Consider the following 72,089-nt stretch of genomic DNA (forward strand, 5'->3'; position numbering starts at 1 on the left):
CCCAATCATGATCCCGAAGGGCGACATCTCTCTGGAGATATGTCGGGTTGGTAGTTGAACCGACAATGTGATATCACAGCCAATAGGACAGGCATTCATAATGTGCATCTTCTATATGTTTGTTTTCTTTACCGACTTGTAATTGCTTGCCTAATTGTATAACATGCCTAATTGCCTACTTGAATTACTTGCCTTATATGCCTATACTTGTGTTTTACTTGCATTGATATTATCTGTGTTTTCTATTGGGATTGAGAAGGTTCGGAAGGCGGTGGCGATGGGATCGCATGGAGGATAGGTTGGTGAAGGCTGTAGGATAGCGGAGAATTGTTAGACTAGAAAATCCCCTAAGTTAGATTACCCTTTTATTATGTTATCGTTTTAAGTTATGATTTACTATTTTAGTTATGTTCTAAGATGAATCTTGTGATGGATATAAAGTTCTAGGATTGCCTCTAGCGTCCCGGGGTCTTATATCTTACATCACTGGGCACTGTTAGCATACTGAGAACCTCCAATTCTCATACCATATTCTGTTGTTGTTTTTCAGATGTAGGTCGTAACCCACCTCGGTGAGCTGTTCTGATGGTGACAGAGTGGAGGATCCTGGATACATTTTGGATGTCTTTTGTTTATTTTGCTTAGATCTCTCATCTTTTGTATTTACTTTTTCCTAGAGGCCTACTTTGAGAGAAAAGTTGTAAAAGCTGTTTTAACTTCCAAACTTCTGTATTGTCTATATTTATAGCTAGCCAGCTTATACTTTGCGAGCCATGGCTAGATCTTTATGCTATTATCCTCTTATATTTTGTTATATTATCTATATCTTGTGTGTGAAGTTAGTAGCTTCATGTGTACGTTTTGCACTTTTCAAATTTTGTTTTTGAGTTGTATCCTTCATCGGGCTTCTAGAATATATTAATTCTTCTATATATATTATATGTATGAGCTTAGAACTTTCGTAACCTTTGATTTACTTTTTCTTTACGACGTGAGGTAAGACTTAGGGTAATTTGGGTATTACACTCACTTTCCAGGATGACGCCTGCTCCACTACCAGCTTTATTAGATGATCCACCTACATATAAGCTCTAAGTTGTCATGATTTCATGACTTTCAGTGACTTCAGCAACGAAGTTGGTGAGGTATTGGAATTTGATTGATGTCCGAGCTTCATATTTTAAATCGATCTTGGATAGTTCTATAGCTTATTACACTATCCTTCCTAAAGCCCGTCTTTTGTAGAATGTGCTTCATTGGTTGATTAGTACAGACCTTTATAGTGTAGCCTAGAAATAAGGTCAGAGCCTTCGGGAAGTGTGGATAAGAGCATACGCGAACTTTTCAATCTTTTGATAGTTCAGCTCTACTCCTTATAAGGCTTTGCTAACAAAGTAAATAGGTTGTTGCCCATTCTCATCTTTTCGGATCAAGGCTAAAGCTATAACTCGGCTTGCCACTTCCGGGAAGAAGACTAGCTCTTCTCCTCAATAGGTCGGGTGAGTATAGGGGGTTGGCCTAGAAATTCTTTGAAGTCTTGAAAAGCTTGTTCGCATTTTGAGGTGCGCTTACACTGATTCCCCTTTGTGAGGATCAAATACAATGGTAGGGACTTCAACGCTGATCCTGCCAAGAATCTAGATAATGCCGCCAACCTTCCATTTAGTTGTTGGACTTCTTTGAGACAAGTCGGGCTCTTCATCTCTAGTATGGCTCTACACTTATTTGAGTTTGCCTCACTATGCCTCTTTGAATTAGCATGAAACCTAAGAATTTTCTGGCCTCTACCGTGAAGGTGCATTTGGAGGGGTTTAGCCTCATTCCATGCTTTCTTATTGTTGAAAAATGCCTCTGAGAGGTCGAACAAGAGAGCCAAGTCATCCTTAGTTTTTACGAGCATGTCGTCCACATATACTTCCATGAGTTTTCCTAAGTGGGGGAGAAACACTTTATTCCTCAGTCATTGATATGTGGCTCCGGCATTCTTTATTCCAAAAGGCATTACTACATAACAATAGTTAGCCCTGGGGGTGATGAAAGAGGTCTTCTCTTGGTCCGGTTTATACATCGGGATTTGGTTATATCTTGAGTATGCGTCCACAAAAGACAAGTACCAATAACTTGAGGCCGAGTCAACCAAAGCATCAATACTTGGGACATGGTATGGGTCCTTGGGACAAGCCTTGTTGAGGTCATTGTAGTCGACACACATCCTCGACTTTCTATTCTACTTCTTTACCAGAAATACATTAGCCAGCCATAATGGATACTTGACCTCCCTTATGAATCCAGCTTCCAATAATGCTTGCACTTGTTCTTCTACAAGACCTGTGTCCTTTCAGGTCCAAGAATTTGATGCTTTTGCTTAATAGGTATGGATCCCGGATAGAGAGCGAGCTTACGAGACACCAAGTCGAGATCTATACCGGGCATATCAAAGGCTTTCCAAATGAAGAGATCGGAGTTTCTTCTTAGGAGATCGACGAGCTACGCTTTCAGTCCTTCTTCTAGCTTAGCCCCTATATTCGTTGTCTTTTCAGGATGATCTCCGATTTTCAATTTTTTTTATCTTTCCTCCAAGTTAAGGGCGTAGCTCTTCCCGATTTCAGACACCGTCGAGCTCGATAGTGTTGACTTCTTTTTTTCCTGGGCTGCCTTTTAGATTAAGGCTTTCGTTTTACCACTTTTGTGCCAACTTTTGATCTCCCTTTATGGTGACAATTCCTTCTGCAGTGGAAAACTTCATACACAAGTGTGGTGTAGAGACAATGGCTGCAATTCGGTTTAAAGTGGTCCAGCCTATTAGGGCGTTGTACGCCGACATGACATTGACCAAGATATAGTTGACGCTTAACATCTTTGACGTCGTGCCCTTTCTGAAAGTGGTATATAGGGAGATAAATCTAAAAGGTAAGATCAGCATGTACCCCAACCTGAAAAGGTTATCTGAGTATGCCTTTAGATCCTTTTCTTCCAGCCTGAGTTTGCGAAGATGGGCTTAAGCAATATATCTGCTAAGCTACCATGATCCACTAGGGTTCTATGGAGGTTCGTATTGGCAAGGATCATTATTATTATCACAGGGTTGTCGTGGTCAAGCGTTACCCCTTGAGCATCATCTTTGGTGAACAAGAAGGTTGGTAAGTCGGGTGTTTTGTTATCTTCTCCGACTTAGTACACCTCTTTAAATACCTTTTCCGCGATAATTTTGAAATTCCTCCTCCAGTAAACCCCACCCCCCCCCCCCCGCCACCCATTAATAATGTGTATATTTCGCTGATAAATCTCAATTTTGTGGTTTATCTTATGTAGAATTTGGGGGGTTTTATCAATATTTTTCACACTTCTTCATTTAAATTGCATGGTTTTGTGTTTCCTTCCTAATTTTGCTTCATGATTTAAAACATGCTTCTTTAACCCAAAAAATGTCAAATTTTAATCCTCTTTTATTACCATTCGATGCCGTGATGTGTTTGTTAAGTGGATTCAGGATCTATAGGGCAAAAATGGCCTAGGAGATGGAAAGAAGCATGCACAAGTGGAAGGGACATGAAGAATGAAGCTTTGGAGAATTGGTGGCGATGCACACGCGTAGCTGACGCGCACGCATGGCCGCATATAGCTAGGACTGGAACGCAAAAGCTGATGCACTCGTGTGGTGTCTGAAATCCCACCAACGCGTACGCGTGGCTTGCAGAATTCAGATGACGCGCACGCGTGGCCGACGCACACGCGTGACGCAGAGCACGTGACCTTATTAATGAAATCGTGGCTGGTGACTTCTGAGAGGCTCCAGGCCCAAAATCAACTTGATTGTGCATGGAAAAGACCCCAGGGACTTTGAGGGAAAGTGGAATCGAATCATTCACACCATACACATAATTTTAGCTAGTTTTAGGTTCATGATTTCTAGGGAGAGAAACTCTTACTTCTCTCTAGATTTAGTTTGTTTTGATCTTCCTTTGTTGAATTTCTAAATTGGGTCTTGTTAATTTTAGTTTCAATTACGTATTTGGAATCCTCTAGTTATAATTTTGTTTAGATCTTGTGTTGGAATTGTGTTTTTTTATCATTTCTCCTTTTCTTCTCATTTTATGAACTTTGTGGATTTTGAATTTCTATTAGTTTATTGATGTTTTCTATGATTGATAGTGTTATTTGAGTTGTTTTTTATTGATAATTGTTAGTGGGTACTTGTGATTTCCAATTAATTTTGCAATTTAAACATGTCTTTAGTTAGTGCATACCATGTGTTTGATGAAATGTTTTCTTTGATTATGGAGTAGTTTCTTTACTCTTGGCCTAGGCTAGAGGAATTGGGTGATCTTGAGTCATTGGGTCTAATTGAATTGGTGATTTGAGAACCCTTACTAGTCAAATTGATACCCATTGACACTAATCCACTACTAAGCCAATTAGTAGGTATATTAGGACTTATGAGTTGAAATTGACCAAGCCATTTGACATACTTCACTTGTAGAAGTAGACTTAATGAGATTGATTCCTCATAATTGTCAAGATATGGTTATTAGACGAAGATGGTGATCCCAATTCCTATGCCTAGCCAAAAGCTTCTTTTTGTAATTCATATTTGAACCCAAAAATCCAAATTGCTTTATTGTTGTTATAATTAGTTTAGTTGTTTACTTAGTTTTAGAATAGAAATAGATTTTATATGTTGCCTTGGTAGATTACATTTACTCATACCTCTCTTTAATTGCATTGATTTAGTTTCTTACACTTTAAATTTCTTGCATGTTAAGCTTCAGTAGTTTAAATTCTTGTTTATGACTCCCAACCCCGGAATTCTAACCAATATTGATGCACATGTTTGCCCATTCTCTTGAGGACGACCCGAGACTAATACTCTTGGTTACTTTTTATTGGGGTTGAATTTGTGACAACCAAATCAAAATTTTACCAAGAGGATTATATGTTGGTTTAGGACTATACTATGACATGATTTGATTTTCTATTGATAAAATTCTAGGCCGACAATAATTCTCCCATCAGTCACTCGGGAGTTTGCGTGGGTGGGAAGGTTTCTTACTGTCCCCCATCTTCATCCCTCTTTCTCTTCCTATGGTCATCCAACCTCTCAACCAAGTACTTGTCTAGTCAACCTTCTCTGGCCAATTTTTCGATGACATTCTTTAAATCATAGAAATTGTTGGTAGAAAGTTCGTAAAGCTTGTGGTACTCATAGTATTATGTCCGACTTCCTGCCTTTTTGTGTTTGACTAGGAAAGGAGGTGGAAGCTTCTCCGGGTGACATATTTCCCTGTAAACATCTTGGTGGACGAAATTGTGATCACTATTCTTTAAGTTGTATGAAATTATTATTGTGACACCAGTTGAATTCACAACTCCGTTCAACTAACCAGCAAGTGTACTGGGTCGTCCAAGTAATAAACCTTACGTGAGTAAGGGTCGATCCCACAGAGATTGTTGGTATGAAGCAAGCTATGGTCACCTTGTAGATCTCAGTTAGTGAGTGGAATCATAGGGTCAAATGGAATTAAATTGGATAAATAAAATAAGTAAAAGGGATAGAAATACTCATGCAGATTCATTGGTAGGAATTTCAGATAAGCGAATGGAGATACTATATGGCTCAAGGACGCCTGCTCTCCCACTGCTTCAACTCAATCCTTCTTACTCCTTTCCATGGCAAGCTGTATGTAGGGCATCACCGTTGTCAATGGCTACATCCCATCCTCTCAGTGAAAACGTTCCTATGCTCTGTCACAGCACGGCTAATCATCTGTCGGTTCTCAATCAGGTTGGAATAGAATCCCTTGATTCTTTTGCGCTTGTCATCACGCCCAGCCTTCAGGAGTTTGAAGCTCGTCACAGTCATTCAATCACAGAATCCTACTCGGAATACCATAGACAAGGTTTAGACTTTCCGGATCCTCATGAATGCCGCCATCTATCTAACTTATACCACGAAGATTCTGTTGGGGAATCTAAGAGATACGCATTCAAGCTCTTGTTGCATGTAGAACGGAAGTGGTTGTCAATCACGTGCGTTCATAAGTGAGAATGATAATGAGGTTAACTTATCATCACATTCATCATGTTCTTGGGTACGAATGAATATCTTGGAATAAGAATAAGAGAGAATTGAATAAAAGACAATGGAATTGCATTAATACTTGAGGTACAGCAGAGCTCCACACCCTTAATCTATGGTGTGCAGAAACTCCACCGTTGAAAATACATAAGTAAAAGAGGTTCAGGCATGGCCGAATGGCCAGCCCTCTCCATGATCAAGTGACCGAATATTCAAGAGATTAAACTGTCAAAAGATGTCTAATACAATAGATAAATGTTCTATTTATAATAAACTAGCTCCTAGGGTTTACATGAGTAAGTAATTGATGCATAAATTCACTTCCGGGGCCCACTTGGTGTATGCTTGGGCTGAGCTTGATCAATCCACGAGCTAAGGCTTCTCTTGGAGTTGAACTTCGAGTTATGACGTGTTTTGGGCGTTCAACTCCGGATCATGACGTTTTTCTGGCGTTTAACTCCAGACAGCAGCATGAACTTGGCGTTCAACGCCAAGTTACGTCGTCAATCTTCGAATAAAGCATGGACTATTATATATTGCTGGAAAGCTCTGGATGTCTACTTTCCAACGCCGTTAAGAGCGCGCCAATTGGAGTTCTGTAGCACCAGAAAATCCATTTCGAGTGCAGGGAGGTCAGATTCCAACAACATCAGCAGTCCTTTTGTCAGCCTCTTTCAGAGTTTTGCTCAAGTCCCTCAATTTCAGCTAGAATTTACCTGAAATCACAGAAAAACACACAAACTCATAGTAAAGTCCAGAAATGTAAATTTAACATAAAAACTAATGAAAACATCCCTAAAAGTAGCTCAAACTTACTAAAAACTATATAAAAACAATGCCAAAAAGCGTATAAATTATCCGCTCATCACAACACCAAACTTAAATTGTTGCTTGTCCCCAAGCAACTAAAAATCAAATAGGATAAAAGAAGAGAATATACTATAAATTCCAGAATATCAATGAATATTAATTTAATTAGATGAGCGGGACTTGTAGCTTTTTGCTTCTGAACAGTTTTGGCATCTCACTTTCTCCTTTGTAGTTTAGAGTGATTGGCGTCTCTAGGAACTTAGAATTTCGGATAGTGTTATTGACTCTCCTAGTTAAGCATGTTGATTCTTGAACACAGCTACTTATGAGTCTTGGCCGTGGCCCTAAGCACTTTGTTTTCCAGTATTACCACCGGATACACAAATGCCACAGACACATAACTGGGTGAACCTTTTCAGATTGTGACTTAGCTTTGCTAGAGTCCCCAGTTAGTGGTGTCCAGAGCTCTTAAGCACACTCTTTTGCTTTGGATCACGACTTTAACCACTCAGTCTCAAGCTTTTCACTTGGACCTTCATGACACAAGCACATGGTTAGGGACAGCTTGATTTAGCCGCTTAGGCCTGGATTTTATTTCCTTGGGCCCTCCTATCCATTGATGCTCAAAGCCTTGGATCCTTTTTACCCTTGCCTTTTGGTTTGAAGGGCTATTGGCTTTTTCTACTGCTCCTTCTTTTTCTTTCTATATTTTTTTTTCGCCATTTTTTTTCGCAAGCTTCCTTTTTCACTGCTTTTCTTGCTTCAAGAATCAATTTCATGATTTTTTTTCAAATCATCAATAACATTTCTCTTTGTTCATCATTCTTTCAAGAGCCAACAATTTTAACACTCATAAACAACAAGATCAAAAATATGCACTGTTCAAGCATTCATTCAAAAAACAAAAAGTATTGCCACCACATCAATATAATTAAATTAAATTCAAGGGCTATTTTCGAAATTCATGTACTTCTTGTTCTTTTGAATTAAAACATTTTTCATTTAAGAGAGGTGAAGGAATTAATGGATTTTATTCATAGCTTTAAGGCATGGTTACATACTAATGATCATGAAGTAGAGACACAAAACATAGATAAACACAATACTAAAAACCGAAAACAGAAAGAAATAAAGAACAAGGAATGAATCCACCTTTAGTGGCGTCTTCTTCTTGAAGGTCCAACAATGTCCTTAAGCTCTTCTATGTCCCTTCCTTGCCTTTGTTGCTCCTCCCTCATTGCTCTTTGATCTTCTCTTATTTCTTGGAGAATGATGGAGTGCTCATGATGTTCCACCCTTAATTGTTCCACATTATGGCTCAAATCTTCTAAGGAGGTATTGAGTTGCTCCCAATAGTTGTTGGGAGAAAAGTGCATTCCTTGAGGCATCTCAGGAATTTGTTGATGATGAACTTCCTCATGCACTTCTTGAGGGCCGTGAGGAGCTTCTCTTGCTTGCTCCATCCTTTTCTTGGTGATGGGCTTGTCTTCTTCAATGGGGGTATCTCCTTCTATGATGACTCCAGCTGAGTAGCACAGATGGCAAATAAGGTGAGGGAAGGCTAGCCGTGCCATGGGTGAGGACTTGTCGGCTATTTTGTAGAGTTCATTGGAGATGACCTCATGAACTTCTACTTCCTCTCCAATCATGATGCTATGGATCATGATGGCCCGATCCACAGTAACTTCAGATCGGTTGCTAGTAGGAATGATGGATCTTTGGATGAACTTCAACCATCCTCTAGCCACAGGCTTGAGATCCAGTCTTCTTAGTTGAACTGGCTTGCCTTTGGAGTCTATTCTCCACTGAGCTCCTTCCACACATATGTCCATAAGGACTTAGTCCAACCTTTGATTAAAGTTGACCCTTCTAGTGTAGGGGCGTTCATCTCCTTGCATCATAGGCAAGTGAAACGCCAACCTCACATTTTCCGGACTAAAATCTAAGTATTTCCCCCGAACCATTGTGATATAGTTCTTTGGATTAGGGTTCATACTTTGATCATGGTTCCTAGTGATCCATGCATTGGCATAGAACTCTTGAACCATCAATATTCCGACTTGTTGCATGGGGTTGGCTAGGACTTCCCAACCTCTTCTTTGGATTTCATGTCGGATTTCCGGATACTCATTCTTTTTGAGCTTGAAAGGGACCTCAGGGATCACCTTCTTCTTTGCCACAACATCATAGAAGTGGTCTTGATGGCTCTTGGAGATGAATCTCTCCTTCTCCCATGACTCGGAGGTGGAAGCTTTTGTCTTCCCTTTCCCTTTTCTAGAGGATACTCAGGCCTTAGGTGCCATTGATGGTAATGGAAAAACAAAAAGCTTATGCTTTTACCACACCAAACTTAAAAATTTTTGCTCGCCCTCGAGCAAGAAAGAAAAGAAGAGTAGAAGAAGAAGAAGAGAATATGGGAGAAAGGGGAAGAAGTAGGTTCGGCTATGTGGGAGAAGAAGGGGTTGTGTTGTGTGAAAAATGAAGTAGAAGGGAAGGGTATTTATAGGGAGAGGGAGGGTGGGTATTCGGCCATTTTGGGTGGGAATGGGTGGGAAAGTGAATTCGAATTTTATGAAGGTAGGTGGGGTTTATGGGGAAGAGTGGGGTGATGTGAATGGTGAATGGGGTAATTGGGAAGAGGAATTGAAGTGATTGGTGAAGGTTTTTGGGAAGTGTGATATGGGAAAGAGTGAAATGAGATTAGGATTAAGAGAGTGTGATTAGGATTAAAAGAGAAGGTGGGAATACGGTAGGTGGGGATCCTGTGGGGTCCACAGATCCTGAGGTGATTCTGTAGGGTCCACAGATCCTGAGGTGAAAAGAAATACCATTCCTTCACCATATAGGCATGTAAAATGCCTTCATGCATCATTCTGGCGTTCAAACGCCCATTGGTGCACGTTCTGGGCGTTCAACGCCCATGTAATGCATGTTTCTGGCGTTAAACGCCAGTTTCATGCTTGTTGCTGGCGTTTAACACCAGCTTGTCTCCTCCAGGCACATTCTTGGTGTTCAGCGCCAGGATGTTGCTTGTTTCTGGCGTTCAGCGCCAGAATGGTGCTCTGTTCTGGCGTTGAACGCCAGCCAGATGCATCTTACTGGCGTTGAACGCCAGTCTGCGCTACCTCCAGGGTGAACAATTCTTTTCTTCTGTTTTTGACTCTGTTTTTAATTTTTTTGATTTTTTTGTGACTCCTCATGATCATGTACCTAATTAAACACAAAAATAACAAGGAAACAAAATAAAATAAAATTAGATAAATAAAATTGGGTTGCCTCCCAACAAGCGCTTCTTTAATGTCAATAGCTTGACAGTGGCTCTCATGGAGCCACAAGGTGATCAGGTCAATGTCAGTGTGGTCCCAACCAAACTTAGAGTTTGGATATGGAGTTTGAACACCAAACTTAGAGTTTGGTTGTGGCCTCACAACACCAAACTTATAGTTTGACTGTGTGGGCTCTTCTTGACTCTGAACTGAGAGAAGCTCTTCATGCTTACTCTCTTTTGTCACAGAGGGGTGGCCATGTGCCTTAAACACAAGGTAGTCTCCATTCAATTGAAGGACTAATTCACCTCTGTTGACATCTATCACAGCTCCTGCTGTGGCTAGGAAAGGTCTTCCCAGGATGATGCAATCATCCTCTTCCTTCCTAGTGTCTAGGATTATGAAATCAGCAGGGATGTAAAGGCCTTCAACCTTTACTAGCACGTCCTCTACTATTCCATAAGCTTGTCTCACTGACTTATCTGCCAATTGCAATGAGAACAAGGCAGGTTGTACCTCAATGATCCCTAGCTTCTCCATTACAGAGAGTGGCATAAGATTTATCCCTGACCCCAGATCACATAGAGCTTTTTCAAAACTCATGGTGCCTATGGTACAAGGTATTAAGAATTTGCCATGATCTTGTCTCTTCTGAGGTAGAGTTTTCTGAATCCAAGTATCTAGTTTACTAATGAGCAAGGGAAGTTCACTTTCCCAAGTCTCATTACCAAACAACTTGTCATTCAGCTTCATGATAGCTCCTAAGTATTGAGCAACTTGCTCTCCAGTCACATCTTCATTCTCTTCAGAGGAAGAATAGTCTTCAGAGCTCATGAATGGCAGAAGGAGATTTAATGGAATCTCTATGGTCTCTAGATGAGCCTCAGATTCCTCTGGATCCTTAATAGGAAACTCCTTTTTGCTTGAAGGACGTCCCAGGAGATCTTCCTCACTAGGATTTTCGTCCTCCTCCTCCCTAGTGCATTCGGCCACTTTGATTAAATCAATGGCCTTGCACTCTCCTTTTGGATTCTCTTCTGTATTGCTTGGGAGAATACTGGGAGGAGTTTCAATGACTTTCTTACTCAGCTGGCCCACTTGTGCCTCCAAATTTCTAATGGAGGATCTTGTTTCATTCATGAAACTGAAAGTGGCCTTTGACAGATCAGAGACTATATTGGCTAAATTAGAAGTGTTTTGTTCAGAATTCTCTATCTGTTGCTGAGAAGATGATGGATATGGCTTACTATTACTCAGCCTATTGCGTCCCCCATTGTTAAAGCCTTGTTGAGGCTTTTGTTGATCCTTCCAGGAGAAATTTGGATGATTTCTCCATGATGGATTATAGGTGTTTCCATAAGGTTCACCCATGTAATTAACCTCTGCCATGGCAGGGTTTTCAGGATCATAAGCTTCTTCAGAAGCTGCCTCTCTAGTGCTGTTGGATGCATGTTGCAATCCGTTCAGATTTTGAGAGATTCTGTTGACCTGTTGAGTCAACATTTTGTTCTGAGCCAATATGGCATTCAGAGCATCAATTTCAAGAACTCCTTTCTTCTGAGGTATCCCATTATTTACGGAATTCCTCTCAGAGGTATACATGAACTGGTTGTTTGCAACCATGTCAATGAGTTCATGAGCCTCTTCAGGCGTTTTCTTTAGGTGAATAGATCCACCTGCGGAATGGTCTAATGACATTTTCGAAAATTCAGAGAGACCATAATAGAATATATCTAATAGGGTCCATTCTGAAAACATGTCAGATGGACATCTTTTGGTCAGCTGTTTGTATCTTTCCCAAGCTTCATAGAGGGATTCACCATCTTTTTGTTTGAAGGTTTGAACATCCACTCTTAGCTTGCTCAGCTTTTGAGGAGGAAAGAATTTATCCAAGAAGGTAGTGACCAGCTTATCCCAGGAGTCCAGGCTATCCTTAGGTTGTGAATCCAACCATATTCTAGCTCTGTCTCTTACAGCAAAAGGGAAAAGCATGAGTCTGTAGACTTCAGGATCAACTCCATTCGTCTTTACAGTCTCACAGATCTACAAGAACTCAGTTAAGAACTGATAAGGATCTTCAGATGGAAGTCCATAAAACTTGCAGTTTTGTTGCATTAAAGCAACTAGTTGAGGCTTAAGCTCAAAGTTATTGGCTCCAATGGCAGGAATGGAGATGCTTCTTCCATCAAACTTGGACGTTGGCTTTGTGAAGTCACCAAGCATTCTCCTTGCATTATTATTATTATTATTTTCGGCTGCCATCTCCTTCTCCTGTTCGAAAATTTCTGAAAGGTTATTTCTGGATTGTTGTAATTTAGCTTCTCTTAATTTTCTCTTCAAAGTCCTTTCAGGTTCTGGATCAATTTCAACAAGAGTGCCTTTTTCCTTGTTCCTGCTCATATGAAAGAGAAGAAAACAAGAAAAGAAAGAGGAATCCTCTATGTCACAGTATAGAGATTCCTTTATGTTAGTAGAAGAAGAAAGGGGTAGAAGAATCCAAACACAAGGGATATATGATGTTCGGATTTTAGATGAAGAGAGGTGAAGAGAAGTGTTAGTAAATAAATAATTAAATAGAAGAAGAAAAGAGAAGAGAAATTTCGAAAAATAATTTTTGAAAAAGAGGTTAGTAATTTTCGAAAATCAAAGACAAAATATAATTAGAATTAAAATTTAAAACAAAAAGAATTTTTGAAAAAGAGAGGGAGAATTAGTTAAGTGGTTTTGAGAAAGATAAGAAACAAACAAAGAGTTAGTTAGTTGATTGAAAAAGATTTGAAATCAAAATTTAAAAAGATAAGAAGATAAGAAGTTAGATAAGATATTTTGAAATCAAATTTTGAAAAAGATAAAATCTTTGAAAAAGATAAGATAAAAGATAAAAAGATATATTTGAAAAAGATATTTTGAAAAAGATTTAATTTTTAAAATTGCTTAACTAACAAGAAACTACAAGATAAGATTCTAGAATTTAAAGATTGAACCTTTCTTAACAAGAAAGTAACAAACTTCAAATTTTTGAACCAATCACATTAATTGTTAGCTAATTTTCGAAAATTAGATATAAAAGATAAGAAAAAGATTTTTGAAAATTAATTTTTAAAATTTTTGAAAATAAAAAAAAATGAAAAAGATATGATTTTTGAAAAAGATTTTGAAAAGATAAGATTTTTAAAATTGAAATTTTGACTTGACTTGTAAGAAACAACTAATTTTTAAAAATTTTTGACCAAGTCAACCCAAAATTTTGAAAATTTGGAGGGAAATAAGGAAAAGATATTTTTTGATTTTTAAATTTTTAATTATGAGAGAGAAAAACAACAAAAATACTCAATGCATGAAATTTTTAGATCAAAACAATGAATGCATGCAAGAATGCTATGAATGTCAAGATGAACACCAAGAACACTTTGAAGATCATGATGAACATTAAGAACATATTTTTGAAAAATTTTTAATGCAAAGAAAACATGCAAGACACCAAACTTAGAAATCTTTAATGCATGAAAAAATATGAATGCAAAGATGCACATGAAAAACAAGAAATTATCAAGATCAAACAAGAAGACTTGTCAAGAACAACTTGAAGATCATGAAGAACACTATGAATGCATGAGATTTTCGAAAAAAATGCAAGAAAAATTTTTAAAGCATGCAATTGACACCAAACTTTAAAATTAACACAATACTCAAACAAGAAACACAAAATATTTTTGATTTTTATGATTTTCTAATTTTTTTGTATTTTTATTAATTTTTTTCGAAAAACATTTTTAGAAAAACGAAAAAGAAAAGAGAAATTTTGAAAAAGATTTTTGAAAAGAAAATTACCTAATCTGAGCAACAAGATGAACCGTCAGTTGTCCATACTCGAACAATCCCCGGCAACGGCGCCAAAAACTTGGTGGACGAAATTGTGATCACTATTCTTTAAGTTGTATGAAATTATTATTGTGACACCAGTTGAATTCACAACTCCGTTCAACTAACCAGCAAGTGTACTGGGTCGTCCAAGTAATAAACCTTACGTGAGTAAGGGTCGATCCCACAGAGATTGTTGGTATGAAGCAAGCTATGGTCACCTTGTAGATCTCAGTTAGTGAGTGGAATCATAGGGTCAAATGGAATTAAATTGGATAAATAAAATAAGTAAAAGGGATAGAAATACTCATGCAGATTCATTGGTGGGAATTTCAGATAAGCGAATGGAGATACTGTATGGCTCAAGGACGCCTGCTCTCCCACTGCTTCAACTCAATCCTTCTTACTCCTTTCCATGGCAAGCTGTATGTAGGGCATCACCGTTGTCAATGGCTACATCCCATCCTCTCAGTGAAAACGTTCCTATGCTCTGTCACAGCACGGCTAATCATCTGTCGGTTCTCAATCAGGTTGGAATAGAATCCCTTGATTCTTTTGCGCTTGTCATCACGCCCAGCCTTCAGGAGTTTGAAGCTCGTCACAGTCATTCAATCACAGAATCCTACTCGGAATACCATAGACAAGGTTTAGACTTTCCGGATCCTCATGAATGCCGCCATCTATCTAACTTATACCACGAAGATTCTGTTGGGGAATCTAAGAGATACGCATTCAAGCTCTTGTTGCATGTAGAACGGAAGTGGTTGTCAATCACGTGCGTTCATAAGTGAGAATGATAATGAGGTTAACTTATCATCACATTCATCATGTTCTTGGGTACGAATGAATATCTTGGAATAAGAATAAGAGAGAATTGAATAAAAGACAATGGAATTGCATTAATACTTGAGGTACAGCAGAGCTCCACACCCTTAATCTATGGTGTGCAGAAACTCCACCATTGAAAATACATAAGTAAAAGAGGTTCAGGCATGGCCGAATGGCCAGCCCTCTCCATGATCAAGTGACCGAATATTCAAGAGATTAAACTGTTAAAAGATGTCTAATACAATAGATAAATGTTCTATTTATAATAAACTAGCTCCTAGGGTTTACATGAGTAAGTAATTAATGCATAAATTCACTTCCGGGGCCCACTTGGTGTATGCTTGGGCTGAGCTTGATCAATCCACGAGCTAAGGCTTCTCTTGGAGTTGAACTTCGAGTTATGATGTGTTTTGGGCGTTCAACTCCGGATCATGACGTTTTTCTGGCGTTTAACTCCAGACAGCAGCATGAACTTGGCGTTCAACGCCAAGTTACGTCGTCAATCTTCGAATAAAGCATGGACTATTATATATTTCTGGAAAGCTCTGGATGTCTACTTTCCAACGCCGTTGAGGGCGCGCCAATTGGAGTTCTGTAGCTCCAGAAAATCCATTTCGAGTGCAGGGAGGTCAGATTCCAACAGCATCAGCAGACCTTTTGTCAGCCTCTTTCAGAGTTTTGCTCAAGTCCCTCAATTTCAGCTAGAATTTACCTGAAATCACAGAAAAACACACAAACTCATAGTAAAGTCCAGAAATATGAATTTAACATAAAAACTAATGAAAATATCCCTAAAAGTAGCTCAAACTTACTAAAAACTATATAAAAACAATGCCAAAAAGCGTATAAATTATCCGCTCATCACATCTACAATAGAAACTCAGAGTCAAGTATAATTATGATACCTTTGAAGTTTCTCCGAGTTGTACTTCTCTTTTTTCTTGGCTTCTTTCTCTTTTTTTTGAGGTGGATAGGGCACATTAGGCCACGGGGGAAGCTCTCTTAGTCAGAAACTTTCCTCCATATTGATGTACTTTTTTGCCCGTTCTCATACTTTGTAAAGGGTGGTCGTGTGTCGCTTGAACATGAAGTCCAAGCTCCTTTAGGGGCAGCATCCGACTTGTTCTGATGCCGATGTGCCGTCGTCCGAGTTTTTTGTGAGGAGGTGGGGGTGGTACCTTGATGAACGAAAATTGTCTATCGGTAAAGAATTTCACGAATGAAATCTCGTTGCAAGTATAGTTCTAAACCAACAAACAATTCCTCAATCAAAAATTTGTTTGTCACAAGTACAAACCCCAATAAAAATAAACTGAAGTATTTAAACCTTGGGTCGTCTCTCAAGGAATTGCAGGGAAGTGTTCTTGTTATTGGCTATGAAGATATATTTTGGGGTTTTGAAATAATGAACAAGAAATGTAAATAGCAAAAGGAAAAAAAAAACTAACAGCTAAGAAAGCTCTTGGCAAGGTATGAGAACTAGAAGTCTCATCCCTGTTAACCTTATCAATTGTGAGAAGAATTGTTTATTGCTCCACTTAGTTAACCTCTAACTATGAAAGAAAGTCAAGTGAAAATAATCAACTTGAGTCCACAAGTCCTAGTCAAATTATAGTGAAAGACTAGCTTTAGTGGCATTCAAGTCAACTAGCAACCTCCAATTATCAATCAACAAAAGAGTTTGATAACTCAAGAGTCTCCAATTACTCAACCCAAGCCAAGAGGAGAAAAATCTACTTTAACATCCTCCCAAGCATTTTATCAAACCTTTGGAAGGCATAAAAGATAAGCAAGATAAAATTGCAAGAAATATAAATCTACAACTACCAATTGCAAGGAAATTAACAACAACAAAGTAAATCAATAATAAAAGAAATCAAATATAAATTGCATTAAAGGATAATAGAAGAAACAAGAGTGTATCAACAACAAAGTTGATGGTTTATTAATGGTTAAGAGAAGGGGGTTGAATCTTAGCCCCTTTTTCACTTAAAAACACTTGCTGTCCTTTTAGAGCACTTGAGGATATATTTCTTGTTTTTGTCTCGTGCCTAGTCAAGAGACATTTTCTTTTTGTCTTGTAACCAGCCAAGAGATATTTTTCAGTTTTGTCTCCTGAGCAGCAGAATCAGAAATGGAGTAGAAGAGAGAGAGAAATCACACCAAGATGTATCCTGGTTCAGCTGCTGAGTGCAATGCAGCCTACATCCAGTCTCCATCACAACAATGATGGAATTTCACTATAATCATCATGATTACATACACCAATTCTCCCTAGGAACTATCCTTCCTATCCGGGACAAGTCCAGAATCTAGCCCCAATCCTGAACTTGACTTGGTAACCCACCAAGCTTTCAACTGCTAAGTGCTAACCTAACTTGCAAGGGGATTCTCACAGAATCATGAAACATAACACAGATGTACAAAGGACGTCTAAGGACATCTATGGCTTTTTCTTTTAATTTTGTGCACTCTGCCTTTTTTCGCTCTATGGCTTTTTCTTACAAACCTCACTGTTTGTCTTTTTCCATGAGACTCAAGACAGACAAAATTAAACAGAAAAATACAAAATGAAGAATATTGAAGGAAAAGAACTTCTGTTAGCAGGGGTAGCTATAGGAACACTGTGCTTTCACTCTTTTCCTTGCTTCAACCCCGGGCTGTTCTCCCTTATTTATAGAAGCGGAAGCCTCCATGGTTGAAACTTTTGAACCAAGCTAAATTTCTTCTTCTTCATGCAAAATTGGTTCAGCCAGAGAGAGAGTAGAGGAAATCGAATGTAAAACCCAACATGCAATTACCTCTGAGTCTTCCTTTGTCACCAATCTTCATCAATCCGGGCCTTCCATCTTGACTTGCACTCCAAGAAGGATTCCTAGCCCTTGATGAGTTCTTGATGATGACAGCTCCATCTGCTCAAACTTCTGCCTCTTCCTCCACGTAGCTACGGTAGCTACCTCCTGTGGTAGTTGATTAAAAGCTGAGACGAGCCATCCCTCCAAGAATCTTCTTCCTCTGACCGAATCGATCTTCTTCCATTTTTGGTTATGGAAGGCTTAAGCTTACTTCACCACATCTTACCTTTTGTGGTAAATATTTTAGCCACTCCATACCTCAGATTTTCTTTTTCTTGAGATGCCATCAGCATAATGGCCATGCTACTAGCTTCTTCTACTTTCTGATGGTAGCTTGCATTAGCTTCCATATTTTCTGTGAAGTAACCGAAAGAGAAGAGAGAGTAGAGAGAGAAGAGAGAGAAAAGCAAAGCTATGGAAGTAATGAGTGTTATCAAATGAAATCAATTAAGATCAACTCCCCATGCTTTCTTTCTAGTAGCGTGTAAGCTACACTTAATGCCATCAAATCACTTTGCATTTTCTCTTTCATGTTTCCAATGTCTGCATTAACTTCTCTAAATAAAAATTTGAATTCCATTAAAAGATGAAAGTGGAATCCGTTGAAAGCATGCAACATTGACTTTCTCTCTTTTTTTTTTTAATTCGGACCAACCCTTTTGGTCTTGTAGAAAATAATAATTTTGGGCTTGTTTAAATAAATCTGGCCCAATAATCATAGCAATAATTCAGCCATAATAATCAAGACATTTTTTAAAACCAAGGCTGAATTTTAATTTCACATGGGGCTTGCTATTTTGGCCCAAAACAAAATCTGCAAGTAACAAAATTATTAATAGCAAATATGAATTAAGGATCAAATTAATAATTTTACAATTAATTGTTTTAATAATATTTGATCATCATCAATCTTGAATTCGAGTTTTCCAAACTCATCAAAAATAAATAAATACAAAGGGTAAAATACTAAACTAGGAAAGCAAAGGTAAAGGAACAAGAAATTAGATAGGAAAAGTAAATCAAAGCATGAATTAAACCTAGATCTAAAAAAGAAAATAAAATTAAGAACCTAATCTAGAGAGAGGAGAGAGCCTCTCTCTCTAGAATTCTACATCTCTCTCTAAAACTAAGTGTCTCAATGATCCCCCTTGCTCCCACTTGAATTCTGCATATAATAGGCTTAGAAATGAGTTGGATTTGGGCCTGGGAAGATCAGAAATTGCCCCCAACATTTTCACTTTAATAAGGTCACGTGCGAGCATCGACGCGTATGCGTGGGTCACGCATACGCGTCGCTTGACATTTTTCCATCCACGCGTACGCGTCTGTTACGCGTACACGTCGCCATTTGACTTCATATCCACGCGCGCGCGTATGTCACGCATGCGCGTCGGTGAGTGCACCCCAAATCCTTGATTTTCCATGAGTTCTCCACTTTGCATGCTTTTCTCTTCACTCCCTTGATCCATTCCTAGCCTTTTCAACCTGAATTCACTAACAAACACATCAAGGCATCTAGTGGAATCGAAGGTGAATTAAAATTAGCAAATTAAGGCCTAAAAAGCATGTTTTCACTCTTAAACACAAATTAGGAGAAAGTCATGAAACCATGTTATTTCATTGAATAAATGAGGGAAAAGGTGATAAAATCTCTAAATTAAGCACAAGATAAACCCTAAAAATGGGGTTTATCATACCTACAAGATACTCCGATGCTTAAGTTAGCAAGGTTTTTAATTAGGTTTTAGTAGATTGGGAGGTGAATATACTTGAGGAGTGTCGGTGTATTTATAGTAGAGTAGACAACTAGTTTTTGGAGTAGTTCCACCTTTATTGGTTGATAACCATTCCCTTTATCTTGTGAGTTTGTTGAGATCTATCTTTTAGATGAAATAGAAATTGTATGAGATATTCGAGAAGACAATTATTTATTTGGAGTAGAACTGGACCTTCTTATCTTGCCCGACCTCTTAAAAAGTCAGGTAACAGAAGGTTTTTAGTGGGTCTTTATTTTTAATTGACTTAATTTTATGTTTTAGGTCAAAATATGAACACTATTTATAATATATTGATTATTTAATATGCAGGATTGAGGATATTATCATAAAAAAAATACAAATAATGTATAAAATTATATTAAACTTGTGGACCAAACACTTCTACGTACATAGTAGGCGCTTTTTTAGGCGGAGACATCAATAATTAAGCATGGGAACCATTATATTTTGTATTTATTTATTTATCGTATTAGATAGATTCTCAAATATATATATATATATATATATATATATATATATATATATATATATATATGAAACAAGAATCCAAACTTACATTAGCTTTGCTCTATTATAACATGTGTTGGATCAAAGTTATTTGTGCGTTGAGAAGAGGACATATTTAGGGACATCAAGAAATAAAAGGTTGGGGTCTACAATTATAGTATTCTTTTTCCTTTTTCTTTTAGAAATTTTCATATCTAAAGGGTTACATACTCCAGCATCTCATATCATCAGCGATAATAAGAAACCCTTTGTTTTTTATTTTTTGTTTTTTGGTTTTAATGTCTCCCTTCTAAAAGGTATCATCATTTGTATATTCACATCAAATCTAGAGAATATATACCTATTCTTTACTAAATCCACATTAAGCTGGTTAAATCAAACTAAACTATGTTTTGCACTCTAATTGGCTTAATTCTCTTATTATTGTTAGTTGGTTCAATACAAGTAATCCAAATATGATTAATTCCAACTTTGAAAAGTGAATTCGTAAAGAAGTTAAAGAACAATGGTTGAGTGACCAATGAATAGCTAGCTTATTGATATCTTAAACCTTAAGCTTCAATGGCGAAGGTTTGGTAGCTTTCTCTTAAATATTAAATAGACATTAGTAACGCGTAGCCCTCTTTGAAATATTTACAAATTTTGTCCATGCACCTTTTGAAATTGCAGTTCAATCCCATTATTTTTATTTCAATTTTAATCCATTATTTATTTATTAAACGTTAATTAAAGTCTTCACCAAATGGACAAAAAAAAAGTCAAGTAATAAGTTTGGAATAAAATGTTATATGCACAACAAAAATCATAATAAATTAGTTATTATGTATCAGCATATGGTTATGAGTAATGTTATATGATTAATAAATATTATTATTTTTTATTAGTATTTTGTTAATAATAATTTGTATTCATATTTAAAGATATTTTACATATAAAAAATATATAATTTGTATCTATATTTATCAAAATTTTACACATAAAAATTAATACAATTTACACTTATATTTTTTAAAATTTACATGTATAAATTAGTAAAATTTATTTATTATAATTTAATATTTATATTGATCAAATAATAACCAAAACTACTAAAAGTAGCTTCAAAAATTTTTTTGTATAAAATATCATCGTTGCTATCATCACCTTCAATTTTTAGTTTATACGTGTGTACAAAAATAGTGTGTATAAATGTGCGAATAATTATATGGTGGCATAAAAAAAGTTCATCATATATGTATATATAAAAAAATTAAGCTTAATGCATTTTCAGTATAAAATGTTTTATACATATATTCAATTATATAATAATATATCAACAAAACTAATTATTTTTTATATTTATTGTATAAAGAGTCATCTAAAAAATAATGTGATTATATAATTATATAAAATATTTTATACTGTCAGTATATCAAAATTAAATTCTATAAAAAATCATTGTATATAAGGTTACATATTTGAGGATTTACAAAAATTTTTATTATAAAATTATAAATAAATTAAATTATTCATTTATTATAGATTTAATTATTTTATTATAATAAATTTAATTATTCTAATGAACCAATTATTAAATTAAGATATATAAATTAATATTACATAATACATAATAATTTAGTGACTGATTTTGACCGTATATAAAACATAAAAAAACTTATTGTCGAACTTATGTTTTTTTATGTGCAATACACATAGAAACTATATTTGCATAAGTCTTAAACTGGAAAAACAATATATGAATTGACGAGAGGTATGATGATAGGTAATTTAATTAAATATATTAAAATATGTAATAATTTTTAATTATTATTTTTATATAAAAATATTTTTATATGAGTAGTCACCTATTTACTAAAATGTGATAGTTTTAGTTTAAATTATATTAGATTGGGGAATTGAAAAATCTCAAAATAGAGAAATTCAGTGAAGTTCAAATGGAACTCATACTACAAGAGAGGCTTGTGACGGTTTTTTTTATGATTAACGACAGTTTTAAATTATCGTAAAATCAAATGTCAGTAGCTAAAGGAGTCACCTTGGTTATTGGCGCGGGAATAAAATTTTGCGGCAGTTTTTAGTAACCGTTGGTATAACCGCGGTTATATCAATATTTTGCGGCATCCAAATAAAAAACCGCCGCTAAATGTGAGTGCTCCGATTTCGCGCATGCTTACTGGCAGTTACCGACCGCCGCTATTTAACACAGTTTTTTAAAGTTTGCAGCTATTTTGCAGTGGTTTTAAAACCGCTGCAATATAGAACTGTGAGTTTCGACTATGTTTATCGGCAGTTTCAAACCGCCGCAATCTATGACGGATTTTCAAAATTTTAGATCTTTTTCGGCAATTTAAAACTGCATGCTAATTTTAAAAAATGTTTAAAAAATTTGGTGTTTTTTAAAAAAAATTGCGGGTTTTTTTGAAAATTTTATAGATATATTTTTTATGCTCTTTGGATTTTTTAATACTTTAAGTCTTAATATTTTCATGCCTAGAATTTAAACTTGTGGCAAAAACAAAAAAAATATATGTAAAATAAAATAATATATTTATAAAAATATCAATAAAACAAATCTCTTGCAAAGATTTGCATAATCAAATTCAACTAAATGTTTACTTCAAACCAAAATAATTCATATCCTAATATATTATTTGTTACTCTATCGTTACACGGAATTCATGCCTGCAACGATGTCTAGTGGTAGCTCCTCACCGTGTCGTTGAAATAGATATCTCAGAGCACTCTCCATTGCTTGCTTCTTTTTCTTCGCTGCTGCTGCTTCATCCTCGACCGCTTTCCTTTTCAACTCCTCGGCTTCCATCTCTGACTGTACTTCAAGCAGCTTTCTTTGGGTCTTCTCTACTTAGACTCCATTATCCGGCGGATGCGAATTCGGACCAAAGAGTTGGCTAGGAGTCGATCCGAAATTCACATCACACACTCTACCCGGTTTCTCTTTTTCGAGGACTTGAGAAATGGAATCATTTTGAGACAACACTCTAGAAGAGTCATCCTATTGCTCAATCTCCTTAAGTCTTTCCTACAGACATAAATCAGCAAATACAAGTATTTTGTTGATTGGTCTATCTCATGTCAAGAAAATGCCAAACAGGATTATTAACTGCATCACTTTCATCACAATAAAATAACATTCAACCATTACAAGTCTATAAGTATATTAATGTGTCAACAACTTATACTCTCATATTAATAAAGGGATCTATTTCAAAAAATAATGGAGTAAAATACAATAAATTAAACAATTACCCTATTTGAGATCATAATTCTATCGATAAATTATAATAAGTAGTATTTACACCAATTGCACTTGCTTCATCATTGATATAGGAATCATATTTTTTTTGTGCACTGTGATCCATAACTCTCTTCTATTGACTCTCCTCCTTGTTGTTTCGACTATAACAACAAAGTTTATGTCATTACTGTATTCCACACAATTAAGGAGAATGTAGACATAGAGATAGTCTACAGAGTGAATATAAAAGTAAAGTACCACTTCTTACCTCTATATTGCCAAAATTTTTGAACCACTAATGTGGGTATATAGTTATTTTGATCGATTCATCGCATTTTTCCAACACTTCTCCTATTGGTCCATCAGAGATAAGCGGCGATTAGAAACTGATTTAAAAAGAATCAATGCAACATAAATTGTATTGTTGTGTACCAAATGATATACTAGATTACTTGTGTCTCAGATTTACTGCGATAGTCAAGGTACCATCTCCAATCCTCTCGATTAATTCTCGATGGGCGGTTCTCAATATTTTGTTTAGTCGTTGATGTTGGGTCATAATAAGCATCATACGACCTCAACTTTGTATCTTTACAGGACTTCCCGATACTTTTCAAAATATTTTTCTTGATAGTTCCTTCACTATCTTCATCAAAGTGAAAATTTTGCTACATAGATAATACAATTTATTAATAATTATCAAATAAAGCAGATTTAATTCAACATGGATATAAACTTTTACCTTGATACATTCGTTATAAACCTTGTCTTTAGTGGTAATCTTATGCCAACTTTCCTAACAGATAAGAAATTTTTCATATTCAGATCCTAGCAGACCAAGAACGCCATTCAACAGTCCAACTTCGTCTCCAATTGGTTGCTTTTTGTTGTTGAACTTGAGCATGATCCTTCTACTGTTAGGCCGTTCCATAGCCTTCTTCACACTTAATTTTGCCAGCTTGATTGTGCCATCGAAATCTATAAAGAATATAATACCTTATATGTGTATCCGTTGTGGACAGCATGCAAAAAAATTAATATATAACAAAGAGTTTAAATCATGTTGAACAAGAAAAATTATTTATATGTTATCGATGATCTTAACCGTCCAAAATTCTATAGTCTTCTGTCCTTTGCGACTCTGAGCTCCAGAAGTAACAAAGATGCCGTCAACTTCTTAATCAAGAGAATCTACCTCATTTGCATTAGCGTCCAAGTTTACATGGAAAGAATTCAAGTTCTTTGACATTATTTGTGCTTGTCTGTGATGCAGGCCTTGGTTCACTGCGCGGTCGATGGAACGGGCGTGAAGTTGCAGGGACACTATCACCACTGGGAGGGGAAATTTGAGAGTCATCATGGTGGGAAGCCGAAGCCATAGGCGATGTCGTTTGAGGTTGCTGACATCTTGGTCCTAATTTTGATTTTTTTGTGTAACGACCTTTCCTAACCATTTTAAATTCCTAATACTAAAATGTAGAAAAAAAATATCACATTATCTCCAACAACACATAGTGCTAGTAAGTTATGTTTGTACAAATTAACCAGAAAAATATATATACAATGCAAGGAGTTAACCAACACAATACAAAGTTATAAGCATGTATGCTCTTTTGATTATTTTTAAAGGAAACTAAACACAAAGAAAGAGGTAAAAAAAACATATCAACCAAAATAAGCATATAACCGGATTGCTAGTTAGTTTGCAGCTGCCATGCATTTTTTTCACGGTGAAAAAGAGGACACGGGAAATTTTTTCTCGCGATATCCTTAATCTTCCCCACAATTGATTTGGGGTTGAGTCCTAATTAAGATGACATAAACAATGCATAAAATTTCCCACTATCCTTAATCTTTCTCACATTTTTTTAGATCTCTCTAAATATTACTAATTTTGTAAGGCAATAGAGGAGTAATACAAAAGTTCGAAACAAAAATCTAAGGTAATCAAAACATATTGCAATCTAATACAATAATACTCAAAATTCAAAATCGAAACTTAGCGCACCGTTTTGGATTATCCTTCATATAACCTTAGTTAGCTAACTGCTTAATTACCTAGTATTTACATATATAAATTTCATATTAAAACCATGAGTCAGAATCAAACATGTTGTGATCTTCATTCGAAACCAATTTTATATTGCAAATTAACGTCATTGATTATACAAATTAATACTAATTAACATCATTGACTATAAAACACCTACCATTAATACTAATTAATATCGCAAATAAGAAGAAATAGTTAAACGTGAGATGAAAATGACAACAACTATACTATTCCCATCAAATGATTGTACAATATATACAATCCAGGGCTGTAAGTTAGAGCTAGGATGGAAGACAATGTATAAGGATTGGAAAAAAAGAATTAGGGCAGATTGAGGCTACTTTCAAAATAAGAATAACAATATATATAAAGCTGGTGTTATTAATTATGTTAGTGTTTTAATAATAATAATAATAATAATAATAATAATAATAATAATAATAATAATAATAATAATAATAATAATAATAGAAACAACATAAGACACCGTACTAAATTGTTATAGCACCAGTAAATTTCATTGTTTATTAATATATTATTTTAAAATGAATAAATTCCATTAATCTTTTTTAAAATTAAATGATAGTATACACAATATTTATTAGGTAAATCTCAAAAATAAAAAAAAGTTATAAGATAAATAAAAAAATTCATATAAAAATCAAATAAACTTAAAAAAAAACCTCTTATTTAAAGAGAAAAATTAAAAATATAATCATTCAGATTCTCCTCTCTTATTAACATGAAGTATTAAGATGAATGAAATCATAATAGCATATTATACAAGTATATTTTATTCTCCCCTTACTTTAATACTATTTTTGGATAATTCAAGAATGGTTCCATTTCACTAGAACAAGATGAGCTAAAGGGTCAAGGAAACAAATTAAAACATACATTATCGTCAAATTACAAGCAACAATTAAGGGGTACTTCCTAGAGATAAAATATAACATATTTTCGTTTTAAAGTGAAATAAGATATATCATTTAATTTTGTTAGAAAATATTACATTCTGAGTATTAAAATTTTATGAGAAACATGACTCTTTTGAGTTCTAAATATACCTATGTTATATTTAACATAACATTTTTTCCGTCACTTATTAACGTTCTTATAGGCATATGATCAATAATCACTTTGTCAACTTATTTCATACATATATAACAGCTGGACCTCATTATTGTTTGTACGATCAATAATTTGAAAGTCCCATTGTTATCAAGACAAAAAGGTTTCACGAGTCTTGACATTTTCTCCGCATAAGTACAGGAATGACAGTTGGACACTAATTATCCCATGCATCCCCCGAGTGGTGAAGGTTGCAACTTGCTGGTCCCAACATGAAAGAGAAAAAATTGATGACTAGATAGTTTATGGTCGATGCATATGGATCCCTCTTAATATCCTCAATTTGTGTTATGTGGATATAGCATGAATTTAATTTGATACATTCTCAGCATAAAACAGTTTCAATTTATACTATATTCAGTTATATAATATCATAATAATAAAAATAATTATATTTTATATTAATTGTGTAAATAATGATTTAAAAATAAATATAATTAAATAACTATAAATAAATATTTTACATCACCAATTCATTAAAACTAAACTCATATAATTTATAATTTATAATAACAATTTGTGATTATTTTCCTATGAATCCCCCCCCCCCCTTTCTTATTTTGAACCTTATTCATTTTATGTGGTTAAGCAGTTATAACGTGACACATATAAGCCTTCTAACCTTACTATACTTCAAATACGATTTTTTTTTTCAAATTTTCTTTTAACAAATATTGTTAAGTGTGATATTTTTATCACATCATATATTTTTTATATTTTTTTTATCTTACTTAAAAAATTATATAATAAGAGGTTATAGTTAATATATCAACTCACTACAAAAAAAAAAAAAAAAAAAACCTATGGTCATCATAACTAGTAAAAAAGGTGACCATAGATTTATGGTCACGGTTTTAAACTTATGGTCACGATTTTTTACCGTGACTTATTCTTTTGTGGCTATAAGTCTATGATCACGGTTTTTTTTATCTATTGTCACAGTTTCAATTTTCAAATTCTGACCTTTTAGGCCACGTTTTTTCATCGTGACCATAGGTTAATCTATGGTCACGTGTAAAAACCGTGACCATAGCCTTATCTATGGTCACGGTTTCACGGTGACCATAGCCTCTATGGTTACCCCTCCTTAAAACCGTGACCATAGCCTTATCTATGGTCACGGTTTCACGGTGACCATAGCCTCTATGGTTACCCCTCCTTAAAACCGTGACCATAGCCTTATCTATAGTCACGGTTTTGACAGTGCCATAGCCTCTATGGTAACCCCTCCCTAAAACCATGACCATAGCCTTATCTATGGTCTAGCCTCTGTGGTCACCCCACCTAAAACTGTGACCATAGTCTTAACTATTTCACCGTGACCATAGCGTTTATGGTCACCCCTCCCTAAAACCGTGACCATAGCCTTAATTATGGTCACGGTGAAATGTTTATGGTCACCCCTTCCTTAATTATGGTCACGGTGAAATGTTTATGGTCACCCCTTCCTAAAACCGTGACCATAGTCTTATCTATGGTCACGGTTTTTTGTCGTGACCATAGCCTCTATGGTCACCCCACCTTAAAACGTGACCATAGCCTTATCATGGTCACGGTTTTCACCGTGGCGATAGCTTATCTATGGTCACCCCTCCTTAAAACCGTGACCATAGCCTTATCTATGGTCACGGTGTTTTGCCGTAGCCATAGCTTATCTATGCTCACCCCATCTTAAAACCATGACCATAGAGTGACCATAGCCTTATCTATGGTCACGGTTTTTTGCCGTAGCCATACCTTATCTATGCTTACCCCATCTTAAAACCGTGACCATAGATAATTACAAATTTTTTTTTATATTTTTGATATTTTTGATATTTTTTTATAGCATAATCATACACAACTAGAAAATGGTTTAATACAGACAGATTTACAGACAGATTTGGTATATATTACAGATGGATTTTTGGTTACCGACGAAATTACCGACGGATTTTGTCCCTCTGTAAAAGCCTCGTCGGAAATTATTTACCGACGGATTTTTTTCCGTCGGAAAATTACCGACGGATTTTTACCAGTTACCGACGGATTTTCCCTCTGTAAATTCTCCCTCCATTTCCTGAAGGCGACAAACTTACAGACGGATTTTTCGTCTGTAATTATAGACGGATTTTCAGACGGATTTTCTGCCTATAATTACAGACGGATTTTCAGACGGATTTTCCGTCTGTAATTATAGGCAGATTTTCAGACGGATTTTCCGTCTGTAATTACAGACGAATTTTCAGACGGGTTTTCCGTCTGTAATTACAGACAGATTTTTCGACAGATTTTCCGTCTGTAATTTAAACTTTGAAAAATCATGATTACAGACAGAAAATCCGTCTGTAAATCCGTCTGTAAGGTAAAATAGAATTTTTTACTTTTTCTAATTACAAAATAAACTTGTTTTCATACAAAATAAATATAAATTTAATACAAATTTTTATCTAATTTATATTCGAATATTTATAATATTTCAAAAAATAAACAAATTCATCGTATTATCAAACTAAAAGAAAGGTACTATATTAAACAAGCAAGTCAATATAATTCAAAGCATAAAGAAAATATATTGATACATCAACTATAATCCTCAATATATTTTTCAACCATACTAAAACTATCAACCATACTAAAAGCTGTGTTATTCTCCATATTAAAACAGAAATTGAAAAATGCCAAAAATCTCTATATCAGTTTAGACCTCAGTTACAACAATCTCTCAGGTGAAATCTCATCTTCTCTTGGGAATCTATTGAAATTAGAAGCACTTGATCTTTTCCACAATCAACTCACTGGAGAAGTCCCTCCACAAGTTGGTGACATGAGCAGCTTGGGAGTGCTTTAATATTTAACTGTGTGTTAATTATGACAAAAAGCAACACACATCTGCAAGCTGTCAAAAAATTAATCCAAATGAAATAGCAAGAAGAAATTAATATGTGATCAAGAATGTTCCTGACACACAAAGCCAAGCATGGACAAGAATGGTTAGATAATTGCAAGTAATTAACCTCCAAGTTCTTAAAATCTCCTATATAGTTAAGTTTTAAATGACAGGATTGAACTTCATATATGTAATTGAAAATGTGATCATAGTAGTTTAAAGCAATGCAAGACAACAATACAAGAAAAAACAATACCTGAATACTCTGAGTTGTGATGTTCTGATGGATCAGGAAGAATTATGAAAGTGATAGGTGGTGGTTATTGTGCTGATCAATTATGAAAATTGGTATTATACTATTATAGAAGTGGGGTTTAATTTTAACAACAAGAGAAGAAATAAAGAGGAAGATATTCTCAATTCTCAATAAAAATAACTCAAAAAAAATACACTATTATAGAAGTGGGGTTTAATTTTAACTCATTTTGTGCATTAATAAGCATGCACATTGAACAATTAGCTCGCCAATGCTTGCTTTATTTGCGCAAGTAGTTCTACACATTTTGAAGAGTTCACATTCTTTGTTACAAAATTTGAATCCAACCAACAGCTAATAATTGTTTTAATCCTTCATGTCATTGCTTACACAGCTAAAAAGAAGCAAATGGGACACTTGAAAAGTATAAAATGTTAGATAATTCTATGATGAAGAGGTTTTTGTGTGAAAAGAATAAAATAATATATAATTTATGTTAAAAATTAATAAAAATAAAATAATACATTCTCTTAAATAAGTATTTAATTATCTATTAAAGAAAATCTTTATTTTTTTTAGCATTTTTTCTCTTAGTTTTTATTGTAATTATTGCAGCTGATTAAAAACTTATTAGTTACTTACATAACATTTTCAATAAGGGAGTCCACATAGGACGAGTTAATTAATAGGCTAACCAAACATTAAAAATCATTTGTAACATTACCAAAACCAGAAACACCATAGCCAGTTCCAAGTTCAATTACACGTTTTCCTTTAAGTTTAGCTGGAGAAAACCTTCCCTTTCTGCAATTCCGTTCCTGAAAAAAATAAATAAAGATACACCTTAAGATATTAGAAGGTGAGAGAAATTAGATGCAATATCTAAATAAGTTCATTAAAACCATGTTTAGATTCTAAAACTAAATTATATTTATGACAGGACAGTTCAGAAAATGTTAGGAGGATCAACAACTTACAAGAAATTTGGCAAAAACAAGTGATGAATCCCACACTTTTGTTCCTAAGTGCTTTGAATTGGGATCCTGACAAAAAAAAATTGGCATTGTCAAATATTTTATAGATAAAGAGGAAAAAGAAAAAGGAAAACTTCGGGGGGTAAATAATCGAATAATGAATTCAAATCCTAGAAGCTAAAGAAGAAACAAGAGAACATCCCGAAGTAAAAAAATATAAAAATTCTAAGCTCATGAAAAATTATCAATCATGACTTGCAAATTTTCTAAGGGGACTCTTCCCTATAGCATTGTATATATCTAATCATTTCCGAGGATATCGACAGTACCTACTTATCGAGCAGAATCATAGAGTCACTAGGGCAACAATATGAGCCTCTTCTACACCAATCATACTACTCAAGAAGGTTTTTACTTGTACAAAATTTCAGCTTGCCTGACATAAATCATATCAACTAAGGCAAACCTCGCTCGGCTTAAAGGAAAATGTAACTTCAATATACTAAACGAACAAAGGTGTTAGCTGTTATTAATCTACCTGCATTAAGACTATATATATATATATATATATATATAATGCAAGTTCTGTTCACCAGTTCCATAAAGAACACCTTCTTCAAAGTACCTTCCTCTCAACAAAATGGGATAGTTATAGAAGGTATACTTGAAAAAGATAAATATACCTGAGTAAACTGCAATTCATGGCCCAAAACCTCCAGTGGCATTTCAAATGTGGTTGGAGAATTTAACCTGTTCGAACAAACACAAGTGGTATGACACACATCTATTCTAAAGCACATAACCAATAATGACATAAAACAGTAAAACTAAAGTGATATTACAACATATGTATTGACAGGCATCACCATATGATTTTCCTTAGAAGGGGAAAAAATCAGAAAAGAACACTGCTGGCTGGCAGGCACAGAATGATTCAAAAGAATACAAATTTCAACAAATACCACTACTTAATAGCAATTTGTGCTATCATCCATCATAAGAAGAGGAAGTCAAAGCTCAATATGACATGCTAATCAAAGAAAAACAACCAAATAACATAAATAACTTCAAATCTTTATCCAGACAATAAAACAAACAGGTAGTGTTCAACCAAAGTGAAATCACAGAAACATCATATAGAACAGAAGAATTGACAGGTCCTATCAATAAAATGGGCAACACATCCCTTTAGATTATATAAGGTTAAGACTTGAGTTTAAGAAAGATACCTGTCAAGTGCCATAAGATCAAAGTCTGCTAAATGAAAAAATCCCAGATACGAAAGACAAATCCAGAGGCTCTATCTCCCACCTGAGTTCATATATTGCTCTTAACCGCTGAAAAATAATAACAATAATTAAGAAAAAGAGCATAAATTTATGAAAAACATAGTAAAAAAGGAACAATGTTAGAAGGGGAAGCAACAACATTGAAGAAATGAGAGTGAGAATGAAAGAGTGGTTCGAAATAAAGAAACATTTCTAGTTAAATTGTAAAGAAACATCTAGTTAGACACAAAGAACCTCACCTCCCATGTCGCTAGACCCTTCATGTAGCCAGGAAGACATTCAAATTCATATCTAACATATGTTCTGTCAATTAACCAAAAAAAGACAGTTAAAATATGTGAATATGATAGAGACGGTTATAATATTTAGCTTTCCACACAGAGATGTTCAAGGAAACAAAGTAAGAATGAAAATGAACTCTACTGTACACCAAAGGCATTCTCGCACTGACAGTTTTCCATAATATGAATAAGTGATCATTCAGTCATCCTCCTCAATAATTTTAACTTCATATCTTGGTATCTCTTTCAAACCAATAGAATCAGCAGCATGTGAAATGCTCATATTTATATCCTCACCTTCAAAAAAAATGGAACTAACATAAATCTGTAGAGTTTTAGAAGTGTTTGAAACACTTCACATAAAATGAGTGCCTTGATCATATTAGAACTGCAGAGTACCTCTGATATTGTCGGATTCCTGAAGAACCAAGAGAGAAAAAAAGAAGCAAAGATTATATTGAAAGATCATTTTAGTCCTTTGACTAAGTAGGAATAACTCCATTTAGGCAGACACTTAATCAAAGCTACCACACACATTGAAATATCTATTATTGTCAAAACAGATTTGCATGTAATGCTGCATCTCAATGAACTAAGCAATAGGCAAAGTGCGACACTAGTTTTGAAGATAAAGAGCCTAAAATCAATGAAACAACAACATATGCATTAAAAGATAAGAAGCATACTTGTTGAGCTAGCTCCCTGGTAGGAGAGAGCACGAGGCAAAGAGAACATTGTAAATTAGAGACTTGGGCAAGGAAAACCATTTGATGAGAAAAACTGCAGCCAAAAACAGAATTCAATAAGCCATTGATTTGCAGCAACAAATACATATATGGACAAACGATACTGATTTTCAAAGAATGAAGAAAGTGGTAAACTAAGCAAGCAAACCCACCATTTGTCACCCTGCTTTTCAAAAAGTGGTAAATTGATCTGAAATCTGCACCACATATTGATGCCTTTTTTTGTTTATAATCCAAATGAGTAAGGAACAGAAAGAGAGGAACTAAAGTTGTACCTTCTAACTGCTTGAAGTCATTCTTCAAAGTCAAGATCGAAAGTATCGTTGCAAGACTTGCCGTCGAGCTGTGGTGCGGGTGCCTCTGCAGAGAAAAAAATGAACAAGTATATTTTGAACAAGTATATGTGCAATCTTCCTAAGCATGGCATATATGTGTGGAACTATGTCCTTCTATTTTGAACAAGTATATTTTCACAAACTATATAATGCTATATATAATTTAAACTTGTATTAATGAAAAATGAAAAGTATATTTAGGTATCAGTTTTCTACTTACATACCAGAGATTGCACAGAATTAGTTTATCAAAATCATTGACTGTGATTTGAGAAATAAAAGAACAAAAACATAGACTCACATTTACATCAAATCAGAACCACATGGTCGGCTGCATTGCAAATTACAAAAATCAAAAGCTGAAAAATATATATAGGACTACTAAATTTCAATATCATCAACAACCACCTTAGATTATTTTTTCTGTTACATAACTCCTCAATCCAATTGAGAAACAAAAAGAATCAGTAAAGGAAAGAAATATAAATCAATTGAAGAAAAAAGTGGATTGTTGAATGTATTACCCCAGAAGAATTCAGACGCTCCTCCCAAGCTTTAAAAACTGACTTAACACTTCCTGGTCTTGCCTCATTCAAAGCAGATACCTGAAAAATGATTTTATATTTTTAACAGAATCATTGGAAGAATCAGAGGAATTTTTTACGACTCCCAATTAATAATTGCTTTGAAAGACACATAAACCATGAAACCATACAAGCACTCATAAACACACCTAAGCATGATCAAAATGAACAGCAAAACCCAGCTAGGCATTTTGTCAAGCACTAACTGTGCATTACACTTTCAATGTGATTCACTCAGTAATAAGCATACATATACTCCAAATCCAACACTGGAGAAAAAGGAGCTGTTCACAACATTGGAGAAAAAGAGCATTTACTCACCGGCTGCGAGGAAGAAGGGCAGTGGCAGAAACACAACGGCGACACAGAGAGAGAAGGAGAGCGCTCGAACAGAGGAGACGGCCAACGAGCTTTCAAACGACGGCGAGGGAGCTTCCAATCATGGCAACACAACTTCCTATGACGGCGACAGATCTTCTACGGTGGCGGTGGAGGCTTTGTCTGTGTAGGGGTTGCGGTGGCTGCGCCGCTGTGGGGCTGCGAGGCTGTGGGGGTTGCGGGGAGCTGCGAGGGCTGATGCGGGGGCTGCGTGGCTGCAGTGGCGGCAGAGACTGCGGTGGCTGTGGGCGGCGGGCTGCAGGGCAAAGAGTTCGAAGGATGTGGGCAAAGAGTTCGAATAGAGTGTGAATGGAGTGTGAATGGGGGAGGTGATAAAATTAGGGTTTTCAATATTTTCGACGGATTTAATTTAAATTACAGACGGATTTTCCGTCTGTAATAATTTAATAAAACGCGCATTTTGTCTACTTAATTACAGACGAAAAATCTGTCTGTAATCATTCCACAAAAAAAATTAATTTTTTTGACGGAATTATAGACGGATTCTCTTTTCCGTCTGTAATTTATGCTAATTTATTTTTTTTGTTTTCCGACAAAAAAATCCCTCTGAAATTTTGTCTGTATTTCAGTGGGATAAAATCCGTCGGAAATATCCGTTTTTAATAACTAGTTTTCTAGTAGTGATATCCCAAAATTTTGATAATTACAAAATCAATTTACAAAAAAAATTAAAAAAATCTAAATCATAAAATTTACATTATAAACTAGATATATTTTTAATTCAAACAACACAAATCAAAATTAAATATAATTTATCTATTATATATAATATCGGATAAAGTCCCTTAAAAAAAAGTAAAAAGACATCAAAAAATACTTAAAATTTAATTTTATGAACTTATTATAATATTTTAATAATTAATTGATTAATCTACCTTATCAGCAGTAGCTTCATCATTCTTAATAATCTCACTGACTTCTTTTCCATCATCAAGTTTGGGATTTCATTTCCAACAAAATTAGGACATTTTTTATATAATTAAAGGATTCTCTTTCCTTGCATTTGATCTATTCATATTCCCTTCATTATTAAACTTTGTTTTCTGAGATATATCATAGCAATAAATAAATATAAATAAAAAATATGATAGTAGATTATTTAATCAACACAAAATAATGAATAATTATATAAATCATATGATTTCAAGATCCAACTTTCAATACCTCTTAAAATGAAATTTCAAAACAATCACCAATCAATTCCACCACCATTATAATATATTTAATAACCAGCTCAACAAGAATCAACCAATATAATTCATGAAATTCAGTATTCACAACAATTATTTGTCAAACAATTCACAATTTACATAATCAATCAATAACACTCAATCAACAATTCTAAATCACAATTTCAGCCACAATTCAACATTCACATAATCAATCAATTACTCACAACTATTATACTTATTTGCAGTTATCCAATAAACTTTGTGGCCATTTATAAATTAAAACCGTTTAAAATAATTCTCCTATCTCGATTAGCTGAACTCGTACTAATTAACCACGATAAGCCCGCTTATTTTGAATTAACAACAGCAGCGACAATTTCAACGTGACCGGAATGGTAGCAGTGTTAACAAAAATAATAGCGGCATTAGTTGTTCCAGGCAAGGATGGCGATACCGAATAGATACGGTAATGATTTGTAGCTAGGGAAAATCAAGAAAATGAAGCAGATTATCATCAAGGCAGCAGCAAACAAGATAGTGACATAGAACAGAATTCAATCCTACCAGGCGAAGGCAAAATAGAACAACATTGGCAGCCTAGACAGTAAGGGTTTTTGGCGATTCCAGCAGCAATACTCAGTGGCAAAGGCTTTGGCATCTGCGAAAATCAAAAGCAGCGGCAGAACAAACGACAACGGTGAGCAGGGACAAGGACGAAGTGCATCAGAATTAGAGTAGCAACCTCAGTGATAGTAGAAAACCTCAGCAGCAGCCAAATAGCAACAGTAACAATACAAAATTGAGCTAGAGTAGTGACAACAATACCTCCAGCAGCAAGAGAACAACTGGGTTCATCTCCAATGGCAGCGGCAGCAACTAACTCCGGCAGGAGCGACGCTGGGTAGAAATGGCGGAGGAGCGACGCTCACTCTCTTCGGGCCTCGTTCATCTCTCCCTTTGGGCTTCTTCCACTATGACGGTGGCACCTTCAATCGACGATGGCGGCTCCGACCACACCAGTAGTGATGGCGACGGTCCCTCCTATCTCTGTCGCGAGCTTTCCTCTCAGTCGTGCTTCTCTCTCTCTCTCACACTCCACTGCAAATCTCTTTCTTCCCCACGTGCTCGATGGCTACGACGACGGCGGCGAGGCCCCCAGCTGGCGCTGTTCCTTCCTCCCCCTTCCCTTTTCCTTCATCTTCTCTTCCATTTTCTCCCTTTTTGTTCCCCTTTCTCTTCTGCTCTATGTGCGTGCGTTTTCCATTTTGTTAGGATTAGGGATTTATAAAATTAGGGTTTTATTTGTGAATTTTGAGTTAGGATAAAATAGATATGAGCAATATAACAATTTTACAAAATTTTTGAAATAGAATAACAATTTAGAATTCAGATATAATACAGTAAAGATTATTTTTAAAATACATAAAATTTCATTTATCGACATATCATTGAGTTCAAATAATTAGTTTTAATTTAAATCATAAAATAAATCTAGTAATCACATTTTATAAAATACGATTTTAAATAAAAAATATCGATTACCTAAATTAAATTATATTACATTTCATTATTTTTCTATCACAACTTTAATTTCAATTTATATAAAGTAACTAATTATAATAAAAATTATACACAAATATTAATTATCTTAAACTTAAAGTATTTACAAAAATAAATTTGATCATTTCCAAAAGCTCAAATTAATAACATAGACCATAATTTAATCATATTAAAATTTCTTTAAGTTAAATTATATAATACTTCTAGTACTGAATTATAATTTCAATTATATGAAATAACCAATTATAGAAATTAAACAAGAATTGTAATTAATTTAACTCTAAATATTAATAAAACTAATTTAATTATTCTTAATTAATTAATTTCTAAAAAATAAGAAGTTCATAATAATAAAATAAGCCATAACTTTTTTTCATAATAAAAGTTACTTAAATTAGATTGTACAATTTTTTCTTATTTTTTGATTACTAAAATTATACAAAATATTCAATTATAATAAAATTACTTAAAAAAAATCGTGACCATAGACTCGTTTTAGGTCACCTTTCCGAAAAACCGTGACCATAGACCCTTTTTGGTCACTATAAAAAACCGTGACCATAGATACCTTTAGGTCACCACTAAAACCGTGACCATAGACTCTTTTAGGTCATCCCCAAAATCGTGACCAAAGGCCTTTTAGGTGACCCCCAAAAAACCATGACCATAGATCCTTTTAGGTCACCATTTTTTAAAAAATCGTGACCATAGCCCCTTTTTGGTCACTGTAACAAAACCGTGACCATAGACCCTTTTAGGTCACCCCCCAAAATCGTGACCATAGACCCCTTTAGTCCACCTCCCAAAATCGTGACCATAGACCCGTTTAGGTCACCCCCTAAAACTGTTACCACAAACCCTTTTATGTCACCCCCAAAACCGTGACTATAGACCCCTTTAGGTCACCCTCCAAAACCGTGACGATATACCCTTTTAAATCACCCTTCCGAAAAACTGTGACCATAGACCCCTTTTGGTCACTGTAAAAAATCGTGACCATTGATACCTTTAGGTCACCTCCAAAACCATGACCATAGACCCTTTTAGGCCACCCCCAAAACTGTGACCATAGGCTCCTTTAGGTCACCCCTAAAACCATGATCATAGATTCTTTTAGGTCACCCTTTTTTGAAAAACCGTGACCATAGCCCCTTTTGATCACTGTAAAAAATCGTGACCATAGACCTTTTTAGGTCATCCTCAAAACCGTGACCATAGACCCTTTTAGGCCAACCCCCCAAAATCGTAACTATATACCCCTTTAGGTCACCCCCTAAAACCGTGACCACAGACCCTTTTAGGTCACCCCCCACAACTGTGACCATAAACCCATTTAGGACATCCTCCAAAACCGTGACCATAGACCTTTTTAAGTCACCCTTCTGAAAAACCGTGACTATAGATCCTTTTTGGTGAGTATAAAAAACCGTGACCATAGATACCTTAAGGTCACCTCCAAAACCGTAACCATAGACCATTTTAGGCCACTCCGAAAACCATGACCATAGGTGCCTTTAGGTCACCTCCTAAAACCATGACTATAGATCCTTTTAAGTCACATTTTTTTGAAAAATCGTGAGCATAGCCTCTTTTTTATCACTGTAAAAAGCTGTGACTATAGACCCTTTTAGGTCATCCTCAAAACCATCATAGACCTTTTTAGGCCACATTTTTTTAAAAAACCATGACCATAGGTACTCTATAATCATCCTTTTCAAAAAAATTGTAACCATAGCTTTTTTTTCACCCTGAAAAATCATAACTATATAAAAAATTCGGTTATAATTTTTTATGTGACAAAAAATACCATAGCCATAGACCCAAAATATTGTAATGACTTTAAGAAGAAACTAAGATAATCTATTTCTTTCAAATACTTATAGTTCTTCCCCTCCCCCTTTTCTCTCTTGTGTGTGTGTGTCCTCCCAACTGTAATTTATCACTTCTTCAGTCAATATAATTTAGCCACAATATTAGAAATCTTATGAGATAATTTATTACCATTAACATTTGTCTACTGTGATTTTTATCTATTATTACATCTGTGCCAAAGATAGGCATGTGAATTTGAGTTGCCAGAATCAAAGGCGCCTTCGGGAATCTGATATAATATTAGTACATAATAATGTTATTTTGATATTCATTAATTCGGTGGAAGCATAATAATTTATCAATGAGTTTAGAGTTTTTTTTTTCAATATCAATCAATGTTTTAATTATAAATTTTAAATTTTAAATTTTTTAAAAATAAAGATTAAAATTTTAATTTTATAATTAAAAAATTAGCTAATATACTTACTACTTAAAAATTAAATTTTTATTTTTTTCCTTATAAATTTATAAGCATTCTTTAAAACTGTTAATTTTTTAAAATATTAGATGATATTTGATATAATGCGTAATTATGATGTAGTTGTGTGTTTTACTATTAATATTAGAAATTAATAGAAATTACTATGTGACTTGTAGACAGCAACAAGAAGATAAATTAAAAAAAAAAACAAAAAAAATGAGAGGAAACAATTAGAAATATGGTGAGAGCGATTTGTGAAAATGATAACAAAATTTGAGATTATTTATAATGGTTAAGACTCAATTTTTTTATCTTCCTGATCAATTATTTCCATCATATATTAAATCGTTCCTACCATACTTTTAGTTGCTCCCTCAATTTTCTTTTTTTCTGTTTTTTTTTTTTTTATCTTCTTGTTATTGTCTATAAATCACGATGAGCGATTATTGCTAGTCTCTAATATTACAGTAAAATACACAGCTACATTATAATTATACATTACACCAACTCGACAATCAATATTTTAAAAAACAAAATGCTGGTGTTTTTTTAGTATATATTTATTTGGGTCGTTAGAATGTAATGGTATATTTGATAAGCTTATTTAATAGTAACATCACCCAACAATCAATAATAGGGTTAATTAAAACAAGCTATATACAACAACCAAAAGTACTACCACAAGGTTGCATCTTTTTTTAAATTACTTTTATTTTCCTATAGGTTGAGATAGTGGGTATTTTAATCAAGTGTTTGATGCAAGTTGAATTATTGAATTGTGATTCTTGCTGGGAAAATTCAAACTTTATATTCATAAATTATACCCAATCAGCCGACATTGGACCAACTTCAAAGTAGAAAAATGGCATAATAGTGTGTTCTACAATAACATCAAATTTCATCCACCTTAAGTACTTAATATTTTCCGGTCAGTCTTCGTATTATAGTAACTCGAAATTAAATGATTATACATTTAAGTATTGTATTTCTCTCATGATAAATACGTACTATATATGTATTTTATTTAGAAAATATTTGCTTCTTTTTCTGTTCACTTAAGACGCATCAGTATGATGAATTGTTAATAAATGATGAGTAATCATGTCACTAGTATTTATGCACATATATGTTAAAAAATATTATATATACACAAAAAATTAATTATTAAATTAATTATACTATATTTGTATATAAATATATATATATATATTATTTAATTTATTTTTAATATATATTTTATATGAAAAAATCTTAAAGATGAACAGTTTTTAACAAATTTGACAAGTATTTGATCGATATAAATATAACATTATTTTTAATAAATAAATTTAATAATTTATGTATATAAATTCTGATAAATATGATTGTAAATTATATTAATTCAAATATAAATTTTAATAAATATATCTACAAATTATGTGTTTTATGTGAATAAACTTTTATAAATATGAGTATAAATTTTACTAATTAAATACTGATCCAAAATGATAATATTTATTAGCCATATAATATTTTTAATTTTTATATTTTAATATATATTTTATATAGTAATTGATTTTTGTAATTGAATTTTTGTGTACATTAAGCTTATGTTAAACACGGAGATCACTATATCATATTAACAAGTTACATCAAAGAACATTTAAACCAAAAAACGAAGAAAAGAAGGTGCTTTAATTAAGTACCTTAAAATTACAAGTTATTGTTGAGTCAAGAAAAACTTATCTAAAGACAGACACAAGTTATAAGATTTCAATGATCACTACTTTTTGTCAAACACCAGAGTTAAAAATTTTATACAATTCACCACTTACTTTTCTTTTCTTTTATATAATCTTTTTCCCACACAAACACAAAAATGCATAAAGTTTCTATGCACAAAATAAATGTTGGGAAAAACATTGCCCTGCATCTCATTATCAGCGGCTGCTTCTCGGTTCCTTTTTTTTAATTTTATGTACATGATACATAAACTAAAAATATCCACCAACTACTTACAACTATATAGTATTGTAATAAAATTGAGTTCTATGGAAAGTGAAACCACAACAGCTAGCACTACCTCACAAGAGTGCATGACTCATTGACTTTCGTATTCTCAAGGTCAACTTAAAGCCAATGAGCCAAGACATTTTAATTTCACCTTAATGACTATATATCCCAATAGCAATTCACAAAACAAATAAACCACCTTTTGCTTTCAAAAAAAAAAAAAAAGCATCATCATGGGAAGAGGAACAACAACAACCAACTCCCTGTTCTTTTCGTCACTACTCTTATTACTATTTTCTCTCTTGTTCCAAAACGGCGTCGTTTACGCTCAAGAAAAGATAGCATCGTCAGAGGAAGAAGCATTGGGCTTATTTCAAGAAAGAGAGACACTTGAAATCATCATAGGAGGTGGAAGTACACCTTCCCCTTCACCTTCCCCTGCACCTACTCCACCCGATTATACGCCATGCCCTCCGCCACCGAAACCGCTGAGCCGCTTGGACAAAGCGCGAAAAGTGCTCCTCAACTTCACCAACTACATCGTAGACCCAAATCGTTTCACCAGTAACTGGTGCACGCAGACATTTAACACGTGCAATTTCCACGGAATTCGGTGCGCCACATACCCAGGCTCAAACGAACCTGCAGTTGCAGGGTTAGACCTCAACCAAGCCGGAATCTATGGCCGCAACAACAAACCTCTTTCCCTCTCTGGAATCTTGGACAGAATTCCAGAACTCACATTCTTCCATGTTAACTCCAACAACTTCTCCGGTTCCGTACCAAAGGAAATTATCAGTTACGGCTTTTTCTTCGAGCTTGATCTTAGCAACAACAAGCTTCGTGGTCAGTTTCCAATGGAAACGCTTAAGAACAAGAACCTAGTGTTCTTGGACCTCAGGTTCAACAACCTCACCGGCCCGATTCCATGGCAACTATTCGAAATGGATCTCGACGTGATTTTCATCAACAACAACAAGTTCAACCAGTTCCTCCCCCAGAATTTCGGAAATACCCCCGCAAGGTAAGATGTTTGTATTTGTTAGGCTTACTTTTTGTGTAATTATCTTTATCTAAAGTGAAGTTAATAATTGAGAATTATTAGATGATAATTTAAGTTAAATTTGTCAAATTATTTCATTATTCTCAAATATCAACTTCACATATAAGAGACTTCGCTAGTTTATTTTATTTGTTTTCTTAATTGAACTATGTTCCAAGTAATTTGTTGAGCTCATTCTTTTAACCGCCGACAGGTACCTGACCTTTGCCAACAATCAATTATGCGGTCCCATACCAAGGAGCATCGGCAAGGCAGCCAACACTCTGACGGAGGTGCTCTTCCTTGGGAACAGGTTTGATGGCTGCTTGCCGTACGAAATCGGAAACCTAAAGAAAGCAGTTGTGTTTGATGTGAGCATGAACCAATTAACAGGTCCAATACCGTACTCGTTTGGTTGCTTGAGGCAGATTCAATTCTTGAATCTTGCGAAAAACAAATTCTACGGTGCGGTTCCGGAGAACGTTTGCAAGCTTCCGGGGCTGATTAATAACGGAAACTTGACCCTGTCAAACAACTACTTCACAGAGGTTGGTCCTGAATGCAGGAAATTGATAAAGTCAAGGGTTTTGGATTTGACCAATAACTGTATTCCGGGTTTACCGAACCAGAGGCCGCAAAAAGAGTGTTGGGAGTTTCTTCATAGTGTGAAGCCTTGTCCCAATGAGAAGTATCTTTTGAGTTATGCACCTTGTGCGGGATGGAAGGAAACTGAGAACACGGAGGAGGTGGCAGCGGCGCCGGAGCCTGTTACTTATAACGCGCTCAAACCGCACCGGTTGAGACTTTGATTGTGTCGTAATCTGAGTCATAATGGGGTGCGGGGACTCTTGTGATTTTTTTGAATTTGACCATGATAATGATTGATTATGCGTTTTTTTTGGTAAGTGATTATGCTTCTTTTTAATTTGCACATATAGTTTCTTTAATAATTAGCGTCCTACACTCCTACTTTTGTGTCGGTATGTGTTTATAGTTTCAATTGTTGAATAAGAAATGTAATCCATTCAGATATCTACAATGTAATTTTCCTAATTATTCCAATAAATATAATCATATCTTATTGATAGCATAACTAGGTGTTCCTGTGTGAATCTAGATGCTCCTAAGTCTAGTTCGTTCTACTAGGGCTTAGACCTGAGGAGGCGATATTAGCCACCTGCAAAGAGATTCTAACGCTCAAATCAGTAAGAATGTGAGTAATAGAAATGATATTCAGAGTGAATAATATACCTGACTTAGTGAGTCATTTATATTTATAAAGTTGTATCTGAAACGGTTATCAGTATTTTCGTAACTGTTTTAAAGTGTTATGGCTGATTATGTGGTAACTGTATTTTAGTGATTCGCTTGGAGTTTGTGTGGAGAGATTTGTGGAGAGATTTTTGCGCCGATTTGGGTTGGCACATGGTTATTTGATTTTATGGGATAAGTCGGGTAGGAGAGTAAACACGTACTCCACGTACTACTAATGTAGGACGTGTTTATTTAGTTTTAAGTAGATTCCGATTTATAGGTTTATTTGAGCCGAGTTATAGTCAACGAATCATAGCCCCCAAGTTTGACCTGTGAAAGTTTTCAATTAAACAGGTTGAGCTTATGAGCTTTTGTGGTGTTATAAATCGGAATGAAAAATATAGCTCGAAATAGTGATTGTAATCATAGTTCGGAATGGTGATAGTAATAGTAGTAGCCCCAAACTCAACTTGTTGTTTGTTGAAAAATGATACTCATGCTTGGAATTTTGGTGCAGGTGAATAGTAAGGTAAAAGAAATTTAAGAATGATTAAGAATAATGGTTAAATATTGAGGATAAGCCCCCAAGTTTAATCTAATGGCATGAAAAATAAAATATTTATTTTTTTGAAAAAAGTTTTTGGTATACATCGGCTTAATTTTGACTAATTTCAACTTATAAATGCAAATTTGTGGAGCTGTTCTGACATATAAGTGTGTTGTTTAGATTGAATCGGACTTATAGATGAAAATATGATTGAATTTATTCCGACATATAACTATTAAGTATAGTGAGATAGACAAAGGTAGCATGATTTGCATAATAATTGTTCTGTATACCATTTGATGCTTTGGAATAGTTTGATAAAAAAAAGTGCTTTTGACTTAGAGAAATATTGATGAGAAAAGAGGTACACATAGACCTGGTTTGGCAAGTGTCAATAAATAATTATATAAGATAGGCTAAGTGACCATTGTTGATAGGTCAAATAAATATCGTCGGTTGTTGTTGAGTTGTTTTAAAAAATTGGTGAACCAATGTAATAGACCGGTTTAAAATTGGGCATAGCATATTTGGAGTTGTACAACTTATAGATCGGTTTGCTTGAAATTATTCCGACTCATAGGTGTTGGGTTGTTTGAAATGAGTTCGTCGGTTTGTTTGAATTGATAGATAGCTTGGTAGCTTATGCGTTTAAAAACCAAAGTGTAGCTTGGTTTTGCTGAGTTGATTAAGCCACAGATATTTGTTCATGGATAGTATCCTCAGAAGTTAGAGAAGTAAAAGTCATCATTTACTTGAAAACCAAATTATAATTAGTAAGGAGAGATGAAATTGAATAATGGATTGGATATCTTTTTAAATAAGCTTGAGCGGTTGACTCAATGTCAATGGATTTGTAAATTGCTTTTGAAATTTGACCATCCAAATTGTAAGTTTGTTTTGGTATGAAAAGAATTGATGATATATAACTTAGTAACGTGCTTTATGGGGGAGTATATCTTGGTCGAAGATTTGTACATGATTCTGAAGATTCGTGGTGGAGTGGTTTATATTTATTGTGTATGAGATACTTATAGATGAATTAGGAATGACGAAAATGATAAAAAAAATTGAAAGTAAAAAAGTAAAGATATTTCATTAATGAAAATAAAACATCACCATATTATCGTCTTATAAGCTAGGTTGTTATATACCTGTTAGGCTAGCCATTATATATTGATTTTGGTGTCGAGTGGTAGTTGAAAAGTGCAAACTGTCTGAGTTATAATATAATCCGCATGGCGGTACTATTGCTGCAGATGGTCTATAGCATACCAGATATGCTTAAAAAAGGTCGATAAACAATGAAATATAGATTGATAATATTAATAATCAACAATAAAATATAGATTGATAATATTGATAATATACAACTATATATAACGTGACCAAAGTTGTTATATGAAATGGTAAGATACATTAAGGTAAAATGGTTCAAGTAAATAGGTTAGTGTATATCTTATAATAGGCCATGTGGTATTGAAGATTAAAATAAAAGAATATTTAAGCGGTTATTCGCCTCTCAATTGACATTCAATTTAATTTTTGAGATTTTTTATGGTATTGTAAAATTCATGTTTTGAATTCGTCGGTTAAAACTATAACTGAATTCCTTTATTATGGGAGCAAAATAATTGAAAAAAATAAAAGAAAAAGACTTAAATAAAATAGCATGGATTAAATACTGAGTAATCAAAAAGTTGTTTCAAAAGAAGAAAAAATAATAATAATTATAGCAATAGCAATGTAAACAAGAACGAAAACATTTTGTTGTCATCACCACAATAGCAATAGCAATGTAAACCGCAGTCATTATTTCCAAGGTGTGGTCATCACTGCCGTCTTTAAGTTGACTTCAAATATTTTTATATTGACTTCAGCATTTCATGATATGGTAATATACAAGGCAGTTTGAATTTAGAAATGAAGTTGAATGTGACAATGCAAACACATATTTTATTGGCTAAAGCCGAAGAAATAAATAATTGAAATTACCGAAGGAACAACACAAATAGGACCGTATGAGTATTGAGCAATCAAAATCTCTCTATATATAATAGGAGAGAAATACATGGTTCATTACTCGACAAGTGTTTAGCCTCTATAATCGACACGTGGCAAAGCAACAAAAGCAGATCTGTGAATAAGGCAATTGAGCGGGAGTTTGATTTAACTTCAAATTCAAAATCATTTTTCAGCTTATCCTTATCCTCATATATACATTAAACACGAAGAGAAGACCAAAAAATTGTTAAACGCAAAGAGAAGATGAGAGACAGAGCAGCAAGTCTTGGTAGAGGGAGTAGTTGGCGCTGGCAAGGGAAAGACTTACTCCAGCAACTTTGTAGAGATGAAGAAAATGACGGTGAAACAAGAAAAATCAACAGAAGAAGGAGAAGAGGGTGGCGAGGATGACAGTGACGGTCACAGAGAAGGAAGCTAAGTCTATAGAGAAAAGAAGAGGAATGAGGCGACGGCGGTAATGGAGTCTACCGTTGCTGTTCAATTCGCAGAGCTACGTCCTCCATAGGACGGTGTCGCAGCCATTTCTTCGCCGGTGAGTATTGCGAATGAAGAATGGTTAGTTCTCTCACTCGGACATACTTTATTTTATTGTTTGATTGGTCTAAAACGCTAATGGAAGTTGAATATGGCTTTTCATGTTAATATCTTCAAAATGGCGTGCCGCACTTGAAGAAGAGAGATTACGAGATGTCGACATCGGCAATGGTGGAGCTGGCCTCCTATCCTCGCCAATGACACCTATGAAATGATGCAACAAAGGAGTGGAGCCACAGAGACAAGCTTTTGGTGGTTTAAAGTCACTCTCTTAAAGCATCAGAAGTGGCCAAGGAAAAAACAATCATTTTGGGACTAGAATCTTAGCAGCAAGTTTATGACACCGGTGATGAAAACTGAGAGCTTTGATATCCTATCTTGGGCGGTATTACAGAGGTAATTCACTTTTAAAAGTTAGAATAGCCACACAAAATCATTGTGTTTCTGTGAAATCAATGAAAATGAGGAAGTATTTCTTTGACCTTTAAACTTTACCAGAAGGCTGTGTTTTCATATATCTGAAAAATTACAACACGTTTAGAAAATTTATGTGATTTTTTTTTTGCAGTGGTAGCAGGTAATTAGGAGCTAAAATCATGTTTAGAAAATTCACTAAATTTTGCTGTTGTCAGTGAATATAGTTGTGAATGAACTAGACAAGACCTTGCAACACCAAAGAAAAAGCCACTTTCGGATAGTGAGAAGAGGTATATATCTTTGGTTTTCTTTGTTTTATTCGAATTTTAATTGATGATTGCATTCTAAATATTGTTTTGTTCTGGGAAAATAAAGGAAGAAGAAAATTGTGCTTGGGAGTTTAATAAAAGTGTGGTGAGGCCTGGTGGTGATGATCAGGTTATTTTTGTCATATGTAAATATGTATTGTTTCTAATATATAATAGGAAAAATAAAAATTCTTTTCTTATTAATGCCCTTGATTAAATTGGTGAGTGTTAGTTATAATGTTGGGCATTTTGTTCAAAAAAGTGATTGCTTCAATCTTGTAATTGTGGTAACTGATTACGTATTTTTTGGCCTTTTTTGTTTAATAGTTAAACAAGATGAGGTATTATTCTTTTGTCTTCTCCTAAACATTTGTAAATCTAGACTTGGATTCCATTGTTTGTTTAAAATTCTATATGCAAATTCATAATAAAAAGCACTTATGTAAAATATTTTGGATTTATTTTTTATTTTAAAATTTTTACTTTTTTATTTCTTTAAATTTTTCAGATTTACATGTGCTTCCCATAAGTTGACAAGGAAAAATGAGATAATAACATACTAAATTTTGTAAGATAATAACATACAGAATACGACATACATATTTATATACTAAGATGAGATGCATGATAGTAAGTTAGGTGTTTTAATATTAGTATTGGTATTTGTATTTTGATATTGTCCCTTAAGTGTTCGTTTATTTAACATAACTTGAAGATTTAGAGATTTTTAGTTTAATTCTTAGCTATCATCGTTATTTTTAGGATAAGGAAATAGAGTGGAGCAAGAGGCCAAGGCTTGGCTCAGAAGAAGAAATTTAGTTTAGCATCTGTGTTACTCTTTGTATGACTACAAGCTATATGGAGGGTTAGTATATAATTTTATCGATGTTATATATATACATTCTTATACTTTACAACTACTTTACTCCCCTTTCTATGTTAATCTGATTAATTCTGTTTCAACTCATGTTGTTGGATCTTCATTTAAACTCAGCTTGCCTCCCTTATAAACTATGGAGATGGTCCTATCTACTGCTGTTAGCAAAGTGTTACGTAGAGGAGGGGCAAATATAACTAATTTCAGGAAGGTATGTTCTCCGTAGTTAAATTTATTTTTTTTTCACTAAATGTTTGAGGGGTTAAATTGTTTGTTCTAAATATATTTAAAATGTAAAATATATGCAAAATAAAATTTATTTTCTTAGCTTAGAATTGTGGCTATCTTCATTGTGGATGATATTTTTTTTGACCAGGTGAGGTGGTTTCTGAATTATCTTTGTCATTTTAATTCACTTTTTACTATTTTTTTATGGTTTGGTTTGTTTTCATGATGGTATAACTAATAATTTGTTTCCTTTTGTTGTTCATTATTTTTATCTATTTTTGTTTGTTATAAAAATGTAATTGAAGCTTAACGATTATCTCACTAAGTATATTTCTTTAAGAATATATACTTCATCATTTAAAAGCATCGATAAGAACTAAAAACAGTTATGGTTAATACTACAATTGTATAGGTAGCCATTGCTTAGTCAAGCATGTAATGCATTTATAGTGATGAATAATTATGTCATTGATCTATATTCCTTGATATTTTGTGGGTCTTGAAGTATGGGTCTCTTTTTGCATCCAGCCAATCTTTTCAAGTTTTGTATTTTTTTAATTGACCTTGAGATATGACTGCATGATGTAATATTGCCAATTTATAAGTAATATTGTTTATTTGAAAGATTTTTGGTTTATTTTCAAAATTGATTGGCTTAAAATTGGGTGGTAGTGTGTAATTTACATTTTGTTTTCTCATGATTATCTGATTTCTTCTGGGCACATGGTAGGTTTGATATGTGTTCTTGGTTATATTTTTGTTGAAAATTTATATCTAAATTTTAATTCTGTTCAGCCACACCTCAATGAGAAAGATATCAACAATAATTGAGAGAGTGGAAAGTAGCCATGAGCAAGAATAACATCCTAAATTCTAATAGATGCCTGGACAATTTTGCAACTTTGGAGAAGAAACTTTAATCTATTTATTATTATTTGGCATTTGTAATAAATAGTACTCAAATAATATAACAGATAAAAAGAAGAGTAAATATTTGCTGGCTTTAATATTTGTTTTTGGAATTACCTGTTTTTTTCATTGGTCTATTTATATAAGTTGTTGCATTGGCCTCTCTTCCTTAATTAGTTTCTTAAAATTTAAACATAATTTTCAATGTGTTGATAATTTGTGTTTTGTTATTTTTCAACTATTTCTATTTTATGTTATATTTACACAACCTTCCAAAAAGAACCAATTCAAAGCAAGCATTATATTCATCCTATAAAGAGTTTTACTTGCAGTTGATATGTTTTGCTAAAACTATAACCAAGATCCACATTATTATCTCAAATTGCTTGGGTTGTTGACATCTATGTTGCAATTGGAGATTTAGATATATTTTTCTTTTAGCAATGATAGTGATTACAAGTAGAAGATAGTTTATTTGAAAGTTTGTCTTAAGACTTCTCTTATTGACAGTATCTTAAGGTGGGATGTCAAGGTTTTGGGGCTTAGTTCAGAGTTGGAGAGAAAGGAGAAGAAAATGGGCAGCTCACCAAGGAGGTATTTTATTTTATTTTATTTGAATATAAATAAAATATTTGTGAATATAGGTAGGTAATCAGAAGTTCTATAATTCCAATGGAATGATAACTAGAATTCAAAATGAATTGAAATGTTCAATGAATATTGGCATTGTTTTTTTGTCTTGCTGAAGTTGGATACTAACATTTTTTTGGTTTTCTATGGAGAGTAATGGGGCATTTTCTACTGACATAAAACTTCTTCATCCTTTTGGCCTTAATGCTTATGTTGTCTAGATTTAACTTTTGAAATTTGAAATTAGCTGAGCGTAAAATTTTTCAAAAGAGCTTTTGAATATATCATTTGAAAATACCCCATGCTCTCATTCCTTCATTTTATTTCTCTCATTCCACCAGGTGCTTCTACATGATGAAGGTGATGGACACGGATGCGATGCAATGAAACTAAAGTATATATTCTAAGTATATGAGTTGGGCCCAGTTGTTGCTATGCTGTGTCGGATAGGGCATCCTCCTAGCTTGAAGAAGAAGCCAAGTCATCTTCCAAAGGCTACTCCTGCTGGTGGTCCGGCTGCTGTTGCTGTGGTGCCAGCTGAAGCTTCAAGTGGCGACACCTGTTCATTGCTGTCTCTGATCCTGCCACTGCTGTGACTGCATTGCGGCCGGCACCCATGGTTGTGCCTGCTATTCATCACAACTAGGTCAGTCACGTAAGCTATGAAATTTTTAATATATATTTGAGTTGGTTTTGTTTCCCATTTTGCCCTTTATTCTTTGTTAATCCAGAAGTTGTTGCATTGGCCTTTGTTTCTTCTTGGTTTTTTCAAATTTAAACATGATTTTTCATTTGTTCAAATTTCTGATTTAATATATGTGTTGATAATTTGTGTTTCGTTAGTTTTGAATTAGGGTAAGGTCGTGTATTCTTTATTTTGATTTGAGGAAAAGGATTTGACTTTGGAAATTTTCTGTGGTGATTTGTTGGGCTTATTTGCTTTGATTTATGTCTTTGTTTGCTCTAATTTTATATTATGGTTTTTTTTCTTACATATGTTGTGTGCCTTCTAATACAATTTTGATGAACCATTTTGTTTTTTCTTTTAAAAAATTTAGAAATAATTTCATTCTTCATTTAAAATATCGAGAAAAGGACAATTCCATTTCCACTCCTAGGATTGCCAATAGTAAAAGTCGTTTTTTTTGTTCTTTTCATATTTTACGAAATAATTTTTATAGCAATTACTTTTGACAATATTATTACTTTTGACAATATTATTAGTAAAAGTCCTTTTTTGGTTCTTTTCTCATTGAAGTTGTCCATGGTTCCTTTGAAAAGTATCATTTGATTTATTCTCATTTTTCCTCATCGATAGTTGTAAACATTCAAGTATTTCTTCTGTCAATATTTCTTTTTTTATTCTAAAAGGTCTAAATTAGACAGAATTGAAAAGGAAAAATAAAAGCTAATTGTTGCCAAGCTATGTATTCTATGAGGCATGTCCTTTTTGGCACCTCTTGCCTAAAGGTGTGTCTTTATTTTACCAGTTTAAGTTGGAGTGAAAATGAACCTTCTTTTATCTCATATTATAAAATTTTTTTTCTAACAGGAGAATTTTAAAGAGCATTTGGAGAATACCAATGTGGCTGATTTCAGCTGCTATTTGCAGTTTTTGCGAGTTTGATATTTACTTCTAAATGATGCATTGAAGCTTTATAATATATATATATATATTTATATATATATAGCATAAAGTAATAAATTATCCAGCACTGACTGTAAGTACTACAATAGCAACAACTAATCCTATTTTATTTGCAACATAAGAATCCAAAACTTCTTACCGTTAGAAAATGAGGTGGATCTATTGTTAAGTGAATACAAAGTAAAAAAATGACTCCAGATATCAACTTTGGATGTGGTTATTACTAAGAAATTAAATATTAAATCCATTTGTTATTATAATTTTATCATAACACAGAAGTATGTCATTATCATTTGACTGCCACTTTTATATGTTAGAATATTCCTCTTAATTCATATTATTTGCTGGCTTTACTTTTTATTTTTGGAATTAATTGAATAATATTTGTGCTACAATTGTTCTTTGAAAATATTTTTTCCCTTATATTTTTTTTTCATCTTGCTTATGTCTAGATTATGCTGTAGATCTTTTATTTAGTTAATGTCTTAATTTTTGCTTGAAATGGTATTGCTATTCTAATTTAGCTTTTCGCTATTGCTTTTGGTTTGTTTTCAGGATGACACAATTAATCATTTGTTTCATTTTGCTTATATTCATTTTTTGTGTTTTATTTTCTATTTATTTTACTTTGTTTTAAAAATATAATTGAAGCTGAAAATTTCTATTACTAGGTGGTAGCCAAGTAACTATGTTGAAGCATAATTTTTTATTTGGATTTTGGTCTCTGATCATTGCCTTATTTGATCTATACTAATTTCACTTTATAGGTTTGGTGTTTGATATTGATAGAAATGTTTATATCACAAATTTCTTCTTTCCAGCAGATTCTATGATGAAAATGTCATGTCACTGACATTTAGTGTTCTTGCAGAACTGATTGAGGTTTGTGTTTTTGTTGAAAATTTAATTCAAATATGTATATATATGCTTTTACATGTAAATGTAAAATTCCTTTTAAGAAGCTGTGGTCACTAGGCACCATCCTCTTTATATCTTTTCTATAGCAAAAAATATTTTTGCATTTTGCAGGAAATACGAATTAGGTCATGTTCTATTGTGTTTGTTGCATTTTTTTGCTAAGTCAAAGGCCTGTCCATACAAGGTATTTCATGTAAGTTTTAGTCATCTAATCTATCATTGACATATAGAGATTTGATTTATGACCTATTAAAATAGATATTTCCATTGCAATGACTTTTACTATTGAAGTAGAATGTGAAACTCCAATCCACATGGTAATTCATCTTTCTTTTTATCTTTATCTTAGGCTAATTATGAATTTTTGCTTTTTCAAATTCCATGCTTTCATTTTCGATCGATGATATCTTTTACTGCAGATTTTGTTAATACTTATTGGTTTATTTTTTTCTTATTGGGAAGCTTACATATTCCTTATCATTTTTATTGTTTTGTTGTTTCATGATAACATTTGTGCATTGAATTATTCTATTGTCTATATACGGCAATTTCAGGCTATTGATACATTTCTTGGATTTTTAGTTCTTAAGAAAGAGAAGGCAAAAAATAAGTGTTTAATTTTGGCTTTGTTTGATGTTTTGAACTCCTAATGCATCCTCACTTTTTTTCTTCTCTTTTTATCCATTGAGAATGCTATGACTATGACTAATATTCCAAAGGAAGAGGTAGTTTGTAAAATTTGTGCTCATTATAATAAAATATGCTTTACTGAATTTTATAAAATATTAGAGGTAAATATTAGGTAAAACATCAAAGACTTGCCCACGAAAATGATGCTTTCTTCGTTGATGGATTTATTCCTCTATTTTTCACCTATTCTGTTTTTTTTTAATTACGATATTAATGCTGTTTTTGAATCAATTTGATGCATGATTCAAATTTTATACTATTATGGATTGCTACTATTTTGTGATGAAATTTTTTACTAACAATTTTGTCTTGGTGATTCTATTTTTTGAAAAGCTTTCAAGTTTAATGGACCATCAAAATTTCTATATTTGTTTTTTTGTGTGCTTTTCGTTATAAGAAGATTATTAAGTTACTTAAAGATCAGATTAAGAATTTGGTCCCTCAAAAGTACACTTGACATGAGATTAAAAAAATTTATGATATTTTCAACCTTAAAATGCATTTCATAGTTCATCTTAGAAAGGTGTTATATCTATTTGACTAAATTTGGAATTTTAGACATAAATATACTCATTTTGTAAGGGTTTTCGACATCAAATTTTTTTTACTTATATAAATCTCTATATATTAATATTATGTCTTTTTAGCAGCAGCAGCAAAGACAAAAATTCTAGCAAATGAGTAAGAGGACCAATTCTAAGAAATGAGAACTTGCTTCTTTAATGATAGAAAAGCAGGCAATTTCTTAGCTTGTAGGGTAATCTCCTATCTTTCTCATATTGTTAATGAAGGGTTTTAGATAAATACTTTTTGCTTATCTTACTTCATAGAAGTATGTATTTATTTATTTTTGGTTTTTTGAGACATTCTGTGCTCTTTGTTGATATTACTTTTAAAGTGTTTTGAGTTTTATTATTTCATTGTATTACTTTGATGTTGAATCATTCCAATTAAAGTAATTTTAGCCCTAAAAGCATGAACTACGAAATGGTAACTTAGAAATTTAAGATATATATGTTATGCTTAGGTTCGATTGATAAATATGCATTTGTAGGTCACACCAAAGACAGGTTATAGTTTTGTATTTGTTATTGAACCTATAAAAGTAATAGAAGGTTGAGGATAACTCTTTGACTTTTTGTTTCCATGAAACCACGTATTTACAGACCAAAAGCCAAGATTATTTCATAACTTCATTTTCAATTGATTTCAGTTAAGCAACAAGTCATATAACTTCTGTTGAGATGTTGATAAATCATGTTGAATGTGAAGGCTATGGTTTTATTGAATGAATAAATTCTCTGTTTTGGTGTCATTTTAAATGCGGAGGCCATGAAAATTTGGTTTTGATCATTATATATTTTTCTACTGGTATTTTTAGTATGTTATGTAAAATACTTCAGTTATTGTTAGAGAAAGTCAATCATATATTTTATTACTAATTTATAGGCAAATGAGTTTTTTAAAGAAAAATCAATTGAGTGTTTATATGTGAATGTAATTTGATGATTTATAGTGTTTTAAATTTTAGAATAATTTTTTGCTATAATATTTAAAAATTTTGACATTTTAATTTAATAAAAAATGTTTGCATGAATAATAAATTTTTAGAATTTAAAATAATTAAAACAATTAATAGATAAACGTATCAGATTGTAGACTAATTTTTTTTGTTATGGAAATAGAGGTAATAATATACTTTAATTATCTTTGTATGGTCAATCAATGAAATGCAATTATAATGATTTCAAGCCTTTTTCTATTTGAGGTCTGATTCATTTTGTATCAAATATCAATATTGGTATTTTATACCTATAAAATGGATGGATTGGTTATAGTAATTTGTGAAATAACATGAATTTAGTGTGAGATATTAAATTTCATGATTTTTTGTTATAAAAAGGGGCATTTATAATTTTTAACCTCTTATGAATATTATACAAAAAATCACTCAATGCATTCTATATTTTGAAAAGATTAAATAGCGTGTAGTAAGAAATTATCTTAAATTTTTTAAAAAGATTTTATTGCTATTTTGCGATTTTAATTAATATACTTTTATATATAAACATTGATATTTATTAAATTTGTAAATTTTTTATATGAAAGTTGTGAAGCATTTTAGGTAATTGCTTTGTAAAAAAAGATAATTTAAATTTAAATAATAATATTTTTTAAAATATATGTTTTTTCCTTTAAAAATTATCAATTAAGTATGTATTATCTATCTTAAATTAGAAATCGCTAAACAAAATTATTAAATAATCAGGTTGAATATTAATTAGTATATCTATATACTAAGTAAATTATTTTTTCTCACAAATATGTAATAATTTTTTTGTGGCTAATTTTTTTATATGGAAATTATTGTTGTATTATTCTCAGTTATAGAAAAGAGATCTATTTTAATTTAATACAAAGATAGTTACAAATAGGAGGATTCGATTTGTTGATTTAAAAATAAAAAAAATTAAAATTCACAAATCAGAGGATAAGTTTTTTAAAGGTCACAAAATCCAAAGATGGGTTCTACACAAAATGTACATGTTATTAAAAAACACTATTATAAATCTAATATCAAAATTAAAAATCTCTCTTTATATAAGTAAATAATTTATAAATATAATAAAATAGATTCTGTAGATGACTCGCGCGAAGCGCGGGTTCTACACTAGTGCAATTGAAAAACAGGATAGTACTTACTAGTAATAGAAATTTGTGATAGATAAAAATAATTGAAAATAAATGTATCTCATTGTATCAGTAAAAATTGTCAATAAAATTAAGTACTTTTGCATTTATGCTAATTTATTAAAAACTAACTAAAAATTGTTATAAGAAGGAAAAGAATAATTAGTATAAGAATAAATATTGTGAATAGAGTAAAGACTGTAAAGCAATGCAAAATAGAAAATAAGATAGAACTTGTATTCACAAATAATATATGAATTCCAAATGAGTTTGAAAGATTCCCTACTACTAAAGGAGTAGAATAGATGATAAGTCTTTTTGAACTAACAACTTGAAAGTACAAAATTATTCATGTTCAAAATGTTTAGATCCTATGAAATTTTATTCTTATCAAAGATAATGAAATTAATTTTGCTATTTGGTCAAATAGTTATATAATCTTACGAAGCCAACATTTTTTATGTAAATATGAAAATAAAAAATGTGTAGCATGTAACTAAAACTGCATACTACTAAATAATGTTACCGAAAAATTTGAAATTTATAGTGCGTTACAGGATTTTGCTCTTCCGCCATTAATTACATCCTATAAAAGAAGGTAAAAGTTAGGCAGAAAAGAAGGTGGGGTTAGATATACGGCCCCACGGTGGGCGCCAAATGTTCTTGTGTGAATCTGGACGCTCTGGGGTATAGCTCATCCTACTGGAGCTTAGACCGGCTTTCCTTGGAGTGGAAGGGTGGAATGTCGTCTGCTTGCTGATGAGGTGGCGTTGGGCACTTGCAAAGGGACTCCAACACTCAGGTCAGTAAGAATGCGAGCAATAGGAATGATATTCAGAGTGAATAACGTACCTGTGACTTAGTGAGTCACTTATATTTATAAAGTTGTATTTAAATCAGTTATCATCATTTCTGTAACTATTTTGAAGTGTTATGACTGATCATGCGGTAACTGTGTTTTAGTGATTCGCTTGGGGTTTCTGTGGAGAGATTTGCGGAGAGATTTTTGTACCGATTTGGGTTGGCACGTGGTTATTTGATTTTATCGGATAAGTCAGTTAGCAGAGCAAAACACGTATTCCATGTACTACTGATGTAGGATGTATTTATTTAGTTTTAAGCAGATTTCGATTTATAGGTTTATTTGAGCCGAGTTATAGCCAATGGATCACTATGTTTCTTTTTATTTAAATTAAAATTGTTATTATGTAAAGATATTCTTACATGAATATGATAGATAAGATGTAAATATGTGTTGTGTTAAGAAATTTAATTAATTATGTTAAACTATTCAACATATTTTAATTATTATCTTTATATTTTTAATTAATTCATTATTTATTATTGGACACCTTTTTTGAAAATATAATTGAGCTGAGAAATAAAGAGAAAAAGAATTTGAGAAAGAGTTGTTTTTGTGTTATAACACAAGTTTTAGCAAGAAAATGTTATATAATACTATCAAAATGATATATGATATTGTTCATACTCTGATCAATAAATAAAACTAGGCCCAACAAAACGAAAGAGCCCACTATTAAAGGCGGCCTTCATGATCAACTCGACCTCTTTAAAGAGGTCAGACATTGTCATAAGGGGAAAAGCTCTACCAGCCCCAAAGCAGGTAACTACCTCCAAAAATCTCTCCTACTATCTCTACTTTATCTAGAAGGTAGATCCCAGTAAACTCCCAAGATAAAAGAAACGCTTATCTATCAGAAAAGATGGAGCCACTCCTATAAAGGTAGTTATCAGCTCTACTATAAATACATCGGAACCCCCAGGTATAATTCACGTTCTAATCTACTAAAAACCTGCTCAAAGTCCTTGCTAACTTAAGTATCGAAGTCTCTTGCAAGTACCACCCCCACCTTCTCACGAAGAACTCGGACAGGCGGCACCTCAGTACCAAAGAGGTCGGACGCTGCCATACCAAGGGATCTGGACCTCAAGTTCAGGCCAAAATCACCGTTTTAGGTAACCCTCGGAACATTGGCACTGTTGCCGAGAACCTAAAATTTTACCTCTGACAAATGCCGGACCACCTGCATGAAGACTGCCACGCAGTATCTGAATCTGAGCAAGAACCTCAGCCAAAAGACCAGGCCCTCGTAATTCCTCCTCCACCATCACACCAAGGCCCTCACGGGGAAGGGACCTCTGAAAATCCTCATCCAAGGAGGATCCATTCTGAGGTCCACCACCCCGAGGATGAGGACCGTCCTCATACAATCAAGATCATGGATCTAGTTCATGGCTAGTGGGATCGACTACAACAACTCAAACACGAGGTTGAACGACAACGGAAAATGGAACGAGAATTACGAAGAGTGATGAGACGATGAAAGAAGCTAGAAGACAAGCTTCGAAAGCTGGAAACCGACTTACAAAGGAGGAATGATAAGTCAGAGTGTGATAAGAGTCTCCTGAGAGGTAAAGATCCGTTCACATAAGAGAACATGAAGGCTAAAGTTCCTAGAAACTTCAAATCACCCGACATGGATCTCTATGATGGAACGTCCAACCTGAGTCACCACCTCAGTAACTTTAGAAGTAGAATATACCCGAGTCACTATACGAAATATCATCCTATTCACTCAGCTAATGTCAATGCTAAATTAAGGAGGGGGGGGGGAGGGAAATAACTCTACCCTAAGCATTTTTTGTTAGGCATTGAACCCTACCTTAGGTGCTGGGTGGTGTCCTTCGCTCCCTAATACCTAAAAAGAAAAGTTCTGAAACAACATCTGACTTCTTTAAAAGAAGTTCAAGAAAGGGAAGAGAAATATATCAACATGGAGAAAAATTCCTAACTTAGAGAGCCTCTCCCACAAACGGAACCTGCCCTACTACCTTCGAGAAAAGGAAAGGGAACCCAAGAAGAGGGAGGAACAAAGTGTAGAAAAGCACCAAAAATACCACAACTACACTCCTCTAAAGGTTTCTTTGGTGGATGTTTACCGCGAGATATGCCACACGGAGCAACTTCCACCTCCTCATCCAATTAAGTACAAAAAAACTGGAAGTCAAACTGAGTATTGCGAGTATCATAAGGTGTACGGACACTCCACCAATGAATGTTATGATTTAAAGAATGTGATAGAAAAGTTTGCCAGAGAAGGTCGACTTGATATATACCTAACTGACAGGTTGAATGATCTGAGAAAAAGAAGACGGGACGAAGAAAGAGGACGATCTGAACACCCTCCTCACACCCCAGAGTGACATATACACATGATCAATGGTGGGTTTGTAGGAGAAGGAATATCAAAATCCTTGTAAAAAAGACACCTGAAGGAGGTATACCAAGTCGGGGATGACAACCATCCAATCGACCTACCCACTATCTCATTCACTAAAGAGGATGCTCAAGGGATATTACTGATAAACCCCGTTTTTAGGGTTTATCTTGTGTTGAATATAGAGCATTTTGTTAACCTTTTCTCACATTTATTCAATAAAATAGCATAGTTTCATGATTGTCTCTCAATTTATGCTTAAATGTAAAAACATGCTTTTAGACCCTTGATTTGATAATTTTAACCTTCCTTTGATTCCACTAGATGCCTTGATGTGTTTGCTAGTGATTTCAGATTGAAAAGGGCTAGGAATGGATCAAATGAGTGAAGAGAAAGCATACAAAGTGGAGAAATCATGAAAAGCTAAAGATTTGGGACACGCCCATAGACGCACACGCGCACTAGACGCATACGCGTGGATCGCGCAAAACCCAATGGACGCGCACGTGTGCTGTACGCGTACGCGTCGATGCTGGCACATGATTTTCAAGTGAAATCGTGCCCAGCAAATTAACAGAGGATGTGGGGCCCAGTTTGGAACCAACTTTGGCGCCAAAATGCTTTAAAGGACCCATGATTGAAGGAAAAAGGGGGATTCCATTCATTCCAACTTTGGAGACACAATTAGGACTTTAGATCTAGTTTTAGAGTTAGTTTTTAGAGAGAGAAGCTCTCCCTTCTCTCTAGAATTAGGATTAGGTTTAGGTTAGAATTTCTTAGATCTAAGCTTTAATCTTTGCTTTCATTTACTTCTACATTTCAATTCTATGTTGTTACATCTATTCTCTTGTTGCAATTCTTCTATTTTGTTTCTACACTTTGTATGTTGATCTACTCTTATTCTTCTTATTTTCTTTTAATGCAATTTGAGTTAATTCATGTTAATTGTGTTTTCTTTGATCGTTGTTGTTAATTCGTTGTAATTGATTGTTGTTAGATTTCATTCTTGTTGTCAATTTACTATGCTTTCCTTTTGTGTCTTCCAAGTGTTTGATAAAATGTTTGGAAGGATGTTAGAGTAGACTTTTATGTTCTTGGTTTGAGATGGTGATGACATGTCATCATGTCATGTTTTTCTATGCTTTTTCATACAAGAAATTGATAATTAGTGCTTAAATATTGCATTTTTTTGTACTTAAATGGTATATTTCCTTGATCTTTTGATTTTATAAATTTTGTAGAAAATAAGAAGAAAAAGAAGCAAAAAAAGTACAAAATAAACTAAAAAGAAAAAAAAAATTTTGGGGCACATTTTGAAATTGAGCACGCTTTGGAACCTTAGGCCAAAAGCGTGGCCCATAACCATGAATGCCACGGCCAAATTAAAGCATGCATGCATGCCATCATGAACCGTGCATGATAAATTGGCATTTACGGCATGCATGTAATATTAATGCGTGTAATATTAAGTAATGCCATCATTTGCTTATGTATTCGTGAAATGGCAAATCATGCATTACTAAGTAATATAATGCATGCATTATTAATGCCAATCAAGATTACGCATTACATTGCTAAGTAATAAGGGTAATGCTAGGTAGGCAAAAAATAATTATAATATAGAAATGTCATGTAAAAATTTTTATTCTCTTAATAAGCAAGTGATATACACTTCTTTATCATTTATCCTCTTTATCATCTATTATTTTGCTGCATATTTAGAGTCATTAATGTTCTTTCCAAAATCAATTTTAGTTTCTCTCAAATCAAATTTCTAACATCTTTCAATCACATTCTTATCCATTAAATGCAATAATTCTCTGCAAAAATTATGAAATTTAAATAATTAAAAAATTTTAACAACTTTTACTATACAACTTATATTTTACATATAGACAATTAAAAAATAAAAAATAAAATATAAAATATAAACAAAAATTTAAAAATAATTTTTTAAAAATAATTATTAACTCGTCATATTAAAATCAATAAATAAGCATACATATGAATATTAAAAAAAATATTAAAATAATTAAAATCACGATCTACTAGTTCACATATGAGATAATTTGAAGAATACAATAAGACGTATAGTTTAAAATTTGATAATATTAATTATAAAAATTTATTAACTATAGATATTAAAGGTATGAAATTATGAATATTATGAGTATAAATTATGGATGTTATTAATATAAAATTATAGATGTTATGTGGATAAATTTATGGATGTTACATTTTGGTTACCAAATTTTTTCCGTAATTTTAAGTGCTAATTTTGTTTTATTATGTATGTTAACGTGGATGTTAACTTCATGTAATTATGGATGTTATTCATATAAACTAATTGATTGCGTAAAGTATGAACTTTACACAAATATTATGCATATAACTAAAAAAAATTAGTGAGCAAAATCAAAAGATTTAAATACCAATTACCAAAAGAAAGTTTAAATATTAAAAAAATGCTTCTTATTTTAGCGATGAACATCATAAAACTATTTTAAAAAATTAAAGGTGTACATTTTAAATATATATAAAAATTGAAGGTATACATTCGAAGGTATACATTTGAAACATATATAAAATGGTATATAAAATATTCTTCTAAAATAATTATTGGATTTCCAGTTTTTAGTCTCTATAAAAATTAGGTTTTTACTAATAAGAGATCCAAAGATATAATTAAGGATACTACAAATAAAAATTTGAAAAAAAGATGTAAAAATGAATCAAAGGTGAAAGTATATCATTCACATGTTACGAAAACAATTTTAAACGCTTCTATTTTTATAAAATTATTTTTAAAAATAAAAAAATATAACAAAAATAATAAAAAAATTTATTTTTCTAGATATAAATAGCAAATAAATAATGATCAAGAATGTTACGCATATAATTAAAGTGCTAAAAAATACATAAAAAATAATTTAAGTTATTACCATACCTCATCAGAGCACCTTTTAGCATAGGTACTGTATTAAGGTCGAAATCAATTGCCATACAAATTACAATGATAAAAGCATACAATTTCATGTAAACTTTCTTAGTTGATACACTATTGTGCTTGTAACGGTGTTATTCTTGTGATTTTTGAATGAATATGATTGAATTAACATAAAGTATATATTAGGATAGGTTTCATGTTTCATATCTCCAATAATTGATGATAAATACCATAACAGACAAATAATCAATTACAATTATTTAATGCAATTGATATTATAATTACTGTTCTTAAATATAATTATTAATCTTTATTATATTTTTATATATAAAAATCAAATTATAAAAAGGAATATTAAGTATTGATTACAATAATGTCTAATAAAAACGAATATGATTTTATAATTAATATCATTAATAAGTAGATTTGATAAGAACGGTGATAAGTAAAATGATAAGAGAGTGGGATAAAAAATAAAACTGATATTAAATGATATAAATAAAGTGAATTATAAAAAGTTTTAGGTAATTATGGCTAAAAAATTTTGGTTAGCAAGCTTTTTCTAAGTAATAAAATGAAAGCATGCATGAAACTTTAATTAATAATGTCAATTGGCAATGAAATCAAGCTTCACGTTAATTGGCATTACTGATTGATAAGGCGTTAAATGCATGCATGATTGATAAGGATTTGTGATCATTGGCTTATGCATTCATTTAAAGAGTAAACGCTATAATGAGCGTTCATTAAAGCAAAGAGTAGCGTTCATTCTTTTGAACATTCTCGGGCATTCACAAGCAAGGAAGCTAGGCACAAGGCAAGGAAGCATAGCGCTACGTTACTTGTACCAACCGAGCGCTACAAGAGTCCAAATTAGCAAGGCATCAGCGCTCAAAGAGAGAGCGCTAGGTTAACCTTGTTAGCTTTATCGGGGTTTGGCACAAGAAAATGCAAGGGTAAATGTTTGCTAGTAGAGGCCCCAATGATCGAACCCTGCATTTGAGGGAGCAAGAAGAAGCGCTACTCCAAAGAAAAATAAGCCAAAAATGGCTCAGCAATGATTCGAACAGGATGCTCCTCTCAAACACAAAGAGTGCTGCGCTCTCTCCATTCACCGAGCGCTAGTGAGGCTGACACGGACAAGCTTGGCACGAACCAATTTGGCAAGGCAACCAAGGTTTGAGTGCCGTGCTCTCCTTGTGAACCGAGCACTCCCCTGGAAGGTTCCCACACACCAAATCATTGATCCAAGCAACCTTGACCCATGCCTCTAAACCAATTGAACCAAGGCCATCCGGATCCACTCTTCTTCAAATCTAAAGCAAGCAAAGTCCAATTGACATCACTCAAAGGCACAAGGATCAGTTAGATTAAGATTTTCAGTTGAATTTTAATTTCATTTTCATTTTCACTTTGAAAAGCCTATATAAGGCATCATTTTCATTTTTGTAAGGAGGCTGGCTCCACTAGGGAGCATTAGGAGTAGTAAGATAGAGAGCCTTTTTTATTTTCCTTGTTGAATTTGAAGAATTGAAAATCATATCTGAGTTTTGTTTTCTGTTTCATTTTCTCTCCTCTGCACTTTCTCTTTTGTTTTGATCAAGAGAGCAATTGAGCTCTTGGCTTTCTTTCTGTTTTTGCTATTCCATGGAAATTGTTGATTTCTCTTAAGGATTTTAGAATTGATCTAAGTATTCTTGCTGCATTTAATTCTTCTACACCTTTACATTTATGTTTTGGTACTGAATTGATCTGAGAGCTCTGTAGTTTACTGCACTTCACATTTTTCAGTCCTGTTTTAATTTCCAGCACCCAATTCCTTTTACTTTTCATGCAATTTAATTTCTCTGCAATTGTTCTAAGTTCTGCTTACTGCTTCCTTTAACTCCCCGCACCCACTCCCCTTTACATTCACTGCAATTTAGATTTCTTGTCATTTAAGTTTCTGCAATTTACATTTCTTGCTCTTTAAGCTTCTGTCCACTTTACTTTCTGCAATTTACAATTCATTGCTCTATACATTCTGTTGATCAACTTCACACAATTCACTCAACGTTAGCTTGACTAAACTAATCACCCACTAAAGTTGCTTAATCCATCAATTCTTGTGGGATTGACCTCACTCTAAGTGAGTTATTACTACTTGATGCGACCTGGTACACTTGCCGGTGAGTTTTGTGTTGGAATTCATTTTCCAATCCATCAAGTTTTTGGCGCCGTTTCCAGAGATTGATTTTGATCAACAATGATTAAGTGGGTGAGAAGTCTAGATCAAGCATTTTCTTTGTTTTTGTTTTCTGTTTTAGCTTGAAACCAAGGTGTTTGTGTTTTTGCCTCACTAAGCAAATTCTCATATGAGATATGACTTTCAATTGCTTTGGTGATTGTGTTTTACAAAATTCAAATGGAGTTCAACTCATCTTATGATCAAACAAATTTATGGGATATTACCCACCATCACCAATCTCTAATGGTGGCTGGGAATATCATCAAGAAAATACAAAGTCTGAGCACTCCAATCCATGGAGATTTACTTCAGAAACACAAGATGAGCAAGAGAATTATATGGGATACCAACTACCACCACAAAATGATTCATGTCATTATTCTAATGGTGGATGGGAGTATCAACAAGGAATGAGGAAGTATGAACAATCAAGTGAAATGAAATATTTCCCAGAGCCACAAAGTGACTCATACTGTTATGACAGTTACACAAATGATGGCTGGGAAGGGAAATGCAATGATTCACATTCTAATTATTCAAGGACATTATCACTTGATTGTGCTGTCAGAGCATACTTAGAAGATTGTTCATCACTTAACTATGCCTCAACACAGAATCCCTCACGAGACTAACAACCAACACAAACTTCCACGAACCAAAGACTCTCAAAGTTTGAGTCCATGTTCAAAAGATATGTGGAGGAGACAAAAAAATTCTGGAAAGAACAAGAGAACTCCCTCACAAACTTGGAAGTTCTTGTAGCTCAATTGTTGAGTGCAAAGAAGAAAGAGGAAGGGCAAGATAAGGAAGCTTCTGTGTCAAGTGAAATTTCAATGGAGAAGGAGGTTGTGGAGGTGTTTGAACCTGTGGCTTCATATTCACAGAAGCTAATTGAGGTGACAGAGGAACATGAAACTTCACCCCCAAAGGATTTAATGGAAAATCATGAAGAAGGAATGGAGGAAGACAATCAAGAGAAGTCACACTCAATTGAAGTAGAAAATTACAGGAAGGAAGTGCTCACTGAACCATCAATTCAAAAAGCTCTTGATGAAGAGAACACTCCAACAATCACACAACCATTAAGACTTGGATTCAAGGAAATGAAGGCAATTAAAAAAAGCACCAAGAAGAGGATTGTGACCAAGCTACAAAGGACAATATTCATGAAGAAGAGAAGGTCAACTACAAGCAATCCTCCCCCTGATCCAGCAAGCAAGCTCAATCAAGCCATTAACAAAAGAAAGCTTGCTGAGGAGAGGCCAAGATAGGGGACACTAGCTGAATCTTCTCCCCCCTTGAGGTCATTCCTCTTAACAAACTGGAAGAAAAGGAAGAAAGTGAACAACATGTCAACCGTAGGTAACATTTCTCTTCTCTGCTTTATTTTCTTTCTTTGCTTTGTTTAAATTCAATAAATTGGAATATGGTTACATTCTAAGTTTGGTGTTGCCCTGCAACAATTTGTTTTCAATCCCTTTGGATGATTGCATCAATTCTACATGGAAGTGTCACACTAAGATTCTAAGTTTGGTGTACCACTTATTTTCTATGCAAGTCATTCAGCAACACCACTTGTCTGGATAATCATAATGCCCTTTGCAGTGTGATTTTTCTTTAGTTGGACAATTTTAGTTTTCTCTTTGTTTTAGTCATTTCTTTATTTTTCATGCTTTCTTTTATTAACTGTTTTAGTGAATACATCACCAAGAGATCCTTATTCATGACAGATTCTTGGCTCGGTGATTGTATTTAGCATATAACAGTTCCTTTGTTCAGTTTTAGTTCAAATAAATTAACATATGGTTGCATTCTAAGTTTGGTGTTGCTATGCAACAAAAATTTGCTTCCAATCCTTACTGGATACTTGCATCAATTCCAAGTGAAAGTGTCACACTAAGTTTGGTGTGCCACTTATTCTTTATGCAATGTATCATGTACACCCTCTTATGTTTGCAATCACAATGTTTCTATTTCTCTGTGCCTTGATGGTTATTCTTAATTTTGCTTGCTTAAACACATGTGTTACTAACATTTTATTGTGTAAGACATTCATGATCCATGTTAGCCCCATAACCACTGTTCTAATTGTTGCTTGAGGATGAACAAGCATTCTGAGTTTGGTATGGAAAGGAGAAGAATGGGAGGAAAATGAGAATAATAGAGGAGATAAATTACAAGGTTGTAAAGTTTCTTTTCCTCTCATTTGCTTACAGTACTTCAAATGGCATGATTGTCTTTATCTTCTCTGTATGCATGTGTGGTATGAATAAGCATAGCTTGAATTTTGATTTATAACATGTTGCTGTGACATTATAACTACTAACTTGAATTTTGTGAGCTCAAAGCAATAAAGTATCATGATCATAAACAAACAAGGAATTAAAGAAGAACATGGCATGAGCTTATGAGTAGTGGAAAGCTAGTATGATTAATTATTGCTCAATTGCATTAGATTTTATTTAATTGAAGTTTTCATCTAGTACATTTTGTGAAATCTTTTGAAATCATGAAAACCTTGAAAAAGCAAATGCAATTAAAGGCAAGAAAAGAAAAAGCGAAAGAATGAGAAAGCTGAAGGCTCTGAGTACCAATGACAATTCAATTGTTAAGTACTTGTGGTGTTTATGTATCAAGCAAAAAGCTTGAAAACAAAACACTTAGATTCAAGGTTAGGCTCAAGTGCAAATGCACTCCCTCAAAGCTCAAAGCTCTGAGCATCAATGATTAGAGAGTTAAGAAAAGAAACAAATGAAGAAGTCCTCTAATTAAATGCTTGTGGTGCTTATGTATCAAGTGGTAATATTTGAAAACAAAGCATTTAGAGTTGTAGCTTTGTTATCAACTCATGGGTAAAGCACCCAAAAGGAGAAGCCAATAAGAAAATCAAAAGCTTGTTTCAAGGAAGAAATATAAGAAAATGATTTCATAAATTGAGCTAGATAGAAGCATCAATCATTTACATTTCTTTGGTGATTGTAGCATGAATAGAAAACTAGCCTACCATGAACATTGAGTTGCTATTCTTCTTACCTTGGATTGTCAATCTTTATTGCATGATTCTTTTCTTGCTTGGGGACAAGCAAGGTTTAAGTTTGGTGTTGTGATGACATGTGATGGACGAAATTGTGATCATCAATGTTGTACTCTTTATTGTTGTATGGAATAATTATAATGGCTCTTTGCTATGTGTGGACACAACTCCGTTCAACTAACCAGCAAGTGTACTGAGTTGTCCAAGTAATAAACCTTACGTGAGTAAGGGTCGATTCCACAGAGATTGTTGGTATGAAGCAAGCTATGGTCATCTTGTAAATCTCAGTCAGGCAGATAGTAATTGATTATGGATTTTTGAAAATTAATAAATAATAACATAAAATAAAGATAAAGTTACTCATGTAATCCAATGATGGGGATTTCAGATAGGTGTATGGAGATGCTGCGCTCCTCATGAATCTCTTCTTACCTACTGCTTCATCCAATCCTTCTTACTCCTTTCCATGGCAAGCTGTATGTAGGGCATCACCGTTGTCAATGGCTACATCCCATCCTCTTAGTGAAAAAGGTCCAAATGCTCTGTCACAGCACGGCTAATCATCTATCGGTTCTCAATCAGGTTGGAGTAGAATCCCTTGATTCTTTTGTGTCTGTCACTAACGCCCAGCCTTTAGGAGTTTGAAACTCGTCACAGTCATTCAATCCTGAATCCTACTCAGAATACCACAAACAAGGTTTAGACTTTCCAGATTCTCATGAATGCTGCCATCAATTCTAGCTAATACCACGAAGATTCTGATTAAGGAATCCAAGAGATATGTGCCCGGCCTAAGGTAGAACGGAAGTGGTTGTCAATCACGCGCATTCATAGGTGAGAATGATAATGAGTGTCACGGATCATCACATTCATCAAGTTGAAGTGCAATGAATATCTTAGAATAGGAATAATTCGAATTGGATAGAAAATAATAGTAATTGCATTGAAACTTGAGGTACAGCAGAGCTCCACACCCTTAATCTATGGTGTGTAGAAACTCCACCACTGAAAATACATAAGTGAAAGGTTCAGGCATGGCCGAATGGCCAGCCCCCCAAATCGTGATCAATAGTCTCCTCAGATGAAGAATAAAATAAAATTGAGACCAAAGATGTCTAATACAATAGTAAATTATCCTATTTATACTAGACTAGCTACTAGGGTTTACATGAGTAAGTAATTGATGCATAAATCCATTTCCGGGGCCCACTTGGTGTGTGTTTGGGCTGAGCTTGATCTATCCATGAGCTGAGGCTTCTTTTGGAGTTGAACGCCAAGTTGTAACATGTTTTGGGCGTTCAACTCCGGGTCGTGATGTGTTTCTGGCGTTTTACTCCAGACAGCAACATGGAACTGGCATTGAGAGCCAGTTTACATCATCAATTCCCAAATAAAGTATGGACTATTATATATTTCTGGAAAGCTCTAAATGTCTAATTTTCAATGCCGTTGAGAGCGTGCCATTTAGAGTTCTGTAGCTCCAGAAAATCCATTTCGAGTACAGGGAGGTCAGATTCCAACAGCATCAGCAGTCCTTTGTCAGCCTCCTATCAGAGTTTTGCTCAAGTCCCTCAATTTCAGCCAGAAATTACCTGAAATCACTGAAAAACACACAAACTCATAGTAAAGTCCAGAAATGTGAATTTAACATAAAAACTAATGAAAACATCCCTAAAAGTAGCTTGAACTTACTAAAAACTACCTAAAAACAATGCCAAAAAGCGTATAAATTATCCGCTCATCACAACACCAAACCTAAATTGTTGCTTGTCCCCAAGCAACTGAAAATCAAATAGGATAAAAAAAAGAGAATATACTATAAATTCTAAAATATCAATGAATATTAATTCTAATTAGATGAGCGGGACTTGTAGCTTTTTGCTTTTGAACAGTTTTGGCATCTCACTTTTTCCTTTGAAGTTCAGAATGATTGGCTTCTCTAGGAACTTAGAATTTTGGATAGTGTTATTGATTCTCCTAGTTAAGTATGTTGATTCTTGAACACAGCTACTTTTATGAGTCTTGGCTGTGGCCCTAAGCATTTTGTTTTCCAGTATTACCACCAGATACAAAAATGCCACAGACACATGACTGGGTGAACCTTTTCAGATTGTGACTCAGCTTTGCTAGAGTCCCCAGTTAGAGGTGTCCAGAGTTCTTAAGCACACTCTTTTTGCTTTGGATCACGACTTTAACCACTCAGTCTCAAGCTTTTCACTTGGACCTTCATAACACAAGCACATGGTTAGGGACAGCTTGGTTTAGCTGCTTAGGCCTGGATTTTATTTTCTTGGGCCCTCCTATCCATTGATGCTCAAAGCCTTGGATCCTTTTTTACCCTTGCCTTTTGGTTTTAAGGGCTATTGGCTTTTTCTGCTTGCTTTTTCTTTTTCTTTATATTATTTTTTTTCTTTCGCAAGCTTTTGTTTTTCATTGCTTTTTCTTGCTTCAAGAATCAATTTCATGATTTTTCAGATTATCAATAACATTTCTCTTTGTTCATCATTCTTTCAAGAGCCAACAGTTTTAACATTCATAAACAACAAGATCAAAAATATGCACTGTTTAAGCATTCATTCAGAAAACAAGAAGTATTGTCACCACATCAATATAATTAAACTAAATTCAAGGATAAATTCGAAATTCATGTATTTCTTGTTCTTTTGAATTAAAAATATTTTTCATTTAAGAGAGATGAAGGATTAATGGAATTATTCATAACTTTAAGACATAGTTACTAAACACTAATGATCATGAAGTAGAGACACAAAACATAGATAAACATATAATATAAAAACCGAATAGCAGAAAAGTAAGAACAAGGAATGAATCTACCTTAGTGGTGTCTTCTTCTTGAAGGACCAATAATGTCCTTAAGCTCTTCTATGTCCCTTCCTTGCCTTTGTTGCTCCTCCCTTATTGCTCTTTGATCTTCTCTTATTTCATGGAGAATGATGGAGTGCTCATGATGTTCCACCCTTAATTGTTCCACATTATAACTCAAATCTTCTAGGGAAGTGTTGAGTTGTTCCCAATAGTTGTTGGGAGGAAAGTGCATCCCTTGAGGCATCTCAGGGATTTCTTGATGATGAGTTTCCTCATGCATCTCTTGAGATCCGTGGAGGGTCTCTCTTGCTTGCTCCATCCTCTTCTTGGTGATGGGCTTATCCTCCTCAATGAGGATGTCTTCTTCTATGATAACTCCAGCTGAGTAACATAGATGGCAAATAACATGAGGAAAAGCTAGCCCTGCCATAGTGGAGGACTTTTCGGCTATTTTGTAGAATTCATGGGAGATGACTTCATGAACTTCTACTTCCTCTCCAATCATGATGCTATGAATCATGATGGCCCGATCCATAGTAACTTCAGATCGGTTGCTAGTGGGGATGATGGAGCGTTGAATGAACTCTAACCACCCTCTAGCCACAGGCTTGAGGTCCAGTCTTCTTAGTTGAACGGGCTTGTGATGGTGTTTTTGCGGAAAAACGGATTTCCAACACACATAACTCACTGGCAAGTATACCGGGTCGCATCAAGCAGTAATAACTCACAAGAGTGAGGTTGATCCCACAGGGATTGATGGATCAAGCAACTTTAGTGGGTGATTAGTTTGGTCAAGCTAACATTGAGTGAATTGTGTGAAGTTGATCAACAGAAAGTAAAATTCCAGAAATCTTAAAGATGCAGAAAGTAAAGTTGCAAGTAACTTAAATAACAAGAAAGTAAAATAGCTGAAACTTAAATTGCAAGAAAAGTAAATTGGCAAAATCTTAAATGACAAGAAATGTAAATTGCAGAAAATGTAAAGAGGGTTGGGTGCAGGGAATTTAAAATCCAACAAGAAAATGTAAAGAGCAATCAAGCAGAGAAGTAAAAGATGAAATAAGTGCAGCGGATTTAAACAGAAATGGAAAATTGCTTGAAGAAGCAACACAGAATGTAACTCAGCTTGATTTTGAAATTTAAAGAGACAAGATCTCAGGGAATCAATGAGACTAGAAAACAAGTCTAGATCTCACTCCCTTCCTTGATCCAACCAAGAAACAGATTGAAGAAGAAATGAAGATGGAAGCAGTAAATGAAAACTCAGATTCAATTCTCAATTTTCTGAAATTATGCAGAAGAAGAACAAGAGATTTCAGATCAAGTGAAACAGAATTCCTTCAATTCTTGATCCTAAATTCAAATAGAAATGAAAACTAAGAGAGAGAACTCTCAATTCCTAATGCTCCCTAGTGGAGCTTGCCTCCCCATTCAGCTCCAATTGATGCCTTTATATAGGCTTTACTAAATGAAAAATGAAAATGAAATTAAAACAAATTACAAAAATGAAAATCCTAATTTAATTGATCCATGTGCATTTGAGTGATGATGTGGGCTTTGCTTGCTTTTGGATTTGAGGAGAAATGGGTTTGGTTGGCCTTGATTCAATTTGGAGTGGAATTGAATTTAAATGGAATTTTGGTTGAATTTTGGCCCATGATGATTTACTCCCAGGAGGCTGCCCTGCCCTTGGTGCGCCAGATTCTGCTGCCCGTGCGTGCTGATGCTGTCGAGACCCCCTTGGTGCGCTAGATTCTGCCCGCTGGCCGTGCACCACAAAATGCTGCCCTGCCCTCATTGTGGGCAGCGCAAGCTTTCCTTGGGGAGTGCCAAGTTCGAATCCCATGGAGTGCATTGCTTGGCTTTTTCTTCTTGGCACCTAATTCACGCCTAAGGCTTGGCTTCCTAGAGGTCTTGTGTTCGAAACTTG

At 33.9% G+C, this 72,089-nt stretch overlaps 2 protein-coding genes and 1 long non-coding RNA gene across 28 annotated transcripts; 2 read left to right on the forward strand and 1 right to left on the reverse strand.

Moving 5' to 3' along the window:
• Positions 1–28,975: 28,975 nt before the first annotated feature.
• LOC112796758 (uncharacterized) lies at positions 28,976–34,476 on the reverse strand. 26 transcript variants are annotated; one of them, XR_011881115.1, is made up of 13 exons: positions 34,077–34,476; positions 33,696–33,776; positions 33,473–33,502; positions 33,112–33,196; positions 32,777–32,870; positions 32,388–32,508; positions 32,049–32,112; positions 31,750–31,857; positions 31,204–31,270; positions 30,524–30,589; positions 30,271–30,364; positions 29,547–29,618; positions 28,976–29,299 (listed from the first exon to the last, which is right to left on the reverse strand). XR_011881115.1 is itself a non-coding variant. In XM_072235538.1 (13 exons), the coding sequence occupies exons 9-13, from the start codon at positions 31,761–31,763 to the stop codon at positions 29,196–29,198; spliced, it is 345 nt and encodes a 114-aa protein (XP_072091639.1). In that variant the 5' UTR covers positions 31,764–31,857; positions 32,049–32,112; positions 32,261–32,387; positions 32,490–32,508; positions 32,777–32,870; positions 32,989–33,033; positions 33,112–33,196; positions 33,696–33,776; positions 34,077–34,456; the 3' UTR covers positions 28,976–29,195. The 26 variants fall into 26 exon arrangements, 11 of the variants coding, with proteins under 11 accessions (XP_072091639.1, XP_072091640.1, XP_072091636.1 ...); XR_011881114.1 differs by having other exon boundaries at positions 32,261–32,508; XR_011881120.1 differs by lacking the exon at positions 33,473–33,502 and adding an exon at positions 32,989–33,033 and having other exon boundaries at positions 32,490–32,508; positions 34,077–34,456.
• Positions 34,477–41,101: 6,625 nt separating this feature from the next.
• LOC112796759 (uncharacterized protein At4g06744) lies at positions 41,102–43,303 on the forward strand. Its single transcript, XM_025839366.3, has 2 exons — positions 41,102–42,195; positions 42,428–43,303. Exons 1-2 carry the CDS (start codon positions 41,405–41,407, stop codon positions 43,020–43,022), a joined length of 1,386 nt encoding a protein of 461 aa, XP_025695151.1. The 5' UTR covers positions 41,102–41,404; the 3' UTR covers positions 43,023–43,303.
• A 4,752-nt stretch (positions 43,304–48,055) lies between these two features.
• LOC112794289 (uncharacterized) lies at positions 48,056–50,564 on the forward strand. The gene is made up of 4 exons (XR_003198791.2): positions 48,056–48,160; positions 48,290–48,383; positions 49,820–49,903; positions 50,281–50,564. It is a non-coding gene; the product is annotated as an uncharacterized lncRNA (long non-coding RNA).
• Positions 50,565–72,089: the final 21,525 nt, after the last annotated feature.

Source organism: Arachis hypogaea, chromosome 4, assembly GCF_003086295.3.
Source record: "Arachis hypogaea cultivar Tifrunner chromosome 4, arahy.Tifrunner.gnm2.J5K5, whole genome shotgun sequence".
NCBI lineage: Eukaryota > Viridiplantae > Streptophyta > Magnoliopsida > Fabales > Fabaceae > Arachis > Arachis hypogaea.

Coding starts and splice junctions, on each gene's coding strand:
- LOC112796758 (XM_072235532.1), bottom strand. Junction 30,590..31,203: donor ATGAATTGCAGTTTACTCAG/GTATATTTATCT, acceptor TTTTTTTGTCAG/GATCCCAATTCAAAGCACTT. Junction 30,365..30,523: donor TTGTTTTTGCCAAATTTCTT/GTAAGTTGTTGA, acceptor TATTTTTTTCAG/GAACGGAATTGCAGAAAGGG.
- LOC112796759 (XM_025839366.3), top strand. CDS start 41,405: ATGGGAAGAGGAACAACAACAACCAACTCCCTGTTCTTTTCGTCACTA. Junction 42,196..42,427: donor TTCGGAAATACCCCCGCAAG/GTAAGATGTTTG, acceptor AACCGCCGACAG/GTACCTGACCTTTGCCAACA.